Consider the following 72,089-nt stretch of genomic DNA (forward strand, 5'->3'; position numbering starts at 1 on the left):
AATTGTTCTCTTCATCGACTAAGTTGTGGACTAAACCATGACAAGTCCAAACAGCATGTAGAATTTAAAACAAAGCTCAACATGAGTAAAATAAAAATATGGAAAATGCTGAAGTGACTGCACAAGACACTGTGTTTCACACTATGCTTACGCAGACTTGTGCACAGAACCATAGATGCTCTTTCTCATCTATGGTTCTGTGCGCACTTCCACGTCAGTGCAGTGTGAAACACAGTGTCTTGAGCAGTCACTCCGGCACTATTCTAAAAAGATTGAAGATTACATGTTTAGTACACTTGCCTTATCAAACCATAACATCTGCTTAAAAAATAAATAAATAAATGTACGACAAAAAATGCTATCTGATCAGATGATTTATCCGTTTCTTTTGTGATCAAAATTTAGTATAACCAATCAAATGATTAAGATCGTTCCATTGAGCTGAACTGTTAGTCTAGAAAATCTTCGTGATGAGATCTACTTAATGAACAGTCAAGATTGAAGCAAAATGTGGACTACTGTGAAGTAAAATAGTACCGTGAACATGCCGTACTTGCTGGTTGTTGCTTAAGAAATAAGAAACCAGAATTTTTAGGGAAAATTTGCAGAAACTATTATAGATCTCGAAATTGTGAAATTAGGGCGAAATACAGAGTAATTCAAATATATAGAAAGAGAGTGGAAGAACCTTTAATTCCCAAAGAAGTTTGACCAGATCCAACCGCCATTAACGCATGTTCGATCTGAACGAGCTTCCCCGAAGGACTGATTGTTTCGAAATCAGTGTGATTGATCAGAAAAATATATATTAATTATAAAAAAAAAAATTACAAATATATTTTGTTTAATCGTACCTGAAAGTAGTGAGAGAAAATGAGTATTGGCTATCTCCCATGGCGTTCGGACTTCGAAGAGAAAGAGAGAGACAGAGAGTGGAGAGAGGAACAGAAACAAATAATCGGAGAGGAGAACCCTCTCTCAAGAAAACTTAAAATGGGAGATTTAGATGTACCACCTCAATGTTTTGGTTTAATATTTGAGATGCTCCCTCGTATTTGTTTAACTGATGATATTCCCCTTGATCTTGGTCTTGTGTGATAGACTTAAATGCCTTTTTTTTTTCTTTTTAATAAAAATCTAGCCAAAAACCAATGATTGTTTTCAAACTTAAGATTCCATCTACTTCGATTGCTTTGACCTTTCAATATTAAAAACATTATTGAATTTGTGGGGGAAGTAAAAGAAGCTACAAGGCTTAAAATGATGTTGAAAACAATGGATTAAATAGTAAATCGTGAGTTCAGTATTTAGGTGTCGTTTGTTAAAACTGAATAAATAAGTGTTGATTGTTGAAATTGTATAAACGATGAATTTAAGTGCTGAAATTGTTGTTTGTTTACCGATCTGAATTGCACTGAACTGATTTAAATTAAGCGTTGTGATCACATAAAACTGTTTGTTACGTAATGCTGAAAACTGGTAAATTGACTATATTGCCCTTTCAACTGTTGTAATTACATAATACTGTCTGTTTGATTATTTTAACTACTACTTTATATCATACATAATAAAAAAAACATACATATAAAAGATAATCTAGTCAGTTATTTTAAATTACAAACATAATTCAGTGTACCCAATTTTTAAATTATATACAATTCTATTCATCTTTTTTTAGATATAATTTTTCTTTCAAATTCTTGCATAGTTGTACAATGTTTGTCCAAATTTCCTCAATCTCTCTATTTTTGCATTCAGTTTTTGTTTCATCTTCCTTCACGTTTGTTGATGAAATAATATTCGGTTCCTCGTACCACGTGAATAAGCCACAACCATTGTGCACTTCCTATAGTAAAAATAACATAAAAAATAAATGTATTAATTCATTATATAACATTGAATTATATCATTTTTGTGTTATACCACATTAACTAATATCTTACCATTGATTTAGGACAACAATAAAATCTTCGTCTTTTGTTACCATTTTTGTTAGATGTAGTTGTTAATAGCTTGCATGGTCCACATCCACATTTGCACCATCTCACTTCATCCAACCAAATTCAAAATTCACATCCCTTGTTATTTTCAATCTAAAATAGACAAACAAATAAATATTATATTTTAAATAATGACATGTGATTTCAAATGAAATGTCATATAAAAAAAATTATAAAATTACCGCATTTGGACATTTTATATACAAACGATCTAGATTTCTTGAAGTTCTTGATATACAAACTTGGCAATGACCTTCACCACATGCACATGGGATTTTTACATCCATCTAAATAGACAATACAATATTATAAATAAAACAAGTAATAAGCATAGAAAAAACATGAAAATAAACATACATTAAAATAAATTCAAATATTTGCAAAGACTTGTATTCTAATAACAAACAAACGAGAAAATAAAGATACATTCACATCATATAAAATGTCTAAACATAAATTCAAGTAACATAATTCACTTAAAATACAAATTCACATAACATCACATAAGTTGATTCGCAATTTGGTCGCGTAGACCAATCATGAATGCCCGTTCATTTTGCCCATATAAATGATTGATCTCGTGAAGCTCATCTCCATCGTTAGTCATATTTAGAGGAACGTCATCATTTTCAAATTGTCTGAATAGCTCATCCGTCATTGAAATCCTATGAAGGAAATTGTGAATTGTCATAGATGCAATCACTATATTCCTTTGTGTTGGAAAAGTAAATGGCGCCATCCTTTTTAAAATTGAAAAACGCTTTTAGAACTCCGAAAGACCTCTCTATTACATTCCTCAACTTGGCATGTGAATGATTGAATATCTCTTCTTTACCTCTAGCTCTCCCACGATGAAAATCAAGCAATCAATATCGAACGTTACGATATGGTGCCATGAACTCACGTGTGTGCGTATAGGCAGCATCAACAAGATAATATTTATCTACATCAAAACAAAAATAATATCACATTAAGCTTATAAAATGTAATAACTAATTCCTAATATATATAAAAAAATTAAGATTATTTTTACTAAGTGGAGGTATTGGAAATCTATTTGCAGGGTCAGAAATAGTCTCCATTAAGATCCGTGAATCATGTGTCATTCCTTCCCAGCCGGCTTGGACGTACGAGAAAATCATATCAAAATTACAAATAGCCATAACATTTTAATAGCATTATGATTTTCCTATTCCTCTATAAGGTATTTGTTTATCGACTGGAATAAACGCGTGGATGAGTGTTCCATCTAACGCACCAATTGCCCCCTTCACAATTTAATAACACCAATATTAGTTATTTAATGATATTGTAGACACCCCATTTTTGCACTCGCCTGATTAATCAACTCGTCAACCCGATCGCAATGATTCCCAATGATGGATGTGTATTCCGTTACTTTATTTTGTTACCAGATATGTTTCAGAAATCCGGATGAAGTATCTCGAACTGACAAAACCTTAGAAACCACGCTACGCTAGGAAAATACAACCCTAGAAACATAGAAATCATCATCTTGCGGACCAAAAAGAAGCTTCACGATAAAAATCACTAAAATTGATCAAATTACTAAAATACGCCTAACCTCAAAACCACCTTAGAGCCTACGTTACGCTTAGGAAAACTCTCTCAAATACATAAAATAACAAATTGAAACCAAATAAATCATTTCACCAATTTTAACAGAATTCGACAAAATTACGAAATACCCCTCATAAAGTTCACGACCATTTCACACAAAAAATTTCATAAATAACACAAACCAATATTTTCATTGAATTCCTTACGAAAAATCGATTCTAAAACATCCTAGAACATTAAAAACCGACTTAAAACGTGAAAAGTCCTATTCGGGGGCAAAACGGTAATTTCACAATTTTTATAATTAAAAAATTCGAAATTAATAAATAAAACATTAAATAATTAAAGTGAAACATTAATGAAATTAATTTAAAATTTTGAACCTAAAAAATCGATCAATCGGGCTCTCAGGCAAAATTGTTGAGGGTTCGTGGGATATTTCTTTAAGGACCCCTCCATTTGGGGGTCCAAAGAATTAAAGAAATAATGAAGGGGGTTCTCCAAAAATCAAAGTAAATCAAGCAAGACTAAGGTCAAGGTATTAAAGTCAATCAAGTGAGACTGAAGTCAAAATTAAAGTCAATTAAGCAAGACTGAAGTCAAGATATTAAAAGTCAATCAATTAAGACTGAAGTCAAAACATTAAAAGTCAATCAAATAAGACCAAAAGTCATAATAGAATTCTAATTAAATAATAACTCTATCGAATAGAGTTCTAACTTAAAAATAATTCTACCTAAAACAATTTGAATTAAAACACAATTCTACCTAAAACAATTTGAATTAAAACACAATTCTACCTGAAACAATTTTAACTAAAACACAACTCTAATTAAAAGATCTCTAATTAAACACTAACTCTACCCAAATCAACCCCTAAAAACATCTATAAATAGAGGTGCTCACACCCTATTTTCGTATCAAATGATAAACCCTAAGAGAAGTAGGTCTAGAAGCTCCCCTAGCCCCCCATAAACCCTAGTTTTGGAGCCCTAACTCCTTAGCTAACATCCCTCCTTCAATTTTAGTCTAGAAAATACCCAAAAGCCTTCTAAAAACATCCCCAAATCCGCAACGAACTTGAAGAGTTTAGATTCAAAAACAAGGAGATACCTTGCCTCGGAGATCCGAAGTCAAATCCGGAAGCAGAACGAAGTAAGGGAGCACGGTACAAGGAGTTCTTTTTGTCAGATCTGAGGGAGTAAAGTCCTTGCATCGAAAAGGTATTATTTTTTATTTTCTATTTTTATCTAGGTTGTAGCAATGTAATCTACTTGAGAATTTAGTAGAGACCGACTTTGGCCGGGCGGGATTGGTGCCTAACACCTTCCAATCCCGTAACATGATCCCCGAATTCAGTTTTCTTGATTTTAGATTAGTTTTTATCCGTTTAGAGTCATTGTTCGGTTCCTAGACCGTAATAACTAGGTGGCGACTCCCAAACCTCAAGGGTCAAAAGCGGATCCGCGCACCCCGCGGATCGAGGGCGCTTTCAGATATATATATAATTATTATGTAATCCCTTATGTAAAATGTACCTTGAATATTTGCCTAAGACGTTTGTGACTTCTAATTTCCTCCATGGATCCGTCAAAAGATGGAACAATAATCATTTCTTTTGAAAAGTGTAACATTGCAATTAACACTTTATGAAAGTATTTGTGGATGGTTTGCAATGAATGCAGGAATCGATTTTTAACCAATCGATACCTACAATTATGACCTATTACAATAAGAAACATTGCAATCATCTCTGATACTCTAACATGTTGACTATCTTGAAGTCATCATTGATTTTCAAATAAATGACAAAGACTAATGAATGCACTCTTCTCCATCCTCAATAATTCATAACAATTTGAAGAAGGTCCATCTAGAAGTTCCTTCATAAATTCTGCACCGGACAGTGAGGATACATTCACAGGTTCACGTGTGATAGATAATCGCTTCAGACTTTCCAATAATAACATCATTATTACTAATAATGCTTTCCTTCCTTGTGGTGTTATAAGCATTGGATGCATAACTGTTTCCAAATAAGAATACAAACTATAATAAGAACACAACCCACTAACAAAATTTTATGATAAAAATATATCCATCCACCAACAAAATATTTCCATCAATCAACAAAATATTATATAAGTAAAAGCATCCATCACAAAGTTTAGTACATTACTCATACTCATAAAAAATATTGTACCACATAATAATATTCATACAGAGTTCATTCATAATAGTAACATAATTCACTTAAACAAAACTCTTTAACCAAGACAACCGCTCATCTTCATCATCTAACACCATCCATGTTTCACGATGCTCTTTCGATTTAACAAACGTGTTGAGCGCAAGATTATAAAGATGACTCCCCTTCTCCAAATTAGTCATTTGTTTCAATATCTTAATACAATCAGGAACAGACGGGCCATTGTCAGGTTCTTTTCCAAGTACAGTGATAAGGGACTGTACAGTACTTTGAAGCTCAGAAAAATCTTTATTTTTTCGACGCTTACTAGTTGAAGAACCACGAACAAGTTCTTGACGATCTTGACTTGCATCTTGGGTATTTGGAACGGTGGGTATGGTGATTTCCTCTTCCTCGTTAAATGCATCCAAATTTGGTATACTATCATCATTTAAATTTGTGGATGCAACAGAATCTATAGGCAATCCTGTTTGATGTGGAATCCATCGGTTGTTTCCTTTTGCCAAGGTGGACTCAAACAAAATAACCAACTTCTTTACATCCTTCAATGAATTCATACAGAATTGTTTCGCAATAGGGTATTTTTGTGACATGAATTAGAATGTTTCATCAACATTTTGAAAGAATAATAGAAAAAAATAATTTTGAAATTTGCCTTAATGAAGTCGTCCCATTTATTATCCGACCAATCGAAGGTATCTGTCTCAGCGCTGTATCCATGACTGGTGGTGGTCGTAAGTTTCACCCAAACACCGTAGAGCTTTTTTAGATAATCCCATTCATTCTTTAGTTATCGTTGAGTCAATTCTTCTTTAGTAATATTCTTTATCTCAATAATTATCCTTATCCAGCAATGGGATTTCAAACTCCCTCCTGACCTCCCACCTTGATTGACTTCCTCAATACATAAGTTGATAAACAAATTCTTAAGCTCCGTTGTCCAATTTACTCTTTTTTCTTTAGGAGGCATATCTAATCAATAACAAACATTTCAAATGTTTGATTAAAATTAAAATTATCACCTTAGTAACTAAGGCACAAATAATTACAGAACACTACATATCTAATCATTATTTCTTAACACTACATACCAGAAACAAATATAAAAAGTATAGAAGATATGAAACAATTATATCCTAATAAAGAATATTATATATCCAATATATGAGTTTTAAAACTGTGATTCTAATAATTTGAAACAACATGTAGATGTAAAGGCATTGGATTATGAATCTCAAGCATAACATTAGATTATGAATCCTACATTTTCCATGATTGATTTTTCCCAAAGATCGAAAAGATTGATTTTGCCCAAATATTAGATAGAGGCCATGTAAATGTGTCATATTGTTCTAGCCAGAGTGTGAAGTGTAGATCAAACATAATTACATATAAAGCATGTAACAACATCAATTGTTGTTTGGACTCAAAAATCTCACTACAAATTGTGCACGTGGCTAACAATTCAATCCAAAATACTATGATAAACAATTATACTTTATAGATGAATTCTATTTAATTTGCACAAGTGCACCAACTTGAACTAGTGAACTCAAGGGTTGTTTGTTAAATTGTAAAAATATGGTAGTTTACAAGCATGTATTTCTTTTCTTAAGCAGCAAGCATTTCTTTTATGCCGTTTCTTCTCTCTTTGATGCTGTTAAGTGCTACACTTTTGTATAATTTTAGCCACTGGTAGTTAAGGATGATGATATAATCATGATTTAGGTCTCTTCATGACCTGCCACACATAGTAAGCTTCACAACGTAATGGCTGATAGCATAATTGCCTTTGTGCACCGGTAACATGTCTTATTTTAATTATTTCTGTCTAGTGCTTCATGGTTCAATGGTTGGTACCAATAGAAAAAAATACACCCAGGGATTTGTTGTATCACAACCAGATTTGATCTCTTGATCCTTACCTTACAACGTCAATGTTCCTGGTCTAGCAATCCAATGTGTGTTTAATGACATATGAGTTAAAAACTAAAAGTGAAGGTTTAAATCGAATGAGATGATAGATGTATAGTTACAAAAGGGATAGAATTATGATGTAATTTGACTTAAATTAGACTGAAGTTGTGACTATTATTCAACATAATTCAGATGTAACAAGATCAATGATAGGGAGTGAAGTCTCTATTACCCAGAGGCATCAACTTTACACCAAAAAATGGCACAAATACAACGTTTACACTTACATTGAAGTATTCCACACTGATAGTACACCCATTTTAAAGTTTCTATTTAACGTAAACTGAAGTTGGGGTTAAGGAAGACTATAGAACTACTGAGTTTTAACGTTTATTACAGTATTTGCAAAAAAATGTTTAATTAAAGTCTATTGAATTTTTTGTCATCTCATCTGTGGGTATGAAGGCCCAATAATATCTTATCCATTACTATATTGAATTTTTAATTTGAAGGCCCAAGAATATCTTATCCATTACTATATTGAATTTTTAATTTGAACTCTAAATTTAAGGTCTATTTGTTTTAATTGAAAGGGATTTTTTACTGCAGGTTCCTTCTCATGTCTTGATGGGTATACCATATGGTGCCACCTTCTCACCTTCACCCCCTCTTGCTGAAGCTTGCTCAAGAATGGATTTGACTGCCATACATGAGATATTGGAAAATATTGGGTACAAAGATGATGAAGAAACAACAAAAGAGGTTTGTGTTGAATGTTTCTGTCCTTAATAGAATATTAGAGTTACTGGCTTTCACTAACAATAACATCCCATCTAACAAACTGTTCATTGGATGGAACACAAAAATACTATTTTTGGACAGTATTGAGCCCACCCTTCAATGTGTCAAAACTAGATTATCTCATAAGCCAAATCTTGGGAAAACTCTGCCTATACAACACTTTGTTACGGCACATACCACAGCACACCACTCCACTAAGCTAACCATAACTATTTTCCACCAGCTAATACTTGTCACACATAATATCTAATAAACCCAACTAATTTCATTTTAATCTCTTTCAAATTCGACACTTGCACCACCCAACAAAACTAACCACCCCTTAATTAAAAGTACAAAATTACTAGCATTGGGTTCTCATCCCAACGGTGGTTACCAGCATCTTGCAAAACCCATCTATCAGCACACCATACCCTGTTATAAACAGCCCATCTGCAAGGACCAGGTCTCCTATAAAAAGATGAACCATGGGGCCAACATTGTGAACAATACTGCTGGAATTAATACAAATGTAAACATCTAGCATCTCTTTGTCTGGCCATCAAATTTAAGTCATGAGAAGAAGTAATGGGTGGTTCCAGCTCAAGTTTTAAATTCTTGATTAAGTTAAAATGGTTTTATTTCTTAATTATTTCTTCTTTTTACCCCTTTTCAGCTACTGAGAACATAAAGCAAACAAATTATAGAAATAAATGCTCTAGGAAGCATTTTTACAAACACATGGTGAGCTTTCATTGTGGAAGGAGAGAGGATTTTAATGTTGAAGTCTTGAAGATGATGGGATCATCTTCCAGAGTTTGTGGAGGAGAAAATTAAGGATTCGAAGTTACGCTCGGCTAACGCATGCCCTCCCTAAGGGTAACTTAAATATTCAGAAGTGTGGAAGGGTATGGAGAGAAACTTTAAAAATAAGAGAGACGATACGTAACTGTAAAAAAATTACAGTAGAGAGAAAAAGAAATAGAGGTAGAGAGAGAAAGAGAGATGGTGTTCAATGGTGTTTTTGTGGTGAATGTGGCGAACATATCAGTGAATTTGTGGCAATATTTTGGTAAAAAATAACAGTAGAGAGAAGTTAAACCTGGATTCAGCGATGATTTTCGACGAAGCTCGTTCCACGATGAAGTTCTTTCAATGATGAAGCTCGTTTGACGATGAAGTTCGTTTGAAGATGAAGCTCGTTCAGGCTGCTCTTCTTCGGAGATCTGTATTTCAGCGAAGAACTCTCGCAGAATCGGAGATCTGTATTTCAGCGAAGAACTCTCGCAGAATCGGAGATCTGTATTTGGGGGTTTAGGTTAAAAGGATATTGGATGTAATATTTGTGATTTGAAAGGGCATACTTATCTGCCCATAATTTTAACGGTGCTGAGCGCAAATCATGAATCAGCAATAAGTGATAAAATATCGCTGAAAATTTTCACACATTTTTCAGCAATTATCACTGAAATTTTGTTAAAAATAAACACGCTAATCGCTGAGACTGAATTGCGTTCAGCGTTAAGTGCTGAATTAAGCGGTAAACAAACGGCACCTTAGTATGAGAAATAATTCCTCGGGGACACCTGTGAGGGCGCACCTTCACTTACTAGGTGTGTGTGATGTGTGGGTGTTGCATGTGCCCGGGAGAAGGGACACACGCCTTGGCCTAGCCTCTGATCCTTCTAGACCCACTAGTCGAACGTAAGTTTGGATACCCTCGACATTAAAAAAAATAGATTAAATAAGTATAGGTCTAATAGCTTGAATAAGGTGGATGTTAAAGAAAGGAGAATATATATATATATATATATATATATATATATATTTTAACTAGAAGTTCAATGAGGGTATATATTGGTCAAAGGGCTTGAACATGGTGGAGTTTAGAAAAATAACAAAAAAAAAACAAGTGTTTGTTGTTTGTTCAATTAGGATATTTTGGTCATTTTTCATTGGCTATAAGAGAAGACCAAGGTTTAATAGTGCGTCATCAATTTGAAAACCCATGGAGATATTTCAAATGTTCATCACGACGTGGAGGGTATCCCTAATTCATCCCACAATATAAGGGTATGTTTGATTGCACATGGAAAATAGGATAGAAAATCAATTTTCATGAAAAATGACATTTTTCAAGTGTTTGATTGCACATGGAAATGGAAATTCATCTTCCACCCCATTCAAAAAGTCCACTAAATCATGGATTTCACTTTCCCACCCATATGGTTGGGAAAATGAAATCCACCAATAGTTTCCATCCTCAATTCTTTCCTACCACCACCACTACCACCACCACCACCACCACCACCATTACACTAACCTCGCTGTCGTTACCATCGCCGTAGCCATCGGCTCCGTCTCCGACCACCTTCTCTCTCTCTCTTCTTCTTTTTCTTCTTCTTCATCCCTCACCTCTTTCGCTACCACCACCACCACGCTCTCCCCCCATCTTCCTCACTTACCTCCGTCGCTGTCGCCGCCGCCACATTCGTCTCCACCATCACCGCATCCTCCCCCCTTCCTCTTTCTCGTCATCTTCTTCTTCCTCTCCCCCTCCTCTCATCTTCTTCCTCCTTCTTTTCTTCTTCTTTTGTCTCATAATTTTTCATGATTTTATCCAAATGAAATCAAATAATGGAATTTGATTTTCCAACCCTACCTATTTTCCACAACTAATTTTCCATGGATTTCAAATTCCATGGAAAGTGACTTTCCATGCAATCAAACATACCTTAAATCTCAATATTGAGCTCGTCTAAACTTCAATCAATGGGTTTCAACATCCTATACTTAATAATTAATTTTTAGATACAATCGTACATTATGCTTGGATTTTCTAGAATCTCGTTCTAAAAAAATAAAATCTATGTTTTTCTTGATAATTTGTATGAACTTTGAGGGTTTTAAAATTTTTGAATTTTGAGTACTCTACAATCTAAACTATTGTTTGCACCATTTTGATTAGTTCCTTAAGCTTGTCTCTCTCCTTTTTTTCCTTATTGTAAGTTAGTGGAGAAAAAATAACAAAGATTTTTAACTATTTGGGAAATAAATAGAAGAGTTGAAGAGTTAGAAGGCTTTGGATTCACTGGTGAGGCCTTACTATCTGATGAGATCTTTTCTCATTTGCTTTTGGAAGATCACTTGAAATAGGAAGAACTCTATCTAGAATACTTGTTGGATCATGATCATTAGTAACTTCATCATGAACATGAAGGTTGGAATTTTCAGCTCAATAATCATTATCTCTGATTCAATCATAATCCATATATTGGTCATCTATTTCTTAGATAACCCAAACGCACAACCTATCCCACTGTCCATTTCCTTTCAACTATCATGAAATCCAAAATAGGGGGTCTCTAAGGCACGACCCATCCCACATTCTTTTTTATGGGTCGTAGGATTTTCACAACCCACTATTGGTCGCTCCACATAGTTTCTCCAAATATTTGGAAGGAGAAATTCAGATAGTTAGATGAAAATATTACAATTTTTGACAATTTGAAAACAAGAGTTGAATTAAAAAATATTAAAATATTTATGAATATCGATTTTTTGATAGTACAGTTGGAGTACATACCCCATAAATATCCAAAGTATCCATAAATTCATTATTACTCATTTATGGGTATGGAAATGGGTCCTCCCCCCTCCCCGCCACTTGAATTGCTCTTATACCTTAGATTTTTAGGTAATGAGGTTGTCATTGGTCTAAAAATCCATGAAATAAAACACAACGGTTGTCTTCCCCCAATGTTGTTATTTTTTCACGTATCCTGAGGAATAATTTAAATTTTATTCCCTTTTCTTTTCTCCTTTTTTTCAAGAATACCCCTTCGACTTCATTTTTTTTAAATCCTCCGATAATAACCCTCTAGTTTTATTGCATCTACTACTCTACTCATTTTCTAATAATATCCTTCGACTTTATTATTTTTCCTCTTTTATCCACTTAACCCTAAGAGGATAATCATGCCGTAGGCATAGGCAAACTTTAGTGTATATAATAAAATAGGAAGGCTCGTTATCTTCTAACACAAAAAAGGATTGGGACTTATTCTCACTTTGAATTTTGAGAATAATTTTATTGTCTTTTCTAATCTCCATTTCCAATAATACTCCTCAGACTTTATTGCTTTTATTCTTCTACCATTCCAATAATACGCCTTCAATTTTATGTTCTACTTTTCCTTTTTTCTATTTTCTAAAAATACTGTTCCAACCTTACTATCTTTCCTCTTTTCCCCCACTTCTAATACTACTACTCCAATTGTATTGGATTTCTTCTTCTGTCCTCTTAACCCTAAAGAGGACGGTGATGTCGATAGGCTTGACACAAGCAACCTATAGTTCATATAATAAAAGATATTAGTGGATCCTACTCTCTTTATCCCCCACATAAAGATGGATTGAGATTTGATCTTGTTAATAATCTCGATGACAATTTTTAATTTTATTGTACTTATTTCTCTCTTTCATTACCAAAACATGGAGGGGGCGAAAGTCGACAGCTCACATAAATTATTATATTTATGTGTGTTTGATTGGCCAAACTTCAAAAGGTTTTGTCTCTCTCATTCCCGACTTGTTATGAGGTGAGAGGTAACTTATTATAAAGTGATAATTAATAACTCAATCTAAAAGCCAATGTAAATAAACAAATGACAATCATTTGACTTTATCTAGATATATTGATAGAAACCTAACCTCGACTTTTGCCAAACATCTTCTATTTTCTAACTAATAAATAGAGAAAGCATCCACAGATAAAACAATGAAAAAAATGGTGAAATCGTACCACTGGCCTAGGCACATGCACCACTTGATCTTGGTGGGCCACAAACCTACCAAATGATATACACCCCAATTCAAAACATAATCTAAACTAACAAAATGTTGAAATTAAAGTTCTCGGAAATCTAAAGGTGAATTCTAACAAGCAATCAAATAATAGAGTTGTACTTTTCATATCATCAACTATCAAATGTTGAATTTCAAAGAATCACAAAATTTCAACTTGGGAGTCATGTTTAATGTTTTTTTATACAATAAGAATAATGATAAATTGACTAAAAAAAAAACTCAAATATATTAAATTGACGTGGAATGTGCACAGAACCATATATTTTTTTCCTTGTGTATATCAAGGAAAAAATATATGATTCTATGCACATGCCACATCAGTTGAGTATGTGTTTCAGTCAATTTATTTACATTGTGTTTGGATTGAGGGAAGGGAAGAGTTATTTTCTCTTCCTTTCTCCTGTTTGGATTGTTAAGTGAGGAGGGAAGAGAAGCAAAAAACTTAAAAATTTTGTTCCCCCCAAAAGTGGAGAGACGAGGAGGGAAGGGAAGAGACCATATTTTATATTTCAAAACTGTCTTCATTCTTTTGTAAAATTTTCAAAACAAAATAGAATTTTGTTTTTTAGATTATGATTGGTATAATAGTCATTTGACAATAATAATTTCTCTTCTCTTCTCTTATGAATCATAACCAAACAAGAGAAACTTGACTTTTTCTCTTCTCTTCTCTTTCAATCCAAACAGGGTGAAGAGAAACTAGTCTTCTCTTCCCTTAATAAGTTTCTCTTCCCTTCTCTTCCCTCAATCCAAACACAACGTTAGTGTACAATACTTGTATCTCGAGGAAATATCTATGATTTTGCTCACTCCACCACATCAATGCAATGTTTAAGGATGTTGTATGAAAGTAACAGATTTAACGTCAGATTAGGGTAAAAACGTATAAGAAGTCAATTTAGCATTTTTCGCACATGAAGGGTATGTTAAATTATCCTATTATTTTTTTGTGTATAATTTAATTGATTCGCCCGATCCTATTAGCAAGTTAGGGGATGACGCAACTCGATTAACATCTGATATGATTTTTAAAGAGAAAATTGCTTAACAGTCCTTAACACTAACTTTTCTTTCAATTTAGTCATTGACTTTTGCAAGTTACCAAAATAGTTCATTTAGTATATCCCTCTTTTCAAAATAGTCTCCGAACCTCACTCTAAACATTTCTCACGATTAAAATGTTGATATTGTCCTAAACATTTAAACTCATCATTTTTCGTTCAAAAAAATTGGATTTTTGACATCTGAATCAACTTTTGGAGACTCATTTATGATGAAAAGGATTTGAGAGGGAAAAAAAATCCATTTCAAGGGGATTTTTTCAAGCATTTTAAAGATGTATATAAAAAATTAGGTTTTTTTCAACTATTTTACTTCATTTTTAGAAGAAAATCGATCAAGGATGGTTCGTTTGGCTTTAAAACATCTACACAAGTCATTATGTCAAATTTTAAGTCGATCTTTCCATGTATTTAATTGAAAAAAACTTGAAAAAATGAAATCGGATGGATTTTATAGTGTTGAGGTCGACAATTTAAAATATATATATATATAGGGAGCGGTTCAGAAACCCCATTATGGTGCCACACATTTTTCAAAACATGGGTTACAAACTTTGGAATGAGCTGATTTTTTGTGAGGATGATCTCTATGATGTAGAGATCATCCTCACAAAAAATCAGCTCATTCCAAAACTTCTAACCCCATCACAAGTGATTTACAAAAATTAGATGGTCCACGATTCTTCAACTTGTAAACTTGGGTTAGAAGTTTCAAAATGAGCTGATTTTTGGTGAGGATGATCTTTTCACCGTAGAGATCATCCTCACAAAAAATCAGCCTATTCCAAAACTTGTAACCCCATCAAAAGTAATTTACAAAAAATGCATGGCACCATGTGTGGCACCATAAGGGGCTGTTGAACCGCCCCCAAATATATATATATATATATATATATATATATATATATATATATATATATATATATATATATATATATATATATATATATATATATATATTATCAAGGTCATCAGTTTTTTAATTATTGTCGTCCTCACTAATATTTTATTTTTTAATTATTGACCTCGACAATAAAAAATTTGGTGAGATCAACAATAATTAAAAAATGGTGATCTCGACAATGATTTTTAATAAAAGTTGTCGACCTCGACATTGTAAAACCAATCCAATTTTATTTATTTTTTCGACTTTTTCAAATTAAAATGCATGGAAAGATCGACTTAAAACTTGACATAATGACTTGTATAGATGATTTCAAATCAAAATAGTCATCATTAATCTATTTTTATCTAAAAAAGAAGTAAAACAATTGAAAAAAACATAATTTTTTACATACATCTTTAAAATGCTTGAAAAATTATTGAAAATGATATTTTTTTTCTCAAATCCTTTTCATCGGAATGGAGTCTCTAAAATTCGATCAGGATGTAGGAAATCCAGTTTTTTGGACGAATATGATGAGTTCGAATGGTTCGAGCAATTTCTACATTTCAATAGTGAGAAATGTTTAGAGTGGGGTTCAGGGATTGTTTTAAAAAGAGGGATTTACTAAATGACTATTTTGATAATCCGCTAAAGTCAAGGTCTAAATTCAAAGAAAAGTTAGCGCCAGGACTATTAAGTAATTTTCCCATTTGTAAAACATTGGAATCGTTATATGCGAAACGTATCTCAGTTTCGTTTCGCTTGTTCGTAGCGGAATTTTACGATTTTTATTCTTTTTCATCTTTTGAGCTTTTCAGTCTTCAACCCTGGCGTGCAAGGTCGCCGCAACAGACAGAGAGAGAGAGAGAGCAAAATCAAGGAATTGTGCACAAAAAAATGGCTCGACAAGCGACCAAACTCCTCGGCTCGATCGCTTCTAGACTCAGCCCTCGCAAACCCTTATTGTCACAATCTCAATCTCGTAATTTCGCGGCTTCTCCACCTCCACCTCCAGCTGTCTTCGTCGACAAGAACACTCGCGTTATTTGCCAAGGTATTACTGGCAAGAACGGAACTTTTCACACTGAACAAGCCATCGAATACGGCACCAAAATGGTATAAAAATCCTTCTTTTTTTCATCCATATTGTTTTTCTTTCATGGGTTTTAATAAACGGTGGATCTGAAAAAATGGGTATTTGTTATTTCTTGATTTTATGATGATTTTGGATATATTTTGTGGGTCTTAAAGTGGGTTTATGTTGTTTAATGGTAATTTGTTCTGTAGAATTGTATGGGTGTTGTGGATCTGTTTTTTTTTTTTTTTTTTTTTTCTATTTATTACGTTCTTGGATGTTCACCTATTTGTGGATCGGGATGTATTTCCCCTGTTTGCTGCAATTGTTTACTTTTCATGAACTGTCTCTGTGTGGCTGTGAAGCTTACCTTAACAAAGGCTCCTTAATATTTATGTCGTTTTACCTATAGAGATCTACGCATTTTAAAACGATAGAGATGGCTATATTTGTGATAGTTTACCAATGTATCTCTGATATTCTTCATTTTTTAAATATTATAGTTTATTTTTTATTAATAAAATTCATCTAATTATTAATTAGAATTATCAATTATGGATGAATCCGCATTGATGCTTTATTACGCTCTCTTTTATAAGATGATTCATAAACCATACATTTTTCTTTGAACTTCTCCATTAGTTGTCTGAGTGGAAATATTCCCTTAGTAGATTGACCGACCTCCTTGACGACAAACTGAATGGTTCTCTAACATATCTTTGTTTTTTTCGCTTAATCTTTGTTGCTATACTCTTTCCTATAATTTCATAGTGTGAGTCGTAAGTTTGATGCCTTGATAGTTTGTACAACTTTGTATATTTTTTTGCTCTTGAATATATAAGTGCCGTAATATTTTTTCTCCATTCGTGTCTGCAAAATATGATTGAAAACTTAGGTAACCACGACAATTCATTACTTTTCATGCATGTGTGCTCTTACATATAAGGACCATTTGCTTCTAATAAAGCCTACCTTTACTTTCTTTACAGGTTTTTTTTTCCACTTAATGTACCTTAATTTTACTGAAATATGTGTGCTTTGTGATCTCCCATGTGCCACTTCGTAGTCTTAGGCTTCTGATGTAGTATTCATTTGGCAATTTTTGGAAATAACTCCATTTTCTCTTTTTTTGACCATCTTTTACCAAGGGCCCCTCATCTTAACTCTTTTAGTTTTCATTGCTCTAATTCATGTGCTGACTTCTAGATAGAGGTTTCAGAACTCACTATTAAGATCAAAGTTGGGCATGGTCACTTGCCCCAAATACAGGTGCCTAAGATGATGATAGGTATCTTAGCCCAGTTGCTATTCAATTTTTGTGAGTCAATGGGACTCACTCCAAATATAGTATCTCTTTGAATGTGAGAAAATTCAGCTGAGATACACTTGTTTCAGTTGAGATTTTAAGCCCCATCAAGATAGCTGTTTAAATAGTTAACATGAATTTTCCTAGTGTTGTTTGTCTGCCTAGAGTCTATTATTTACAAAAAAAAAATTTTGACATGAGTTTCGTCATGCCCAATAATTTTTTTATCCTTGTTATGAGAATTAATGGTAGCCTGTCAATGCTCTAGAGTAGATTAGAGACCAAATCAATTCCTAAATCCTTCAAGCTTCTCCTAAACCCTCTCGTGTGGAGTTGTCTACTTCAGAGTGATATCTCTACTTCAGAAATCATTTGTTGCTTGTGTTCTTTTTTCCTGCTTCCAATAGGATTGTTGGAATTGTATCTAGTGTTCTTCAATGTTAACATCTCAGGGTTTGTCTATCAAAATAAGAACAATAATGATAATGATGGTAATGCAAGGTTTGCTTATTGCAGAATTGTATGTTCTTTATTTTTTTCTCATTGAAATAGGTTGGTGGTGTGACGCCAAAAAAAGGTGGAACAGAACACTTGGGACTTCCTGTTTTCAACTCGGTTGCAGAAGCAAAGGCCGAAACAAAAGCAAATGCATCTGTCATTTATGTTCCTCCACCATTTGCAGCGGCAGCTATTATGGAGGGCGTGGAAGCTGAGTTAGATCTTGTGGTTTGCATCACAGAGGGAATCCCTCAGCATGACATGGTAAGCTATATTTTCTCATTACCATCCATAAGATTTTTTTTTCTTCATACTTCATCAGATATGCATGTGGACCCTGAAAAATTCGTTTTCCAACTCTCTAGGATGTTAATATTAAATTTATTATTCATCTTAGATCATACTGATGTGAATTTGAGGAATATAACTAGTACAAGTATAGTAAAAGCAGTAACAAAATGGAATGTGAGACACTTATTATTATTATTATTATTATTATTGTTGTTGTTGAGAAAGAAATCCCGAGTCAAGTGTTTTTCTAATTATATCCACGCGTATTAGTTCCCGGTGCAATTACATACTCGTGTATTAGTGTCCCGGTGCACTTGCGCACTTGATAATATCACCAAAATTATTTTATTTTCTTTTAATTTTCTATGCCATTAGTTTCCTTCCAAAGGTGTTTTTATTTTTTGACTGCTAATTCAAAGTATCATTCTATCCCATTTTCTTTCTCTATTTATTTATTGTCAGATTTGAGTTTCATTTTTCCTTCAGTGATCTTGAAGCAAATACTTGTGAATTCTAGGTTCGGGTGAAGGCTGCTCTTAACAAACAATCCAAAACTCGGCTGATCGGACCAAACTGCCCTGGTATTATCAAGCCAGGAGAATGTAAAATTGGAATCATGCCTGGGTACATTCACAAGCCAGGTCGTATAGGAATCGTGTCTCGATCTGGTACCTTGACATATGAAGCGGTAAGATTCCATATTTGTACGGGTACCACCGAACTCTACTATCTTGAACATCAATATAAGTAGATGATCCTGAATTAACCATCCGATACTTGACTTCTTCTTCCTGCACTGTTTGCCATATTATTTGACAACCCATAGAAGGCAATACATTGGATAGTTAGGATCACCGATTCCATACCAATTTTTGCCAATGAGATCTCCTTGTCTCATATGTGCCATGCATACATCGTGATAAATTTGGGGGTCCAACTCAAAACCGATTAGCAATGAGTGGAGAGGCCCAAGAGCTTGTAAGGAGAGAGACAAGGCAATGAGTGTCCGATGTGGGACTAAACTCAACATGCCCCCATACATGTGGGCCAGACTGAGCCAACGCATATGGAGATATGAATTGGGTGACGTGGAGGAGAGAAAGGCCCGCTTTGATACCATGATAAATTTAGTGGTCCAACTCAAAACCAATTGGCAATGAGTGGAGAGGCCCAAGAGCTTATACGGAGATAGACAAGGCAACGAGTGTCTGATGTGGGACTAAAATCAACACATTGGAGCATTTGGTAACCTAGAGTGTGTTTTTGAAGACCGCATCAAAACCACACATTCCCATTGGACCGCGTGTATTGAAAGGCATCTCCCAATGTGAATAACATGGGTATTTTTGGAATTTTGGAATACCCTTCACTACTCGTGGACCAATGGATATGTGTGGTCTCAGTGGGTCTCCAAGATGTCGAACTCTCCAAAGTTGCATTCGGTAACCTGTCCTTTCATATCTGATAGTTAACTTTCATCTTTCATTGTATATGGCAATGCTAATTTTATGGATTATGATTATACTTTTTATATACTCAACAGGTTTTCCAAACAACGGCTGTTGGCTTAGGGCAATCTACGTGTGTAGGTATCGGTGGTGATCCTTTTAATGGGACGAACTTTGTTGACTGCTTGAAGAAGTTCCTCGTAGACCCTCAGACTGAAGGTAAGCCATTCGTCAATATGACTTTAATCTCAATCCAATAACTCTTTTTGAGTTCCTTAGTTCTACTATATTTCTTGATTAGAATTCAGAGGAAAAAAAATATAGTGAGAGTCTTCTATCATTTAGTTTAGTCATCCAAGAACTTTCCAAAATGAACATGTTTTTTTTATCTGGACCTTTTAGTTGGTGGGTGGCTGTTGATTTTTGGTAGGCAGTGTCACCGAACTCACTCTAATTGGATGAGGCATTTTGTTCAATTGCATTTTTGTGGGATTGCCTATCTTTACTATTATAATGAGAGAAGGGGGAAGTAGAAGTCTGGATACCCATTTATCCAAAAAAGGTGGAGTAGAAGTGGTTCGACACCAAATTTTGGATCCCACGAATGCTCTCACCTTTACATTTAATCTTAATATAATCGGGGGAATTTTAGTCTAAAACCAAGAAATATGTAGTCCATGACCGTCTAATCACGTTGTTAGTTTTCAAAATTACAAAAATATCTTTTATACTGTGTAATATTGGAAATTCCCCTTTAATCAATGTTTTAAGTTACAGATAAGCCCTTTTAATACATGTGCTTTTGCACTTGCCACCTTCTAGTAACTTTAATGACTATCAAGTGGTTATTTGGCCAGGAACGTACACTGATTTTTGGTTATGGTCCATCCTGGATAGGACCATCAGTTTTATTGCCTATGGCCCACATATATACTCTTTGGCTGGTTAATAGCTGACTACTCCTAGCATTTGTATAGCCATACGTTATAGAGGTGTATCGTCTGTGTGACCATCTCTAGATACACCTTTATCCTAAAAAACAACATTTTTGTTGGTTGTCTACCACTTTAATGTTTGTGTCTGTACTCTTGTAATCTTTTCATGTCTTTTTGAACAAAACTTCGTTTGTTGCCAATAAGATCAAAACAATAGATTTAATTATGACCCCCAAAAAAAAAAAATCTACATCCACATGGTTTTATTGAACATGGCATTTGCATTTCAGGAATTGTTCTTATAGGAGAGATAGGAGGAACTGCAGAAGAGGATGCTGCAGCCTTAATCAAGGTACAATATCTTGCGATTAATTAATTTGTAGAAAAGATGACCCTAATGACAGTCTCACAATTGATGTACAGTTGTACATGGAAAGGAGTAAGACCTACCCATCTCATGTCTCATGGGACCCACCCTAAGATGTCCGATATGTATAACTACATACATTGGTATGAGAAATGGGGGACATGGCTCCTAGTTTCTGAAGTCCAGGATATTGATATAAACATGATATGTCTTTCAATATCTTGGTGCCGCTCTGTATCTTTTATCTTTTGCATGCTAAGTGGCATTTTTTCCCATCATGGCAAACGTGATGAAATTTTAAAATGTTGCAAAGCTTTTTACAGTATCACTTGCTATAATCTATGTAATAAACACTGGGTCCCACTCTAGCTACAGTTGTGGGGGATATACATCCCACCCTTGCTATAGTGGAATGGGGTCTACACTATCCACTTTATTATCTTTCCTCTTCACTCCCTTCACCTTTATTGTCTTTCTCTCTTCTCCCCTATTTTTTAATAATATCCTTACTTTTTACTATCTTTCCTCTTTTTCCCCTTTAACCCCCAAAGAGGATACCCTTGCCCCTTTACCCTCTTTCTTGGTAATACCTCTCCAACTTTATTATTCGTTCTCTTTTACCCCCTCAACCCCAAAGATTTTTAATGATACCCCTCCAACTTTATTATTTTTCCATTTTTACCCCCTTTAACCCCCAAAGAGGATGCCCATGCTATAGGCACAGGCAAACTCTAGTATACTTAACAACACATTTGTTGTTTACAACACCGACAGAATATTTGTTGCTAGTTCAAATATTAATTAATGGTACAATCGGAAAAGCAAGATTGTGATGAAAGTATCAATGCAGTATCCAACATGAATGTCAGCATCATACTGTGTTGATATTGGGGTGGTTGTCATATTGAAGGGTCCGAGCATTCATAGGACCCACCTAAGATATTTGTCATGCTAAAAACCACTCTTAGCAATTCTATCTAATGTTTGTTTGGGTGAACAAAACACATAATGTGACCTCATCACAATCACATTCTTCTCAATATAATCTGGTGGTGGTCGAGGCTTGTATACGATTTCCCATGACTTACGATTAGTGATATTTTTAGTTTGAAGGTCGTCTGGGAGTGATTTTCTTGCCTTGAAACTCAACCCGAAGATCGACTAACAAGGCACTGATGGGATCTTTGCTTTGCAAGCAAGTTTCAGAACATGAATTCGTTCAAGTGACAGATTTTATTTTTTATTTTTTGGGGTTTGTGGATAAATGTCCGATATTTTCTTTTTAATAGTGGCATATATTGAGATTCCTTACAATATTAGTCTTGAAGGGTATTCTGAGTCTTGAAAGATATTCTGCCTTATGTTCACTTGTGGTGACCATCTTCTTCCCATCAACATATTTGAATCTAAGTTTTACATTGCTATTTTGCAATATATATTCTTCTAAATATTTTTAGGACATGATTGCGATTTAAGTTTGGGGAAGAATGGGGGGGGGGGGGGGGGTTGGGCTTGGTTGGTCCCATCATGAATTGGAGTATGCCACAGGGGTGGTGATGTTGGTTAAAATGTGAAAAAATGGCCTCCTTTGGATTTAGTAGTTCAAACTTGGGATTGTCATGCAATTTTCTCTTTTTTCCATGTCTAAAATGTTTACTAATTTTCTCATGTGTGGCTCTGATATGTGATTTCATGTAACTATCAAACAGGAAAGTGGGACTGAGAAGCCTATAGTTGCATTTATTGCTGGACTCACTGCTCCACCTGGTCGTCGTATGGGTCATGCTGGAGGTATAGTATTAAGTATTAACATCTGAGTACTATACAAATCATTGAGCATCATTTGTTTTTGCATACGTACACTTCACAGATTACTTTTGTTGACTCCAATATCGTCTGATATATATCTTGTTTTTCTCCATAAAAGGTGACGAAATGTTAAGTGACTTAAATTGGTCTAATAATATGAAAGTGTGAATTGGACATTCCGAGTCTTTTTAGGTAAGTCTTAAGATTTCATCAAAACAAAGAGCAAACACGACTGGCAAGGAAGGCCTAGTAGATCATCCTAGAAACAACAAGAGAAAATGAAAAAACAAACCAAAAACAAGGCCAAGAAAACCAGTCACATACTACCTTCTTTGGTACTCAAGTTGGTTTACTTGGTATGGTAGAAGCTTGCACAATTTATAAAGAGAGCTGCTATTGGCATCCCAACTTTTACTTATTACACCACAATTTCTTAAATTATTTATCACGCCCCAATTAAAGATTAAAACACACTATCCAAACATTACAAAGACTTGTCTCAAGTTATTATCTCAACATTACAAAACATTATAACACTCATTCAAACAATTTCAGTAGTTGTTTACAATTAGGATTAGGCTTGTATAAAATCCAAAACATAAAAATAGAAATCTAACAAAAAAAAAATAGAAGTGCTTCTATTGGCACCCTAACTTTTACTTATTCTCAACTTTTTATTTATTTATTTTTAATGGGGGTCTAATATGTTAAAGTTATGGTGCCAATAGCAGCTTTCTTTATAAACCAATACCTGATAGTGGTACATAAAAACTGCTAGGTTCACCGTGTTTATTCTATGTAATCTATAGTTTCTAATCTCTCATAATGACACAAAGTGTTGGCAACGCAAATCATTTTCGGCCATTCGATTCTATTTCTATCTAGAGAATAGTACCAACAATTGACTAAATCTTATCCCAAATCTTTTGGGTTGGCTGCATGAATTATATTCTTGTTTCAACCGTAAAACTTCTACGTTCTTCATCAAATGTTCTGATGTATTTAATTTTTGCCATTTTGTAATGTGGTTGTATGCAGCCATTGTGTCAGGTGGGAAGGGTACAGCCCAAGACAAGATCAAGACCCTTCGGGAAGCTGGGGTGACAGTGGTTGAATCTCCTGCAAAGATTGGAGCCTCGATGCTTGACGTTTTCAAACAACGGGGTCTAGTAAGTTAGATTAGAATCACCCTGGTCCCAGATTCTAGAAATGGTTTTATTTTTATTTTTTCTAAAAAATATCAGAAACCACCTGAAATTTTCTTTTCTTCTCCAATCTACTTGTTATCAATTGGGGTTTTAGTACTTGATTAGCCGTTGAGGTTTTGACCGCGATAAAGTTTCGGGGAGATATTTTTGGGTTGTTGGATATTCAAATAAAATGTCCGAATTCAAGATGATTCTTTTCCTTGTGCTACTGAATACCCGTAGATGCTCGAAATCCTCATAGATTCTTGTTACAGCTTTTGAACTATGTTGAGGTACATAGGTTGCAAGGATGGGGTGCGTTTGATGCATGTCTGTTGACACAGAGAAACTAAACTTATTGGATTGGTGTTGGATCAATCATGATAATATGTTTGAAATATATAAATGATGTATGTTTATATCAAGGGTGGCATTCGGAGGCCCTAAAGATGGCCAAACAGGTTTTCAATATATGGGTTAGAAGTTTCAGACTGCACTCATTTTTTGTGTGGATGATATTTATGGTGAGGAAGTCATCCTCACAAAAAATCATCCCATTTTGAAACCCCATCAAAAGTGGTTTACCAATAATTGTTGGTTCATGATTCTTCAACTTGTAGATTGGGGTTAGAAGTTTTAGAATGGGCTGATTTTGTGTGAGGATGATCTCTATGGTGCTGAAGTAACATTGAAAATGTGGATGTGTGTCAGAGCCGTAGATGATCGAGATATGAGTGAGATATCAATGAAAGCATTTACGACTCTTAAGACACGAGATCTCGATGAAAGCATGTACGGCTCTGACACACATCCACATGCTTTCATCGAGATACAAGTGAGATCTTGATGAAAGTATTTATGGTTCTATTTATCAAAAAAAAAAAAAAAAAAAAAAGTATTTATGGTTTTGACATACATCTACGTCAGAAATGTCCCTAACGATGTACATTTTAATATTACTTAAACATTATCTTGCTGAAAAATGTTTGGTACAATGTTTTGCTCTCTTTAGGGCCTCGAACGCTCCTCATTATATTTTATTTAGATGTGTGATGTATATTATAACTTCACGTAACGAACATCCTTATCATACTAGTAGATTGGCTGTGTTGATCAGACTTCGATTGAATTTTGTGTTGATTTAGCCATGAAATCATTTGAATCAATTTTTTGAGTCACTAGCAAACTTGACCGAGCTGTATTATAAAATTGGACGAATTATATGGTTTTATTTTTTTGAAAATTAAAATATTATACAATTAAATATATTTAGTTGACTTTTTATAGAATATGATATGAGTTATTAAAAGGAAAATGGGTCTTTAGCTCGATTCCTCAATTTTTTTATTTTCATACAAATTAATCAATTTATAACAACTAAAAATTTATTATTGAAGTAAAAGAATTTTTTTTTTTTTTTTTTTTTTTGTGATTAAATGCTAATTCAATTGATAATAATAATAATAATTATTATTATTTTAGATCTATATAATAAAACAAGACGATTGTCCCTTTTATACCTCAACATAAAGAAGGATTGAAAATTTTCTTTCTCCATGAATCTCGAGAATATCTTTCAATTTTATTCTTTTTCTGTTCCCACGTTTTCAAGAATATCTTTTCAACTTTATTTATAACCAATACTTTTCTTCTTTTATCAATAATACCCCATTTAACTCTATTATCTTTTCTTTGAGCCGTGATAATCTAACCTGAAAAAACACGCAATTTGTATGTGGTTAACGTGGCAAGTGCATCGAACCATAAATCTTATTCTTCGGGATAACAAAGAAAAAGATACATGATTTTGTGCCCTTACCGCATCAAACTCATATGTTTTTTTGAGTTTTTTTTATCTTTAGTCTTCCTCTTTTCCTCATTTTACAATAACACTTCTCAAGCTTTAGTAGTGTATTTTTTCTCCTTTTGAGACATTCAAAACTAACTCCGTAGGAGTTTGGATGATGCGTAAGAACATAACAATAAATTGATTTTCTCAAAGATACATTTGAAAAAAAAAAAAAAAAGTTTAAGATTTTTCTTATAGGGGACATTTTTGACGTGGAAGTGTGTAGGAATGATAGATGCTTTTCTTCGAGATCTCAAAATGGACATTCTAACGAGTTAACTCATATTTATAATATCTAAAAAATTAATATTTTAAAAATAATTAACATAAATTTGGTGTCTTTCTTGATAATTAAAAAAAAAAAAAAATCGATGTGTTCCATATAAATTGGGTGCTCTTAGCCAAAGTTGGTGTGACAATAGAATCTCTTTATATTTATAAAGGGTCTCGTTCAACCTCCAACGTTAGGGAGTCAACGTCTTTGTCTTATATGATTTTAACATTTCGGATTTGGCTGATATTTTTTTTGTGAAGATGATCTATATGAAAAGAACATCATCCTCACAAAGATTTAGTCCAATTTGAAATTATTGATTACAAATTTTGACTCCCAATATTGGCTGTTGAACGCCACCCATTTATAAAAGAGAGCTGCTATTGCTACACTAACTTCTACTAATGCCACATCAATTCCTATATAAATTAGGGGTGCAACTTGGTCCGGTTCAGTTCGGTTTGAGGTCAAATTGGAGTTAAACCAACGTAGGTCGGTTCCACTAAATAAGAACCAGAAACGAACCAAATTCCATTGGAACCAAACCGATCCAAACCAAATTAAAGTCGATTTGGTTTCGGTTCGATTTCACGGATTGTAAATATTTTATAAATTATAAGTAATATTTTTTTAATAAAAAAATAAATATAAAATTTCATATAATAAATCACAAATCTATCCATAAAAAATCATTTTTTATCCATAAAAGATCACTAATCTATGTAATAACTCTTAAAATAATTAATAATAATTATTATATACATATATATTTATTTATTGCATAGGGGTTCGGTTCTCGGTTTGGTTCGATTCTATACAAGCTTGATTCGAGAACCAAACCAAATTGATCGGTTCTCCATTTTTGTAACCCGGAACTGAACCACAACTTGTTCCAAACCAAACCAAACCAAACCACCCCAAAGTCATTGGTTTGGTTCGGTTCTCGGTTTGAACCGGACCAAACCCCTAATATAAATCACCAAAGAACTGTACACAGCTGGCGTGGCGTTAGTAGTTTTTTTTGGGTGGGGGCAATAACAACTCTCTAATAAAACCACATTTAAACCCAGTTTAACGAGATGACTCGTCTGAGACGGAATGACTCTTGTGAGTCATCTCGATGTACATGTGTGCTAACTGCGAAGACGAGACGAAACCAGGTTTGCAAACTATCAACGGTGGAGAGAGAGAGAGAGAGAGAGAGAGAGAGAGAGAGAGTTGTAACCTTGTAGACGTGTAGCGGTGTGGAGGTTGCGTCGTAGAACACAGGGTGCAGACATGTCTCTCTACTTGCGTAATTGGAGAGGACGATCGAATCTAAAATCAGGACTCCATTTGCTCTGCTTGAACTCGATCGATCTGTCGTCCCAAAGTAAAAGGTGAGCCCTTGAAACATGATTTTGGGTTGTTTTAGAGATCATTCAGTTGTTTTTATCATCTTTATGTTACTCGATTCATCGAAGGGTTCGAAGATTGGGATTTTAGCTCCTTTTTTTCAAAAAAGGAAATTTATCTCATTTTGGAGCCTTTTTTGAGTTTTAGGGTTGTTTTAGAGATCATTCAGTTGTTCTAATCATCTTTGTTTGCAATTGTCAGTTTTTTTGGGGGAATTTAGTTCTTTTAAAAAACAAATTTGAAAGATTGAGCAAAGAATGTAGGTTGTACTTTTTAACATAAAGATAGTATATTTGTGTGCACGGAAGAAAAATTAAGGTTTTGTTCTTTCCACAGCCGAGGAATCATGAAAGATGTCATTTTGAAACTTTGATTATTTAAAATTAATGGTGAAATATATGGTTCAGATTTTTAAACTTATAAATCACTTCTATAGGGTTAAAAAGTTTCAGAATGGGTTGATATGATATAAAAAATTTCAAGCTCGATTACTTTGTTACTACTTAATTGAACCACGACAAGACGAGAAAACTTTTGTTCGTTGCTTCGTCCTCTACATTTTGATCCCAAAGCCATATAAACCCATAACTAGTGTGGCTATGGTCTTATACTCAGCCTTGGCACTATATGTAGCTACTAAAAATTTCTCCGTACCCTGTCAAGTTATCAAAAATTTCCTCCAAAAAATGTAAAATCTTGAAGTAGATCAATGATAAAAAATTTTTGGAGCCAACTCTATTTACATGATAGTATAGGTTGGGAGAGAAGTGCCACATAGCAAAGTGGTAAGACTTGTGGAGGTTGTTCCTAGGTCGTAGGTTCAAACCCCTTGAACCCATACTTCTTATGCTAATTATTAACCATTAACAATATTTCTGTACTAACCAAGCATTTACCTATATAAAAAAAAATAGTATAGGTTGGGACACAAAAGGGCCATGGGAGAAGACAATGACTAGGTGAATCCTTAAAGGTAACATAGAACATGGTGCTTCTTCAATATGCAAATTCCTAGGAGTGTTCTTGTTTTGACTAACCACTCCCATGACCCAGGCCAAATCGAGTATAGTCATGGTCAAATTTATAGATTGACTAACAAGGCACTGATGGGGTCCTTGCTTTGCGATTAGATATTTTGGAAGTGGTTCAAGAGTACTAGGACAATGGTTATCTTGATTTCCACTCCAATAGTACATTTGTTACTCAAGGTAGTATTCCCTGAATAATCATAAGTGATCAAAGTGTCTTCGTCCAAGTTATGTAAATGTTAGACGAGGTTTCAATAGGGAAAATGTGTATCTATTGTAGAATGCAGCTTGAGTTGTCAGAGATAGGTTGCAATTTTGATATTGAAAAAGTCTATGATCATGTTAATTGGTTATTCATTGACTAGGGAGAATAGATTTTGGAGGAATGTGGCAAAAATGGATTCAAAGATGTGAATCAACAGCCTCTTATGCTATTTTGGTTAGTGTTACTCTTGTTGGTTATTTTAGGTGCTTTAGAGATTTGAGGCAAGGGATTCCCTTCCACCTTTTCTTTTTATATCATTGTGATTTAAACTTTGGAAGAATGACATCTAAAGCTATGGAACGGGGTTCGTTGGAAGGGTTTTTGGTGGGATCTGGTGGTTCAATCAGTTACCATCAAAGCCCCATCCCAAAAAATTGGGGCCAGCTGAATGCAATTGTTTTTGTACTCAATTATGTCTAAATCCATGTTTTTTGTTAATTGATATTTTTGAGTGGTTTCCTTTATTTCTTTGTGGCAGTTTAAGTATTAATTTACCCACAAGCAAGATTTTTGGGTTGGGAAGGTTGGTATCATTGAGGCATTGGTGGAGGTTTTTTTTTTTTGTTGTAGTTCATTTGTTGCTATCACCTTGAAGTACTGTAGGGCACTAGTTATAGGTCTAAGACCATTTATATCTTGTCATTAAGAAGTCTCAATATCTTTCCAAGGGTGGAAGGTTGTGTTAGTGGAGAGTACCTTGTCTAGTTTGCCTTTGAACTCATGATCTTATTTTCAATCCTTACGTCTGTTGCAAAGAGGATAAAAATCCTAATGAGAAGTTTTTTTGTGGAATGATAGGGTTGAAGCTCACAAGTACCCCATGATTGATTGGGAATGGTATGCTTTCTAACAAACATGGGAGTTTGGGAGTGACGAAACTTAATGTCATGAACAAAGCTCCCTTGGGGGTAAGTGTACGGATATTTGGTGTTGAGCAGTCTAGTCTTTGGAAGCAGTTCATGAGATTTAAGTACTAGACTAAGTATCTAAATTGGATTAAGATGAGGTTCATCTACGTATGGTTGGAATTTGTGGAAAGGTGCTTAAAATGGGTTCTCATCGTCTTGGAGATAGATTCCTTTGCTAGTATGATCATTCACCTTAACGATCCCCTGCTTCTCCTTGGTTGAAGATGCATGGGTGTGATAGAGGAATCGTGGCCTCTCCCCCATGCCTCCATTGTTTGGGGATACAAGATTCCTTTCAAGGTCCTTTCTTCGCTTGTACTTCTTCTTTGGATAAAATCTTACTGTGGACTGCTTAATTTCTTCCCATCCCCCTCCCCCGCAAAAAAAAAACAAAAAGAATTATTGTCAATTTTTTGTTCCATGCATAGTTTTAGTGGTGAGTTGGTATGATGAGGCTCTCCCCTAGAGATTGACTACTTTGGAGATTGCTTCCATTTGCTGTATGTTGGGCTCTTTGAAATGAATCAAACAATAGGGTCTTTGCGGAGGTAAAGGATGCAAAAGCCTCGTGCAATTTTTTTAAACAGAGATCTTTTATTTCCTTTGTCCAAACTTCAAATTGTTTCGGGGAGTACAACAGTCTCCTTATTCTATTTTTTTTGTTGAGGATTGTGTTTTTGGATGGAATTTGATTTACATTGGTTGCCTTTTTCTGGTTTTATATATTTTCTTGTTATCCCTCGTTGGGCAGGTTTTCTTGACTAAATTTGGAAGTCTTTCTGAATAAAAAGTTTGTACTTGCAAAAAAACTATGCTTATGTGAGATTTTTTATTTAATATGACATTAATCAACATTATTCAATGAGATTTCTACAAATTCAATTAAGATTTGATTTCCCTATTGTTTTTCCTAATATATTGTTGGACATGAACAACCATACATCAAGGGGTCAAATTGAATAAATGAGAGAAGAACTACTAAATACTGCTTCCCTCTTTTCATATAATAGTTGTTGCATCAATGAAAACCATATCATCTGTAAACCATTTTCCTATCATCAGATTCCTCTCCCTAACTATCTCCCTTTTCAGCTTTGAGACCGCAGTTGATAAATTGGAACCGGAGAGTTGTTCCTCGTCGTCGTCTTTCACTTTTTCTGCTGATGGAGCAGCAGAAGAGAAGATAAAGAAGGATGATAGCATCTACGTTAAGAAACCTAATTCGAATTCACAACAATCGTCCTCGGTGACGATGCCGATGTCATTCATGACAGGGTCCATTGTCGGCAAGCGATTCTACAAACAGGTCACTACAAGGGAAGCCGATGATGGCAATGGTTGGTCTGTCATGCTTGATTATAGAACCCTCAAGACCCCTTCCAAGAGACCCCTCAAACTCCCTACTCTCTCCCTTGCCAAAGCCATTGCAGCCGAGTGGGAATACCAGGTGTCACTTACCGCATTTTTATTTATGTTTTGAATTATAATTGATTAAATTTGTTCCGAAGAAATCGCATCAATCCCGAATTGGGGGCGCAATACTACCTCAAATAGTTTTAATAATATATCCATCTAACACATCCTGATCATAGACTTGCAGCGGAAACTAAACACCAACTCTTCAAAATATTACAAACCCAAATAGATTACAAGTTTGAGTCTCCAAAATAATAATTCCAAGTTTGAGTCTCCAAAATAATAATTACAATTTTATTTTTCTGATTCCCCTCCCCCTCCCTCTCTCTCTCTCTCTCTCTCTAATCCCGAGATCGATCATGGCAAACCAAGCCTCTACAACTTCTTCATCTATTTCTAAGGGGTTCCTTAAACATTTCTTCGGGGCGTGGCAAAACACTCTGGGACTCATGTAATAAAGTATTTGTTTTGATAGGAAAAAGATGGAATCAGACCCTTTATGATGCCTCTCATGAAACTTGCTTGTACTGCACTGGAGCGAGTCCCACTCACAAGGACGAAAATTATTGAACATTTAATGGGAAGGTTTCATCAGGATTTAGTTTTCTGCCGTTCTCCGGGAGATAGTGATCTGACAAGAGGTGTCCTTGGTATGTAATTTATTTGTTTATTTTTTAAATTCAACAACTCCTTGGTTTATCTTAGATTTGTTATATTTTGCTTGAAGAAGTTTTTTTTGTTATGTTTAAAAATACAAATGTGTGCATTGTCCAAGAGGAAAAGGTGATAACATGCAGTTCCATTGTTATTCTCAGAATATGTAGTACTATGCAACTTTTTTGTGCTCATAAGTAATAACCAGTTCTCCCTACCTTGACTAGGGCATAAAATGGGTTGGATTTTATTCAAAATCCAAATTTAGTGGGTTTGGATCCTTGGAGTAGGTCCAAATCAAAAAGTGGGTCAAATGTGGTTTGATGTTCCATGATCCAGGTTGGATCTGGTCCATCCATATATATGCCTAGATCCGAATTATATATTGCTTTGAAAATTATATTTTTAGGTTTTTCAAAATATCATTTTCTACTACTTTAATATAACGTAATTTCTTCTAAAATAAAATGATTATAATGGTAAAATAGAATAGTATAACAATCAACAAATAATAGAAAAAATGTTGAACTATCTGGAATTATCTGACACAATCCAACCCGAATCAAGCGATTAAGTCGGGCTGGAACCAGATCAAGTGAAATAAAAATGATTTGGATTATCTAGTAGGATCTGAGTTGGATTCGGATCCAGGTAAAGAAAATAGGATACATTCAGATCTGAGCCGAATCCAACCCATTTTGAACCCTGACCTTAACATGAGTCTTTATTTAGCTTTTGAGAGAAAATGGATATTACCTTGCACATCATGCTCTAGTAATGCATCTTAATATTCACAGAACGACAAATGGAGAAAATTGACCCGTTACTCAGTTGGGTGGAATCTGAGTTTGGCTTTAAGCCTGTTGTACACTCGAGCATTTTTGGTGGCAAACAAGAGGATGGTCTCGTTAACGCCATAGAAAACGTTCTCAAGAAAACCAATGACTGTGAATTGGCTGCTATTGATGCAATGGCTTCGGCAGCACATTCATTAACCATTGCCCTCGGAATCTTTCTTGGGAGGTTGCATATTGAAGAAGCTATCGAGTTGATTAGACTCGAAGAAGATTTACAGGTTTTTTTTAATTTTGAAACATCTTTGTTAGGTTTCATCCGTTCTTCAGAATTTTAAACTTATTCTCATGTTCCATGCAGATTGACCGGTGGGGCCTAGTTGAAGGTGGCCACGATCTTGATATCGCCGATCTCAAGGTACAGATCTCATCAGCTGCCGTGTTCCTTGGACTTTCACGAAGGTTTTGAGTTGTTTTTTTTTTAACAATCGGAGAAATTTTGATTTTGTTACGTTCTGTTACTTGGTAGTCGTAGATCAATCAAGCGGCTTCTTATATTGTGATGTAGTAAGTATTGTGATTGTATGTTGATCGACATGTTGGGTTTAACTTAATTGATAACCGAGCTCGATTTTGCACATGTACCCAAAACTCGATCTTTAACTAAATAAGACCGAGATAGCTTTGAATGCACATTATTTTAAGCAAATCATTGCTGAAGTTCAGAATATTGTTTTATCTCAAGATGTCCAATATTTTATAGGATCTTATAAGTCTGAATGTGCTTTTGGATTCGTCTTAAATCTTTGTAAATATGTCATTGGATTGTCAGTTAGATGAGCCGAGTTGCCCCAAGGGTAAGTCTTGAGTTAAAAGGTTTGTTTGGATTAATTTTTAAAAAGTAAAAATCTTAAACTTTTTAAAGAGCGAAACGAAACTACTTTTTTACCTTTTAAAAGTTCATTTCATAGAAAGTAGAATCTAATTTTTAGAAAGTAGAAAATAACTTTTTGAAAGTAGACAATAATTTTCTTTTGCCTTTTAAAAAATAAGGCTTTTAATTTTCTAAAATGAATCGAAACAGACTTTTTAACTTTCAAAAGTCAAAAGTTATTTTTGTGTGTGTATCTAAACGGACTTTGTTATTTTTAACTTTCCACTGTATATCCAAACAAGGCCTTATTCTTCTTCCACCAAAAATCTTATTAAACGTTCTCTTTAACCTATATATATCTTAGGAAGAAGACACGGTTTTTGAAGAGGTTGAAGATGATGGGTTTTTTTCGTTTTACAGTTTTTTTTTAATTTTTGGAGAGGGGGGTGTTAAATATCAATTGTGACGTTAAATATCAAAGAATTATTATTTTTTGATGCCCTCTGACATGGCATGTGCTGGAACCATAGATGCTTTTCCTTGGGATACAACCGCACATATTTATGGATATGTACAGCTTTGTATCCCGAGGGAAAAATCTATGATTTTAGCCATACCACAACAGGGGGTGTATGGGGGCATAGATCATTGTGATCCATCAAATGATCTTAAGCACTCAAACAATTGTATTTTTTTTTAATGATCAGATATACACGATGATGACGTCAATCTAAAAAAAGATAAATTCGTTGGATGATATCATCCGATCAACTTGATCTTCGGTCAATGATAGTCTGGGCCCACATGAATATGAAACAATCTTGTAATATAGATTAGGTGGTCTACTTGGAATATTTTGCTTGTATTTGGAAGATAACATAAAAAGATTATGGAGGATTTATTCCTTCTAGGTATCAATCTTAGTTACCATCCTTTGTTAATTTGTTATTTTAATATTGGAAGGTTGTTTGTTCTTTTCAATTTGAAGTGGTTGAGCAAAAATACCAACCAAGTTACAGCCTCTTCTAACCTAATTCATATTAACTCAATTAAAGAACAAGAGGGTTTGATTCCTTCCGTAACAAGTTATGTTTGATGTGGAGCGAAATATTTTACATGTCATATGTACAAAGTGCCGTAACCCAATTTACCTATAAAAGAAAAGAAAAAAAAAATCATCATTTTTAACATTATACCACGATGTACGAGTTAGGGCTGTTAATTGATTGGATCAGACCCATAATTCAATTAGAATCTGATTATTTTAGATCCGGATTAAGGGTTTGAGTTCTGATAAGGATTCAATTTGATATTTGTTCAGGTCATTTCTAGATCAACTATGTCTCGAACCAATTAAGCTCATTTATCACCTAAAAAGGTGGATTCTTCCAAAAATTTGAAGCATAGTCGCTTCAAAGTTGAACTTGTGTTACACATTACAACTTTACACTCTACAACATACAACGAGTTACAGTAGCATTTTTTTCGATTGAGATTTATAAAAATTCATAAAAGACATCAAATTCATTAAATATAATTATTAAAAAAAAAAAAAAACAACAACAACAACAACACTTGTTATTTTATTTTTAACTTAAAATGTGTGAATTATTCATAATAATTCAATAATTTGAAGAATAATATTTTTATTGACAAAAAATTCTAGATTTTTTTTGTGAATTAAACGAGAGATTGCTATCAAGGGTTCTGATAGGAATCCGATCTGATAGGGATCTTATCAAATAAAAAAATTGGTGTCGACAAACTCTACTCCACGTTCTCTCGTTATAATACTAATTTACACTATTAAATTTTTTTTTTAAAAAGAACACGAAATGATATTTTATTCAATAAATTTATCAAAGGGTGGCCAAATAATTATAAGATCTGATGGTCAAAAGAGTGACTCGTAGCATTTAAAGGTCTTGATGTTGCGCATTGTAGAAAAATTCCTTTGGGACGTTTTAAAAGAATAATTAAGTGTGGGCATAGAAAGAAAAAAAAAACCTCGTACACCCACTTCTGTGCAAATAGGGTGATGGACCCCACTTGATTAATATGTGGTAACTGACTTCTGGCCCCACACAAAGGACTTTTCTAAGTCACTTATCAATTGTCATTGGACGATTTTGGGTCCAACAACCAATGAGATAAAAAATAAAAGCTCCCTAGGGAATCAGTTTCCCCTTTTTAGAGAAAGGAGAGAACTTATATTTTCACACCAGCTTTTAGTTATAATACACAACCATGGTTTTAGAGCTTGGTTTCGCGTCTCCACTCGTCCATGCTAGATTCTGAGTTGTCTCGAATGAGTTTTCCGATACATTTGAGACGTCTCGTTCAAAAATATAAAAAATAAATTTAGGATTTTAAATCTCGTAAAATAAAATTGACTTGCCCATCCGTCTCATCCATGCTTGATATCGAGATGACTCGGGAGATATGTCTCGTTCTCAAACGAGTTTTGAAACCATGTACACTACACAACAACAAATTATTTGGCTACCTAAGGCCATTGTTTTAATGAAAACAACTTGTTGAGCCAATTTAAAAAATACTGAGTCAACTCATGAACTTTGACGAGTAAAATTGAAACTAAATCGAGTTGGATTAGACAATCTACAAATTATTTGGCTAGCAATTTAATATTTTTTTGTGAAGAATCAAAAAAAAAAAAATACTATTATTTATTTTAAAATATTTATAAATTAAGAATTGTGATAATCTGATTCCCCATGTGACATAATCAAAATACTCTCTTGATGTGGCATGTGCTAGAAACCATAGATCATTACTCATAAATTAAAGAATAATGATTTTCTAACTCCCTTCACGTGAGAAAAATGTACAATTGTGTATTCCGAGAAAACAAATCTATGATTCTATGCACAGTCATGTGGGAGAGTAGGAAAATCACGACTCTAAATTAAATTAATTTTTAGAGTTGTGAGAATCTGACTACCCCATATGGCACACTCAATCAACTCTCCCATCGTGATAAGTTTGGGAATCATAGATTTGTATGCCTCGGGATACACTTTTTATGGGAAAGTGCAGTTGTGCATCCAAAGGCATACAAATCTACAGCTCCCAAACTTATCACGTTAGGAGAGTCAATTGAGTGTGCCATGTGGGCTAGTTACATTATCACGATTCTAATTTTTATTTGATTCATCAACTCAACTCAACTCAACCAGAGAGTCGTCAATTTGACTAGATGGACATTCAAGTTGGAGTTTTAAAACTATTCTTGGAGCTAATTGTTTTCCTTTAATTATTGGTGTGTTGCTGAAGAAAATCAGTGGAGTGTTAGAAGGAAAAGTTTAGGATACACGTGGCACAATCATATTGGTAATTTTAATTAATATTATGTATACAATGCTGTTGGACATTATAACCTGTCAATATTTTATGCCAAAGTGTTGTAGAAAGCGTGGACAAGCTGTTGAAATTGGTATTCTGTAGGTTATCCATCACACCAACTCACCCTAAAACGTGTCATAGATTTCAAAACCATTACTCTGACACTCAAATTCCAACACAAAAAGGGTTGAAACTTAGTAAACCCTTGGTCTCACATTAAACTAACCCTAATTTCAGCTCACCAAATAAAACCATGTACACAAGAAACACTAGCCCTACCCCTATAACACATGAACTCTTCAACACCAACTAACAATTCCATGCACTATAGTGCATCCTCACATTTCTCATCTCCCTCACATGATGATCAACCCATCTAGCCAAACCACCCTCTCCTCCTCCGGCCAATTGGTCGGAAATGTCAGTTTCTGGCGACATTTACTCATCTCTGAGATCCAAACCCTTGAACTTTTCATCGCTCTCGTCTTCTTTATAGCCATACACGCTCTTCGACAACGAAAACGACAAGGTCTAGCCGTATGGCCGGTTCTTGGGATGTTACCTTCGTTGATCAACGCTCTTCGAACCGACATTTATGAATGGATCACGGGAGTTCTCGATGGACAAAATGGTACATGTATGTTTAAGGGTCCATGGTTTAGTAGTCTCAATTGTATCATTACATCCGATCCTCGAAACTTGGAGTACCTTCTCAAGACCAAATTCAACAATTTCCCTAAAGGCGAGTTTTTTCGTAACACCGTTTGTGATCTCCTCGGTAGCGGAATTTTTAGTGCCGATGATGAAATTTGGCGTCAACAGAGAAAGACGGCGAGTATTGAGTTTCATTCAACTGGGTTTCGAAACATGACGGCCGAGTCATTAATCGAACTCGTTCATTCTCGATTATTACTCGTCTTAGAGGACTCCATCAAACAGTTTATCCCAATTGATTTACAAGATGTGCTCTTAAGGCTAACATTTGATAATGTTTGCATGATAGCATTTGGAGTCGACCCGGGTTGTCTTAGACCCGGTTTACCCGAGATACCATTCGCTAAGGCGTTCGAAGATGCGACAGAGGTGACGATGTTACGTTTTGTTACACCGTCATTTATATGGAAAATGATGCGATATCTTGATATCGGAGTCGAGAAGAAGCTTAAGAGATCAATCAAACAAGTAGATGAGTTTGCTAAAGAGGTAATTGACACAAGAAAGAAAGAGATTTCTTTGGGTTTCGATGAGACAACAACGAACAAGTGTTCGAGATCCGATCTTTTAACAGTGTTTATGAGATTGAAAGACGATGAAGGGAACGCGTATTCAGATAAATTCTTAAGGGATATTTGTGTGAATTTTATTCTTGCTGGAAGAGATACTTCATCAGTGGCATTAAGTTGGTTCTTTTGGTTGATTGATAAGAATCCAACGGTGGAGGAACGAATATATGATGAGGTCTGTAGTATAATATCAGAAAGAGAGAATTCAGATAATTATAATGTGATATTTAGGCCAGAGGAGGTGAAGAAGATGGACTACTTGCAAGCAGCTTTATCTGAGGCTCTAAGGTTGTATCCTTCTGTACCGTTGGATCACAAAGAGGTACACTTCTTCTTCTCATCTCAACCATACAATCGTTTTGGTATTTTATTTTTATCATATATTTACTATGGGCTTGGATTTTTCTGACGGGCTGATTAAGAGCCCACAATGAAAAACAATATGATATCGCAACTTTTTGTGTGGGCCTACATGCAAAATCCTATACATATTGATCCAATAACTTTGGGTCTAGATCGAGAATTTGGGTTCCGATTGGGGTTCGATCTGATAATGAAATGATTTGAAAACGCATCGAGCCGATTTTGGATCAACCATGTTCCGATATGAGGAACCCAATTTGATAATATGTAAGAAAACCCATAAATCATATTTGTATATATATTGATGTATTTATCTTTGAAATTGGATTAGTCTTAACTTGAACCCAATCCAATTATTATTGTATCATGTTTAGATCCCAAATATTGAGACCCAATCTGATAAAAGCTCGGTCCAACCTACAAGTATTGGGGTCTGGTCGGGCCATCCCGAAAATATTCTTGAGTTGTGATTTTGTAACTCGTAAATTTTCACTCGGTCTGTACGCAGCTGACGTGGCAAGGGTACAAAACCATAAAATCTTTTTCTTTGGGACACACAACGAAAACAATCAACGATTTTGTGCCCTTGCCATGTTAGCTGAGAATAGACCGAGTGAACCCAAGGGGTTGGCCTAGTGGCAAACTGAGCCTTGATAAGTTCCTCAGGAAGGGTAGGTCAAGTGTTCAAAACTTCACCCTACAGGGTCCGATTGACCCTCGACTCAACCAGTTGCATGTAGGACTTTCTGAGGAGGCGGTGAGTATAGATTGAGTGAAAATTTTCGAGTCAGTAAATCATTAGAAAATTTTCTTATATATAATCAAATGAATATAGATATACTATATTATATATTAGTTATCGATGGGCCTAACTTTGAAGCCCAAGTTCATATCTAAACATGAATAATGGGTAATTCAACCCGACCCGAGACAATAACTAAATGGGCCTAATAACACTACCTAAACCCAGCCCATTGATTCAAAATCTATTATGTATAAAGCTTAGTAATACACAATCATGTTATGTTAGGTTGTTGAAGATGAATTGCTCCCCAGTGGTACCATACTAAAGAAAGGAACAAGGGTAATTTACGCAATTTACGCGATGGGGAGAATGGAGAGCATTTGGGGTGAAGATTGCAAAGAATTCAAACCAGAGAGATGGTTAAGAGATGGACGGTTCATGAGCGAGTCGGCCTACAAATTCACAGCTTTCAACGGTGGTCCCAGGTTGTGCTTAGGGAAAGATTTTGCTTACTATCAGATGAAATTCGTGGCAGCATCCATCATTTATCGATACAAAGTGAAGGTAGTAGAAAATCACCCTGTTGTGCCCAAGCTAGCATTAACAATGTACATGAAGCATGGGTTGAAGGTGAAGCTTTGCAAGAGGGGTTAATAATAGTTTTCCCTTTTTTTGTTGTTGTTGTTGTTGTTGTTGTTGTTTTTGGATTTTATTACATTATATTATATGAGAAAAATGAATGGGGTTTGTAGGGGATGGGTTTATATTTGTGTGTATGAAGGGTGCTTTATTAAATGGTGGTGATAATATAATTAATAATAATGATTATTTGATGATAATATATTTCAATAGTGCTATATTTATGTTCTTTTCTATGGTTTTAGAATTTGTCAAGTCAATTGAGTTGACTTGACTCGATGGAATTTCCTAGTTAAGTAACATGTTGCTCCATTTAGGGTTGTCGATGGATCAAAATAGACGTGAAATACAATCTTTCTGATCTAGGTTAAGGATTTGGGTTCGAATAAGGATCCATATGATGATCTATTATATTGATTCTAGGTAGACCAAATCTTTATTTGTTTCATAGGACCACGATTTGAAGAAAAAAAAAATGTGACCAATTTTGTGTATATGTAGTATCATATCAGATTTGATCTAATCTGATTGATTCAAGAACGAATTTGTACCCTAATATTGAGATCCGATAAAACTCCAATAAAAAAAGATTCCAATCCGATTGTTATTGGATCGGTTCTAATGCTCACAGTGACAAACTTAGATCGTAAGGAGTAATAGTTTGCTTCCAAAAGAAAGGGTATGTTTGGAAGTGATAGTTAGTTTGAATTCATTTTAACTCCTTAAAAAACTCTAGTATTTGGTTTCGTGTAAGAATTTAGTTGATGAATTGCTTGCATTTGACTAAGATCCAATATGAATCCTCTATTGCTTGGAAAATATTGTCATAGTCGATAAAATTCAATCGAGTCAACTGGATTTTATATATTTTGATAAGATAAAATAATTAATTTTGGGTAATTTAAATATTTATTATCTTAAATAAATATGATTTTGTGATGAAACATATTCCGATCTAGGACTTAAAATGGGTTGGGTTCTGGATGGATTTGAGTATATCAAAATCCAGATCCGATTTTTATTTGGATCCATATCCAAATCTGACTCGGATCTTATTAACTAAAATCATATCTGAACCATATTGATCACATTAGATCCTAATTTATATTTGACTCGGCCGAATTAATTGATTCGGGTCAGATAATTTTGGATTGTTCGGGCTTTTTTTTTTCTAAGAATTCATTTATATTAAAGTAGTAGATAAAACATATTTTGAAAAGCCCGTATTGTAAATCAATGTGAAGCAATCTCCCTTTTATAAATCCATTTAATCTGATCATGGTGAAATCAATGTAGATTCGATTGGGTGTCCCAAATCGATCCTAATCCGGTCCATTTAAAAATCTAGACTCTAGGTTGTTTGTCATTGTGGCTGCAAAAATCAGCAATCCTCCTTGTGATTTGAATTGCTTTTACGATGACCACAAACGTTTTGTAAAAATGCATCAGAGGGTGTATCTACAATTAAAAACTTTGACGCCCAAGTTAAATTTTCAATGAAAAATTTACAAGCAATTTTCCACAATTTATCTCTTTATCAAATGAAAGAATAATGCACAATTAGAATCCATAATTAAAGATCATAGTAAAAAAAAAGTTAGACTCATTTGAAGTTTCATATAGAGCTTTGATAACATAAAGGTTCTAGTTTCATAAATATTTTTTTTGGGATTTCATAAAAATTATGCGCTACATAAATGTGGCACCTGATGGTTTTTTTTTGCCCCACGTTGACACATGGTCCATAGAGATAGATGGTCCTTCGGTCCATATATATATGTGTGTGTGTGTGTGTGTGTGTGTGTGTGTGTGTGTGTTTTTCAAGGGACAAATCATGTGACCACAGTTTTTGTCATATATGGGTTAGAAGTTTTGGAATGGGACTAATTTTTTGTGAGAATGATCTCCTCCCCATAGAGAACATCATCGCAAAAACCCTTTGGAGTCGTATTTTGTTCATACACAATCAACGGAGGCATCTGCAATATATGTTGCAATGTCTCCAATAACATGTTCTTACTTCGTCTTTCCCTTAATAAGTCATCAAATTTGGCTTTTTTCAATCCTCAATAGCTACGGGGAACAAAGGACGAAATGCACGAGCATTGTTGTACCCGACTAATAAAGTCCAGTGAAGGATTGGGTGATAAAAAAGTGGTTTCAAGCAACCTTGCCTCTTCCACTCCCGCAAAAGAAACTTAATTTTGCATGCTTACTTTTGAATGGGAATGGATCAACAACAGAGAATTCCTGTGACGGCTTGACATTTCTTTTGTTAGGTCTCGTCAGGAGTTCAAGTTCAATAATTCAATTAGGACTTGGGAGAAGCTCATTCTAAAAAAAATCAGCTCATTTTGAAACTTCTAACCTCATATAAAGTGATTTACAAGTAATTGACGGTCTACCATTCTTTAACATTGTCAAATGAGAATAGAAATTTCAAAATGAGCTTACTTCTTTTTTTTGTCAGGATGATCTTTATGAAGAGGAGATCACCATCATAAAAAATCAGCTCATTTTGAAACTTCTAACCCAGATAGAACAAAACCATTGTCACGCCTATTGTCACAATGTTTGTCCCTTGAATCGTTCCCATATATATATAGGGGGGGTGTTCAAGGGAAACAATTATTTTTCAAAATATGGGTTAGAAGTTTCAGCCTTCCAAAGCCCCAAAGAGAGCCAAACATTTTTCAATAGATGGATTAGAAGTTTTAGAATGTAACACTAGTTTACAAGTTGAAGAATCGTGAATCATCAATTATTTGTAAACCAACCAATAGCATCCTAATCGAATTTTGAAGACTTCATTCTGATGGAAAGGTTTTGAAAAGGAAGAAGAAGTATTTTTCAAGTATTTCAAAAATGTATGAAAAAAGTTCATTTTTTTTTTCAATTTATTACTTCGTTTTTGGATGAAAATCAATCAAGAATGGTTCTTTTGGTTTGAAATCATCCACACAAGGCATAATGTCAAGTTTTAAATCAATTTTTCCATGTATTTTAGTCAGAAAAATGAAAATGTGTGGGTCTTACCTGTATCGAGCTCACCTCTTTTTATTTTGGAAGAATGACTTTGAAGGACTCTTTATTGAGAATATGTATCGAAGAGTCTCCTAGTAAAAAATATAAACCATTTGAGTTCTATTTAATAAAACATTAGTCTATTAAGGATCTTTTGAAGATTTTTTTAAAGAAAAATATCTGAAATACCCTTTTAACAACTATACAACGTGTTTGATCTAAAAATATAAGGAGTCAATTAAAAAACTCGCTCAATTTATTTAGTTATTAATATTTCAGTGAAAAATAAAAAAATAAAAATTTTATTTATTAAAAATTAAATTCAATATAATTTTATTTGATGCATTTGTGTCGACTTGCTAATTTTTTAGTTGAATCAATTCGATGAACATTCAAGTCGAGTTTTAAAATTATCTTTTAATTATTTAAAATTATTTATATATTTTAATAAATCCAATATGCATAAATCAAATCAGCTTGATATTGATCATCCTCATTGGTGTAGTCATCATCCATGTGTTTTTAAAATTATTAGTTTCGGTAAGAAAAACAAGATTTTTTTTTTCAAAAAATTTATCTACAAGAGATGACCATAGTTAAAGGGCATGTCATTAATTATAAAACATAGGAGCAGTTCAAATATTCTCAAATAAACATGTTTCTTTAAAATTCAAAAGCCATTGAAAGGGTAATTATGGTATTTTTGTTTCAAAATCATTTTTAAACTAATATTTGATAAATTGGGTATTAAAGAGTCCATGTTTTTTAGAAACACTTTTTAGTACATATTTTCAAAAAATAGATCTTTGTGGTAGTTGTCTCTTTTATTTTTTGGTTCAATATTTTTTAAAAATTATCGAACTCAACAATAAATAAAATTTGTGAGTTTGAAAATAAATAAAAATTAGTGAGCTACACAATAAAAAGTGATGAGCTCAACAACAAAAATGTTAAACTCAATAATAAATAAAAATTGGTGAGTTCAACACTCTAATTTTTTTATTATTATCAATCTCAGCTTGGTTATTTATCTTTTTATGTCTTAAATTGTCGAAATTTATCAAAAAAATACATCTAAATATTAAAAATTAAAAATATATCATTTTCATTCATCATTCATGATAAAAAAAATCGTCCAAAATGATTGGAATCATGGTTGGAAAAACTAAGTATGTGAAGAAGATGATAAATAAAAAATAAATAAAAAGAAAAAGATAGTTTAGGTATTTAAAAAATATTATAACATGAGCTAAGATGATGAGGTTGGGGGACCATTAAGAAAAGAAAGTTTTACTAAATGGATTATAAAGTAACCGTCCGAAACTTAGGGACTGATTAGAAATAAATCTCTTCTGCAGGGTTCTCAAAGTAATTTCCCATAATTTAAACCTAAATGATTGATAATTCGGGTAAGCTCGAACTCTGTGGGGCTTGGGGGAACGAAACAAGACGAAAACACAGTCAATGGTGGTCTCGTAAAATAGTGTTTCTTCGATCGCTCGATCTTCGATTCCGATATTCTAATTCGACAGATTCTTCGAATAAAGAGGTAAAAAGAAAAGAAGCAAAATCTCTGTTCATGGATTCCAATCAGATTCACAAAATACTTCCTTTTTATGGAAAGAATCACAGATCTTAACCTGCAAATTTGATCTAGGGTTGCCAAGTTTTCATTTTTTTTTTCTTCAATCACTATGGGCGGATCATCAAATCAGGTCTCACAAATGGCTTCTTCAGCGCATGTTAGCATCAAACCCGACTCCATCTTCTCCAATTTCTCTTTGAAAACCCTAAAACTCAAGACCAAGCAAAAAGAGCTCTTGATCCGAGTTAGTATCCTCTGTCTCGTTTACATCTTAGCCTTCATCACTCGATTGTTCAGTGTTCTTCGTTATGAAAGCATGATCCATGAGTTCGATCCATACTTCAATTACCGTACCACATTGTACCTCACCAAGAACGGATTCTACGATTTCTGGAATTGGTTCGATTCTGAAAGTTGGTATCCATTAGGTCGAATCATTGGTGGAACCCTATATCCAGGTCTCATGGTCACAGCTGCCATAATCTACTGGACTATGAGGTTTCTCCGATTCGCGGTCCACATTCGTGAGGTTTGCGTGTTAACGGCTCCGTTCTTTGCTTCCAACACCACTATCGTCGCTTACTTCTTCGGTAAAGAGCTTTGGGATTCCGGTGCTGGGCTTGTTGCAGCGGCACTGATCGCAATTTGCCCCGGTTACATCTCAAGGTCCGTTGCCGGATCTTACGATAACGAAGGGGTCGCGATATTTGCATTGTTGTTGACGTTTTATCTGTTTGTTAAGGCGGTGAATACTGGGTCTCTTGCTTGGGCTTTAGCTTCAGCTTTCGGATACTTTTATATGGTTTCCGCGTGGGGTGGTTATATATTTATAATTAATTTGATCCCGCTGTATGTGTTGGTTCTTTTGATTATTGGGAGGTATTCGATGAGGTTGTATGTGGCGTATAATTGTATGTATGTGTTGGGAATGCTACTTGCAATGCAGATTCAGTTTGTTGGGTTTCAACATGTTCAGTCAGGGGAACATATGGCGGCAATGGGAGTGTTTTTCTTGATGCAGGTTCGCATTTCTTTGATTTTTTATATACTTTGTTTTTAAATGTTTACTTGAATTTTGATTGTAAAGAATCACATCATATAGCCTCGTGTTATACTCTCATTTGCATACTTACCAAAGCTTAGATTCAGTAATTATTCACCCCAGGGTTCACTTCTGTTAATACAGATAAGTTCGGGTTTCACAAAAAATGTGTGAATTTTTTTGAATTTCTTCCCTGAACTCATAGTCTTCAACCTTCTTAAAACCCTATATTGTTCTTGAGATTTGAAGATTGAAGCTCACATTTTGGGTCTAATTTTCTCTCTTTTATTATATACTATTTTTTTAATGTTTTTTCTCAATTTTTTACTATAAAGAATCTCATCATATGGCCTCATATTATACTCTCATTTGCATAGTAACAAACTTTGGATTCAGTGGGGGTTCAGTTCGGTTAATTCAAATGAGTTCAGGAAAGCCCCGTAAAAAAGTCGTGAAAATTTGGAGGATAAACAAATGGTATTTTTGGATTTCTATCCAAAAACCCATTATCTTCAACCTCCTTAAAAGCCCTATATTGTTCTTGAAATTTGAAGTTAGGAGAAGATAAAATTTTGAGGTTGAATGGTAAATTGTTACCATTTTGGCGATTAATTGATAAATTGCAGATTAGTTCATCGATTCGCTGATTTAATTGGCTGATCTCTTATTTGGCGAATTTTACAAAATTTGTATAAAAAAAATAATTATTTTGATAATTTTTGTGATTATACTACAAATTTTACTTATAAAAAAAACTGTGACCAGGCTCATGGGCAATATGTATCACGGTACTTAATTCCACCAATTCAGACATTTTGATCCTTGGTGTATCAGGAACAGTTCTTGCACTCAGATGGATGGGTTGATTCTCATGACCTTTGATGTTTGTGCACCTTAACCTCACAAATTACACTCTTAACAGATTTGATTATATTTATGGTGTTTTTGCATGTAATTTTGTGTGTGATGGAAGAGATTTGTTGGAGCAAATCTCAACAATACTTCACAATTTGAATTCGGACCCACTGCTAACAAGCTCCATCGCACCAATGGTCTTAAGAGTACCGTTGAATGAAGGAAATATGTCATGCATTCATTCAATTGCTTGGTTAATTAGTCTTATTTATTTGCATAGTTAAACATCCCTTAATTTTCTTCCTACCATATCCTTATCGACATGCAATAAATTTAGAACCTGCATCTTATCATAGGATGAAATATGTATAATGATTTAGAATGTATGCTGTACACATTGAACAAATCGCACTCTTGATCATTTGAAAAAATATTGGGTAGACAAGCAACAAGGGTGTCTTTGAATGCAAGGATAAAGGGAAGGAATTTCTTGAACTACTGTGGTTTGAGGAAACACATGTTTTTCTAGATTTATAAGGGTGGATTATTGTGAAGATGGTAATAGAGCTATATCTAGTGTTACCTTCATTCAAAATCCATTGCCATACAGAATATCATGAGAACCATGTTTTCTGTTGATCAGTTAACTTGGCATTTTGAGTTTGTTTTTGAGTCTAAAATGCAAGATTTTTGCAGGTATTTTACTTCTTGGAGTGGGTTAAGCACCTACTGAGTGACACCAAACTATTTCAAGCTTTCTTGAGAATCACATTGACATGTACAATTGGTGTGGGTGCTCTTGCTTTTGGAGTTGGCATGGCATCTGGCTATATCTCACCGTGGACAGGCCGTTTTTACTCTTTACTTGACCCAACATACGCAAAGGATCACATCCCAATTATTGCGTCAGTCTCTGAGCATCAACCAACGGCATGGTCGTCATTCATGTTTGACTTCCACATCCTTCTTTTCCTTTTCCCAGCAGGCCTGTACTTCTGCTTCAAACGGTTATCAGATACAACTATATTCATAGTTATGTATGGTCTCACAAGCATGTATTTTGCTAGTGTGATGGTCCGATTGATTCTTGTTGCCACACCTGCTGTATGCCTTATTAGTGCTATTGCAGTATCTGCCACTGTAAAGAATTTGACTTCAGTGATACGTACAAAGAGCAAGGCTCTGTCTTCAGGTTCTAGCAAGGGAACTGCGAGTACAAAGGCTTCATCTAAGGTGAGGGTCATAATATTTATCTAACAATTAATTTTCTATCATGTGTCTGTCTTTATTGGAAATCTTTGATGGTTGTATTTTTCTATCATTTAAATCATAAAGGATGATATGTGGTCCTTCATACATTACTCTTTTAATTTGATTTTTTTTTGTTGTGTGAGCGTGCGCGTGTGTGTAATATCCTCATGATTTAAGGGATCAGCATGGGGTAGATATACTTTTTGGGTTATGTTAGAATAATGCTGCAGTGACCTCAAGATTGACCTCAATTCACACTTTGTTGACGTGGAGGTGTTTACGGAATCATAGATGCTTTTCGTCGAGATATGAGTGAAAAACATATTTGCTTCTGTGTGCACCTCCACGTCAGCAAAGTGTGAATTGAGGTCACTCCAGCACCACTCTTAATGTTAACTAGAAGGGGGCATGCGCAAACGCACATGTATCAAAAGGACTTATTTGTAATTTAAAATATCAATTAAAAGGTTTTTGTAGATTAGATGGTAAAAGAACGGACATTTTTGTAAACTAAGCAACGTGATTCCATGGTCGTGAGTTGCAATTTTTGGGTTTTTGACTAAAATGACCCTGATTATATTAAATCTAAATATAAAAGTGGGAGCATTTATGGCCACACAAATTTTGGTGTCAAACCGCTTCTACTCCGTCTTCTATCATTATAATAGTAAAGAGATATGGGGAATAATATTTTGTTTAGGAATGGATGTATATAGTATCTCAGAGAAGTTAGGAATCCTATGAAAGTTTCTATTATTTCTCAAGTGAATCATTTGTCACTTTAGGAGCTCTAGGAATTATTAGAACCCTATGCTTGGGAAAAGGCATAGATAATGATAGGAAATAAAAAAAGGCCAGGGGTGGGGGGGTGGGGTAGACTGTTTGCAAGTTTTTATTTGTTTAATAAAGAGCCTTTTTAGTAGAAAGTCTTCTTCTTTGAACAGACAAAGGGATTACCTTGGAAGTTCTCTAATTCTTTTGAATGAAGCTTGTGGTTTTTGTTGGGTTAGTCCCTGGCCAATTGTTCTTCATGCTTATGCCTTCAACGTGTGAATTGGTTCTGATATTACTATAAAATACATTGCATTTCATTCTATATTTCTACTAAATATTTATTACAATTTAACGATGACTCAAATTGCACAAACAGACTTCATTCGATCAATCTCTACCTTTTGGAAGAAATGCCGCAGCTGCTTTGCTTGTCGGTGTTTTTTATTTGCTCAGCAAATATGCTACACACTGCACGTGGGTCACATCAGAAGCATATTCTTCTCCCTCAATTGTATTGGCTGCAAGGGGTGCCCATGGTGGTAGGGTGATCTTTGATGATTACCGTGAGGCATACTTTTGGCTTCGGCAAAATACTCCTCCAGATGCTAAGGTGATGTCTTGGTGGGACTATGGTTACCAGATCACTGCCATGGGAAACAGAACTGTTATTGTTGACAATAACACATGGAACAATACACATATTGCTACTGTAGGGCGTGCTATGTCATCTTATGAAGATGAGGCATATGAGATAATGCAATCACTGGATGTGGATTATGTACTGGTTGTATTTGGAGGTGTTACTGGCTATTCTTCCGATGATATTAACAAGTAAGTTCTCAGTTCTATTCTGATGATATTACTTATCAAAAAAAAAAAAAAAGTTCTATTCCGATGATATTAATTTAATGGGGATGGGTTGGTTGCATAGCACACCTCCCCTTTGATCACCAAGCTTTAATTCTAAGGATGTGATATGCTATGCTAATATTTCATAGTGAAATAAATGAAATTTTGTTGATACGATGGGATAAGAAGATTTGAGCTTATTTTAATTTTCTAACCTTTTAGTATTGTTTAATCTTTTTTCAATTTTGAAAAACTTACTGTTCAAACCCTACAATTTAAAATTCGATTTAAATCTGTCTCTTTATGATTTTATGATCTGATTCTACTTTTACAACTTTGATTTGGACTATTGCCTTTCGAGTGGTCGTCCATTAAGTAGATGGCCTGAACTGGTGTCCTATTCAACTGATGATTCCTCCCTTGATTTACCCAACAATAATCACTAGTGCACGCTTTACATCCAACCACACCCTTAATATTTTATTCTTAGTGTTATTTAATTTTGGGGGAATTGCCTCTATTATATTGTTCAATTCTGTGTTCCACCATTTCAAATAAAGGGAGCTTGATTGTTTTATTTTATATTTAAATGTGGCATGAATTTGTTTGCCTCTATTACTGATTCAAATTAACTGCTAGATTTTTGTGGATGGTGCGGATTGGAGGTGGTGTTTTTCCTGTCATCAAGGAACCTGATTATCTTGTTAATGGCGAATATCGTGTTGACAAAGGTGCAGCACCCAAGATGTTGAACTGTCTCATGTAAGTTTATGTGCCTGACTAACTTAATCGGCATTGTAAGGTGGAATTTTTATCTTTTTTACTTTATATTTTGTACTTATAAAAAAAAATATATACCACCTACCTGGGATCTAAAATCCACCTTCATGGTTAAACCTATAAAAAAGAAAGTAAGAGCACTGTTTTTAAAAGAGTTGGATTTCAATTGATTATCCAAATAATAATTAATTAGGACATCCTTTACAATGGCTTAAATTGACCTTTGGACTCCTAATTTAACTCGACTAGTACAAGCTTAAGAAACCTACCCAAGTACACAAATAAAACTAGCTGAATTAAACTTCCTAAACCCTAAAAACAGCTTAAACGAGGGAAGCTGGCAGAACTTAAAAGTTTGGAACTTAGAAGTTGCCCAGACCAGATTTGGGGATTTTCAGATGGTAAAGCCATTTTTTTAGTTGATGACTTAAATACTCTCCAGAATGTTTTAAAGATATTAAGTCAAATGACCATAAAGATCAAAACTTTTAAATATAATTACCAAACTTTCCAAGGAATCTGTTTCCCAAAAGCACCTCCTAGACACACTCACCAAATTGAAAATTTTGCAACTATGTTTCTTATTGAAGTGCATGCCCAAATGAGGCTTAAGTCAACTTATTCACATTCATTGCGAACAAAGCATTCATGCTGAAAAGCTAGTTAAATGATATCTCTTCAGTTTTCATTAATAGAATCTCGCCTATAGGAAGAAAAAAAATAATGTAATTCTTAACAAAAGATTCACTGAATCTACTATATGAGACAAATGTTAATCAAAACTTTTTTTTGGGTGAAGGCTTCTGAATGCAATTTGGTGTGATTTCCACGTGACAACATCTATGATCTTTCTTTGTTGTTTGAACTCTTTTATGTGTAAGAAGATGACAAAAGTTGGTCTATATTTTGGGAGGGTTATATTTTTCATTTCATGGAAATATTGAAGTAATATGGCTGGTTGGACTTAATGCTAATATTTTTTCTAACTAGGCACATTAATCTAAGGAAGGTCTCTTTATTCATTTACTTGGTAGATGTAATTTTTCAGCACTACATATTCCATGATCCTTATAGATACAGTCTATATGTTCAGATAACCCGGTTCTTTCTTTTATGGGATCAGGTATAAGCTTTCTTACTACCGGTTCGGAGAGCTGACAACAGAATATGGCAAACCTCCTGGGTAAGTACAACTCCATCCTTCTTTGCGTTCTTCAAAATTTTATTACACTTTTAAAACCCATGGGGGAGTAGGCAATGACACAGAAGAATTCTGAAGTACAATCTATGAGAGAGAGGGAATATATAATCTTCACAAAAACTGGTAAATAAGAAATTGATTCCTACAAACATTGATGAGAAAGATAAACAAAAGGAGGAACTAATTAGGAGTCGGAGAAATTTAAATTGGAAAGTTGGGAGAAATAGTCGAACACATGAACCTATTTAGGACCTTCATCGCCTCTAATGTGGAGTGTAGACTACAAAAATATGGAGGAAGTAGTTGGATTACTGTGATAAAGGATTTACACCCCAAAAGTAGTTCAATTATTGACAAACATTGTTTTATTTTTAAGAATATTAATTTTTTATCGGTGTAAAATAGTTTATTACCCATCATGCAACTATAAACAAAGGGTAATAGTCTAAAAATAATCTAGATGAAGTTATTGGGAGTGAGGAAGTCATGACTTTTCTGTAGAAAATCTTATAATTCAATTTATTATTATTATTATTATTTTGGGTGGGATCACTCTTTAAACAAATGCAAGCATTTGGATGAATCATCTTCCTTAGTTCCTAGGGATCTTTTTTTCCTTCATCTCTTTCTAATAAGGGGGCTCTCAGATTGAACGTCAAACTGGACTGCCTGACCTGGTAGTTTCTAGTAAAACTAGGCCAAACCGTTCTATTGGTCTGTCTTTTAGAGCACTGGTTTATTATTGTTTCAAATTCCCGCACTTGTAATAATGTTGTTCTTGTTTTACATTACTAGTGCTAAGTCGTATCCAAGTTTACTCGTACCCTTATGTACCACATCCATTAATTTATGTACATTTGATTAGTGGTGATCTTCAGTTAATCTCAAGGATATTTGATGTCAAGGACCGTATTTTGTTTTAATCCCAATTACAATATGGTCTTTCAATCACCTTGAGATTCATCTTTTCTTTTATGTTTCTTGCACATATGTAAATTTAGAATACATGCGTGTTTGGTGAATTTAAACCTTTTGTCTTTGCTCGAGAATGGGGAGTCACCTGTGGTAAAATCTGCGCGGATACATCTGTATGCTTTTTGTTTGCATTGTGCATGCATCTACACCGACTTTGGTGCTAGATACATTATGCTAATATCTGACTTCTTGTATTAAAACTATATTATTATTTTATTTATTTTTTGGGGGTTTTGCAGGTATGATCGTGCGAGGGGGGTTGAAATTGGAAACAAGGATGTAAAGCTTGAGCACTTGGAAGAGGCCTTCACAACGTCGAATTGGATAGTTCGGATTTACAAAGTTAAACCACCTAGTAACAGGTGGTGAGACATCTCTCTCTCTCTCTCTCTCTCTCTTATGACATTAGGCGGGACAGGAAAGGACCACTACGTAGGAACTGTGAGAGCTTGAATTTTGATAAACTTATACTCTTGTTTTGAGAAATAGAAATGAACCTAGTCTGTTTGTCATATTTGAGGTTCCGTTTCATTGGAAATCCCTTAAGGGTTGTGATGTTGTCATCTCAAGGAAGATGGCCTTTGGATTCTTGGGATTTGCACCCACTTGAATCCTGAAGACCATCCCGATCTTGGTTTTGCCATGACCAGAGAACTCTGGATGGTCATAACTTGTGTTTTTTGTTCTCTTATGGTTGAGGGACAGTTTCTCCAACATAAAACTCTTCATCTGTTTTAGAACAATATAAAGTAGATTCAATATGATTTAAGCATATACAATTTTAATTTTAATTATTTCATTATGTTTTAAAATTAAAATTGTTTTGAATGTTAAAGATCAAATATAAAATATTTGTTATTTGATTTAACATTGTTTTAAAATTAAATATATAAGAACAATTTCTATTTCTAAAGTTGCATCATAGTGGATGTTGGAAGTCTATAAATGAAGCTTTTTGGACTTGTTTTCTTTTATTGATTGATTGAAAACAAGTCAAATTTTATTTTAGAAAACTTTATTGGGTGAAGCCTTGAACTAAAGAACCCAGTTTGATAAATCCTACTTGTCTTACTCATGTTGATCAATGATTATTATCAGTTTGTTGAAATCAATTGCCTTTAGGAACACAATCTTTGATGAATCACCTATAGATAATGGATGATTGGGAATTACTGATATGGGCTAGTGGATCAGATTTTGGGATTTATTGAATTTAGGATGGACATAACCAATTTGGGGAGAATAGCAATGGAATGGATCTTTATGGGGTTAATGGATGATTTGACGGTAGCGGAGGTTGTAAAAATAAAATGGGGAAGAGGACTCGTAATGTGTTTGGAGGGGTGGTGACAACAAAGTGATAACGGTAGTGACAGTCATGGGAAGTATATTTGATCATTGATGATCAATGGTGGATGATTTACAGAGCATGGACCTGTGGATATGTTCGCAAACAACATGGAATTGGAATATTGGATCAGTTCGAAGCATTATAAATGAACTCCACAATGGCTTTCGCTTGGAGTGATCATGCTTTTGAGATAATCCGATTGGATGAATAATTTATTTAATCAGTGGACTCCAACCTTTCACAATCTTTTTTTAGTGTTTTGGATCATGGTGGTTGTTGACGATGAATGGAGCTAACTTGATGGTGGTAGCAACCATGAGAACAGAGGTATTTATGGATTAATGGGGGTTGGTCCAGACTTACGTCCGACCAGGGAGACTGGATGAGCCAGGGCCGGAACCAAGGCATGGGACCCTTCAACAGGCACGTGCAACGTCTAGCACATCACGCGCACCAGGTAAGAAAGGGAATGCCCTCACGGTTAGCCTCAAGGAAATATTGCTCCTGTTGAGTCTCGTAAACACAATCTAAGGACTCTCACCGCTTATTAGATTCGAAATTGCCATTGAGCCACCCCCTCAGGATTCAATTACTCATACTGGGTCTCGAAATCAATCATTTATTTTTTCAAAACTGCACGAAAGAAACCTCAAAGGTTGTATTTTTGAAAATAGGAACCAAAAGCTGTCTAGAGTGCCAACAAAACACCTCAACCATTTAGTATCTATATTTCAAAATATGATATAGGCAGGGATCTTTTGAAATCTTATTTGAAAATCATCTAAAATGCATTTTTAAAATTTTGAAGAATCTGTAAGCGGGCCCTCCACATTTTGGTGAATATTTTGGATACCATTATGTTTTAAAATTGATTACATGCCCTTTGACCTTGGTCTCACTTATGAACTAATGTAAAATTACTTAAAAACCCTTGATTTTATTCCAAAATCAATCATCTTTAACCTCGTCTATGATGATGATGGTATTGGTGGTGGTGAGGAGGAGGAGGATGGTCGTGATGACAGTGACGCCGCCTCCAACAATAATGATTCGTTATTTTTCAATAGTTTTGAAGGGAAGGTCAAGAGGTGTGATATTAGTTTTAAACATAATGTTTTCTTTTTTTCTTTTTTTGATGGGTAAGTTAGACTTTAACATAGGTGTATCTTAAATGTTCACCAAAATATGGAGTGGCCATATGATAAGGGAGCTAGAGTTTGCTCGTGCCTACTGGTAGTGGCGTCTTTTCTCAAGTTAAGGGGTAGAAGATGTAAAGTAATAAAATTGGAATGGTATTATTAAAGAAGGGGAAGAAGAGGAATGATAATAGTATTAGAAAAATATTATTGAAAAAAAAAAGGAGAAGAAGAAAGGCAATACATAAAGTTAACAGTCTGACTAGCCTCACTGAGTTTTATGATTTTCACTCTCACTAACTGTCCTTGAGCTTAACTTGTGGCATCTAAAATCATGACCCGATGTTTCAGAGTTGTAGAGGACGAAATTCTATGAATTTGAAAAGAAAATATAAAAAATTCACCGTTTAATTTTTATTTTAAATTTTGGAGTTGGTTGGACATTTGATAACCATTCGTTTTCAAAGCCTTAGATCAAATCCATAAGAAGAAGAAAAAATGGAATTTTTTATTTTTATTTATTTTTATCTGAGTTTTTCGATGAAATCTAGAGGGTTGTGGTGTTGGATTTCCAATTTGATAATCCATTGAGCAAATACAACCCTTGTTAAGTCTTTAAATCTTACTTAGTAAGCAAAGTGTTGGTGTGAAGTTAAAGGGGCATTCTTGAGGAGGGGGTAGAAAGCATAGTAACAAAATTCGGATTGGCTTGTTTTCTGGCTAGGGTTGATTGGAAAATTTTTGGGGAATATAAAAAATGTATATTAAAATGGGATTTTTTTCAAAAATGTGTGCAACTTATGTCCAAATTCCGATTTCGCTACATTGTTCATCTTAATTCCCAAAACATTCATTTCGGATGAATTTGTCAGTTTTATAATCAATAAATCTATTGGTATATCTAGGAATTCATAGATATTAAAACTGACGAACTCACGAGTTCGTAAGTTATAAAAATGACGAATGCATGTTTTAGGAATAAAAACAAACAACGTATTGAACTCGGGATTTTTTCATATTCAACGCACAAAATGGAGATTCGCCCTTTTAAAATAGTACAAATTAAAAATATATTATAATAAATAAATAAATAAATTCTATTGATAAACTCTGAAGTATTGATCATGATAATTAAAAGTATGATGGTTTGAAAAGTTTATCTCAATGATTTGAACCTTCGATGAGATGATTTGAGTTTGCCTAATCTTTTGGATGAGGGGAAATTAAGAAAGAAATATGAGAGTTCGTTAACAAAGAAAAAATTATATGGAGTGAGAAAGTAAAGAAATAAAGATTTCTATTGAGGTAAGGAGGCATTGGGGAAGAAACTTGAGGGGCACTAAGAAAAATAAATTTTATTTTTAGAGAGTTGTTATTGGCACCTCAACATATACTTATTACACCTCAATTTCTTAAATTATTTATCACACCCCAATTAAAGATTAAAACACACTTTTCAAACATTACAAAGGTTTGACTTAAATTATAATCAATTTCAGAAGTTGTTTACAATTATGATTAGGCTCATTTAAAATCCCAAAATAAGAAAAGAAAAAAAAGCAACCAAAAAAATAATGTAAAAAATGATAGAACTTCTATTGGCACCCCAACTTTTACTCATTCTGAACCATTGACATATTTTCTTTATTTGAGTATTTTTTTAGGTTATTTTTACAATGAAGTCCCTGACACAAGGTTATTAAGTAAAATTTATTTAATTTCTTTAACGGGGATTTGAGATATGTGAAGTCAAATCACATCTTTAAATTAACTAGTCAACAATAGATTGAAATCCTTAAGAGATGTATGCACAATCGCACCTTGGGTGATGGGAAAGAAGAGGTGATGTGTGTGGCATCTAACTTCAAGGGTGACTCAATCATTTAAGATATCAAAAAAGTTATTTTTTGTGCCTTCATCTATCACTTGTGGAGAGAAAGGTGCAACATGATTTTTCAAAACAAATTCAACAACCACACCACTATTATCTCTATTATTCAAGAAGAAATTTGTTTAAAGTTTGAAGATTCCTTAAAAGAAATCGAAGACTCTAACTATAATCGATACTTCTTTCAAAGCTTGGGAATTTAGTACGACCTTCTCACAGCCTAGGAACATTTATTGCTACTGACCAAAGCTAGATGTTGGCACTTGGGCTCTCAACACTAGTGGCTTCTTCTCAGACACTCAAGGTAGACTTGGAGCAATCATTCAAGACCATGAAGGATGAGTGATTGCTGTTATTGCAAGTTGTGCGAACCCCGTCTCAATCCTTTATCACGAGATAGAGGCTATCCTTGAAGGGCTCAAGTTGTGTTTTGCAAAATGTTGCCTCAACATTCGGGTTTAGGCAAACTCCTCAACGGTTGTCAATATCTTCAACGATCGATGGAGTACTCCATGAAGTGTTATCCACTTAGTTCTTTCTATTAGAAGGCTCCTTCCTAGTTTCCACGAGTACACTTTCAACCATGTTGTTAGGGAAGTTAATCGAGCTGCAGATTATCTTACATCCTCTCAAGACTCTATGGAATGTTCTGAACTAGATGACGGTGCTTTCCTTTGTAACCTCAGTTCTACCATTGATCAGGATCGTAGAGGTTTTCTTTACCTGAGGTTGTGGCTGATATGGGTTTGCCTTAACCTTGTTGACCTTTAAAAAAAAAAATTCACAGAATTTGAATTCAAATATTGAAAATCAATTATGTTTTATTACGATAAGGACCAATCCAACGTTGGATCATGGGCGACAGATGCAGTAAGTTGTTTCACTGAAAGAAAAAAATGGTTGGCATAAGTGCACATCTATTTTGAGTGCACCTTATTAAGTTATAAACCTTTGATATACACCTCCTTGTGAAGTGCACCTACTTACGAAATACCAAACATTTCTACATTTTCTTTCCATCGTCTTTTGTTAGCAAAGAAGCCACCGCCACTTTATATTCTTCATCTCATCTTCTTTAGGCCATGGGGTATTCATCTTATTTTCCTTATTTTTATTATTTTCTTCTCTATCTCATTATTCTTCTTTATTTTTATATTTACAAGGATTTCATGATAAAAAAGGCAATATCATTAGCATATGAACAACCCAATCCATTTAAAAAAAAAAAAAACATTTGTATGTCTCAACAAGGAAAAGCCATTTTGACATTGACATGTCGAAAAGACAAAATAAAAATAAAAATAAAATGGTTTTTATCTGTGTCGACAAGCACTTGTTGACATGGCTTTGGTTGTGTTGACAAGAAGATGTTGAAACATGAGACCCTTTTAAAAAAAAAAAAAAAAAACTCGAAATTGTTGACAAGAAGTTAAATCTTTTCATTGATGTAATCTTTCAAAATGTTAAGATTAGAATCTTTAAGGAGCAGGAATCTATCGAAGAAACAAAAATACAAGTTGGTCGCTTGGTCTTCCATACACGTGGCTTGAACAAGGGTTTAGGATTTCTATGTAAAAGTGGAGGTGCACATATGAAAAATAGAGGGATATAAAGTTTTTTTTATGTAAGGTGGTGCACTTATGTCAATGGTAGGGTGCAAAGAAAGGGATCCAAAAAAGAGAAATTACATTGGTACCCGAACACTTATTCCCACATCCAACTAAAAGTTAACATACCCCACTTAGAATAGGAGTTAACATCTCCACAACATTTTCTTTTTTTTTTTCTTTTCATAACACTTATAAAAGATTAAAAAGATACAATTTGCCACTACATAAGCTGTCAAAAAGAATAAGTTGCCACTACATAAGCTGTCAAAAAGAATAAGTTGACATCAACGACAATAGTCCACTATTCTGACCTTTTGATGTTGATCTCGTCTTATTCTTTCTTCAATATCTCTATGTCAAAGTGAAGAAATTATTCAAACATAGTGTTCTTTCCTAGAACGATGGTATTTTAATTATGGGATCGACTAGTGGCACACCACCTAATACCAATTGCACTTAATCACTTAAAAAATTACCCTTTGCACTCCATTTGGAAATTACACTCCAAAAATAAATAAATAAATGTTGCACTGTTTTTCTTAATTTTTTTCTCTTCTTCTTCAACCATGACCACAAAAATTATTGTTGGTTTAGAAACTATGCATATTTATCAAGTTGTAGGTTTCAAAATCATTTTGCAAGAAATACATTGGTGGTCCTTTGAAAAGTTGTAGAACTTGTAAAAGAAATATAAATGAATAAATAACTAACGGGTCGGAGAGTTAGAAAGAGCATTGTCCACAATTGTTACAAAATTGAATATGGACTTGAATTCTCCGCAACCCAATTATATTAGGAACACAAAAAAGATTTCACTAAAGAAAATCAACGACATATAACAATAGACCTAGTCATATACAAGCAATTAAAAGATATCTCTCCCTTTATTTGGAAATTATAAGGAAAGTGAGATAAATAACATAAAAATAGAGAACACGAACAAAATTGATAACAACAAAATAAAGAGCGACTAGAGATCATGAGCAAAGTGTAGCACGAGTAAAGTATACACATGAAGATGAATAAGCTTTAAACCTTAAATGTTAGGTATTGAAGTGCAATAAGAAGGTTGAATAGTGGTTTTAAAAAAAAAATCCAAGAAATGAAGATTTTTTTTTTTTAAAGGTTGGTGTGCAACTAGTCGGTCCCTTAATTTTCTTTTGTTTTTTAAATTTAATTGGAGTGTAAAAATAAAAGTTGGAGCGCCAATAGAATGGTTAGAGCTCCCAAAATCCTAAATTCATCCTCTATCATCAGCCTACAGACCACGAAGTCACGAAGTCTCTCGACGATCTTCACCCTCTTTAGCTCACTGACACCGAAGTGTTCGATTAGAACTAAGATTTCCATTCTCAGGTTCGTGTCCTCCTTTGCTTTACGATCTCTTCAAATTTTGATTTTTTTTTTTTTTTTTCTTTCAATCTCTCTCTCTCTGTTTCGGTGGTTTCTGAAAAAAAAAAAAGTGGAGGTTTTAGGTTCATTTAGGGCTTCAAAGGCCAGATTTTTTATTTGTAAATCGGGATTTCGATTGGTTCTAATTCTGGTGGAGCACTATTCATTCATTGGGAACCATTTCATGGATATGGTAAGGAAGGCTAGAGAAGAATCAAAACCCTAAGAAAGTCGCCTAATTTATGGAGAAAACAGTATAAAACGATATCCTAATCCTTGTTATCTTTTTCTCCTCTCGTTGATTTCTCTCTTTTCAGATCATTTGCAAATGGAGAGCAACCGTGCTTGTTTTTTTTTTTTTTTCTTTGATCGGTTGATTACTGTTTAGTATCGCTGCGTTCTTCCTCTTTTCAGTGTTTGTTTGAGCTTCTAAGTTAGGGTTTCTGATCAAATATTTCCCTTTTCTTCTTCAACGGATTGGTTTTTTGAGTTTTCGTTATTAAATTGCGTTCCTAGCATTCGATATATGGTCCCAAAGAGAATTCTCTATTAACTTGCATCGAAGAGCCATGAAAACCTTCTTACAGTCTCCTTTCACAAAGAAATTAAGCATCGATACGGTCTTTGCTTGGACCCCAATTCGAAAGTCTGGTTTTTTATACATCCAAATCATGTATAAATCGTCTGAGAGGAGACCTGGGAGACCCAAGAAGAAGATTTATCACAGAGTCCATGATCTCGACAGAGTAATGGACCTTCAGAAGAAACCATCCCTCATTCTGCAACTAAAAGACATCATTCTCGGCCACAAAAATCATTCTATCTTCCTTCGAGACCTTGAAAAAGAAGTTGGGTTAGTTAAGAAATGGAATTTCATGACTGTGATTGAAAAGTACCCTTCAATCTTTCATGTCAGTGGTGGAAACAGAACCCCATTTTTGGTTAAACTCACAGAAAAAGCGGCAAAAATTGCAGCCGAAGAAACTTATGTTCGAGAACTAATGGAACCCATTTTAGTGAAGAATCTCAGGAAGCTTTTAATGATGTCAATGGATTGTCGGGTCCGACTCGAGAAGATCGAATTCATTGAATCAGAATTGGGTTTGCCCAGAGATTTCAAGAAGGCTTTGATTCCTAAGTACCCAGAATTCTTCTCAGTGAAAGATGTTAATGGGATACCTTATCTTCACTTGGAAAGCTGGGATTCTTCACTAGCAATCACCGCCCGCGAAGAAAAACTAAATATGGTTGCAGCAACTCATGTAGATCATAAGCAAAGCAAGATCTCTAGGGATGGTAATTTCTATGGTCCTTTTTCTTTTCAGATGAATTATCCTACTGGTTTCAGACCCAACACGAAATACCTCGAACAAGAAGTCCAGAAGTGGCAGAAACTGCCATTCCCTTCACCTTATTTGAATGCGAGGAGGTTCGATCCTATCGACCCGAAAGCTCGAAAGCGGGCAGTTGCAGTGCTTCATGAACTTCTGAGTTTGACAATGGAAAAAAGAATGAGTTCTGCTCAATTGGATGCATTTCATGCTGAGTATCAGTTACCATGTAAGTTGTTGCTTTGTTTGGTTAAGAAACATGGTATCTTTTACATCACTAATAAAGGGGCAAGAAGCACTGTGTTTCTTAAAGAAGCTTATCAAGGTTCAAATTTGATTGAGAAATGTCCTCTATTGAGATTTCAGGATAAGTTTGTAGGCGTTGGATGCAAGAGAGATTTCAATCTCAATGGGGGTGATGGAATTCCTTCCATCAGATGTTAATATATGAAATTGAAGTTTTTTGTAGCTTTTTGGAGTTTATTGTGATCTACATATCCCAATTATTAAGATTAAAAGAAAATTTTATTTAGAGAACAAAATGACTCAGATAATGCTTTATGGTGCTGATATTGGCCAATCAAGAAATAACATATTTATAGATTGAACAATATTAGAATATAATTTCAATATATGATCTAGTGAGGGAAAGTAGATTGAGATTATCGGATATCTTTTATGTAAACCAATTTTCTCAAGCAATCATCAGTGATAGCCTCCTAACTTTCAATTGCTAAGCTATTGTCAATTGGAACTTGATATAATTGACCTTAGACTATTTTATTTTATTTTCACTAGTCCCAAGGTCAAACGCACCACCCCCTCGAAATGTCCTACATGTAACTAGTAACTAGTTGTCCGAACTCTTGACCTACTCTTCCTGCGGAGCTTATCAAGGCTCAGCTTACCACTAGGCCAACCCCATGGCTTTATTATTACCATATGATATGCCCTTTGTAAGAGGAAAATTGTGTACCCCATTTTTGGCTAGGATAAACCGAGTCAAAACCAACAAATTAGTTCAAACTAATTCAATATACATAATTAAAAAATAAAAGTATAAATTTAATAAATAAATAAAAACGTGATTTTTTGCTTACAAAATAAAGAAATTTGATGCTAAATTTAAAAAATCTCATTTATATCAATCACCAACATTTAAATTCTCAGAAGTACTTGTATACATTGAAATTATCCAAATTCCAAACAAATCCAAAAGAGCAGAGATTTAAGGGCAAAAAAAAAATGCCAATCTGAACCAATTTTTGGCAGAGTTAAAGCCCTAAGTCCCATTCACATGGTGTACACCTCTCCCACTTACTTTCACTTGGAATTCGACTTTGTAAGGTTCTGGACTTTTTCTTAACAGAGTGAACCAAGGATGAGAGTTCACGGTTCCCCCTCTTTTTTGAGCTACCATCGGACCGCAATGGCACATCTTTCTTTCGTGCCTTATAATGGGAAGATACTTGAATTTGCTGAGCCTTGTTCTTAACTGATCGAACTAAGGATGACAGCTAATGCCTCACTTTCTTCTTCGATGACATCTCGTCAGAGGGCAACTGCTCATCTTTCCTCGAATCAGCTCCATCCAATGTCAATTGAGCTTGTGTGGGTTGTTTCATCTGTTCTCTATCCATTATTTCTTCTTCGGCTATATTGTGCCGCTTACTTTCTAATTTCCGAGCATAAGCTGCGCTCCTGCAACAACCAAATTCAGTCTCTCAGCATAATTAAGAAAATCCAACTAATAAAAGCATGAAGGTGATTCGCCCAAGGCATGCTACGCTGATGTTATGTTGTAAAATCTACATGACAGATACATAGGATTCCTGATGTGAAAATCAACTAGTTTTGAGAAAGAGAAATTCTATTGTCACACCAACTTTTACCAACGCCACCCCAATTCATATGTAAATCACCAAAGACTTAGCACACATCTTGGCGTTGGCGTAAGCAAATGTTGGTGTGGCAATAAAAGCTCTTTTTGAGAAAATGACCAGTGATTGTGTTACTGCTAACTACATACCTATTATACAGTGGATCTGTTGGGTCCAAGGCAAAGAGAGGAGAAGTGAACATAGAGGAAAATCGTGGATCATCATAATCGATAGAAGGTAGCTTGTCCTCAGCTGGAAATTCCTTCTCTTTTTTACCCTTTTTAAGTTTCAAGTTATATCCTTACATCATAATCGATAGAAGGTAGCTTGTCCTCAGCTGGAAATTCCTTCTCTTTTTTACCCTTTTTAAGTTTCAAGTTATATCCTTTCATGTTATGTATATCAGCCCCTTGATAACCAGGGAACAACAATTCAAGTACTATTCTACTTGCTTCTTGTTCCTTTTCCATTTCTTTTCCCAGCTTTTCTGTACGATTACTTTTTGCGGAAGGTTCATCAATGAAGAAGTCATCGGGCTGTTCAGGTGCTTCTTGATCAGCAACACTACTCTCATCTTCCGATGAGTCCTTGGATCCGTTCTTCCTTGCATTCCTCCCATACTGTTTCAGACTCTTTATCCTTTTTCTTCTCAAGAATGCTCTTGCTTATATCCTCTAAACCAGTATTGAACGTTACCTCCATGTCCTGGTCATCCTCCTCTCCATCTCCATCTGAAACATTCCCCGCCTGTAAGAGAGAGAGAGATACTTTTCCCGTTTATCAAGCTTTTATTCAGATTGGCCATCCACAGCTTCATCGCTCTCAACATCGTTGCTTCCTCCATATTCAGAAGCTAAAAACTCCTTCTACTCCAACTCAGCCAACCATAGCAGACATACAAACAACATACACAAAAAAAAAAAAAAGAGTTTAGGAGCAGAAATCAAGTATGACAAACCTAAAAAAGCATTGAAAGTTGGAGAGAAAGAAAGGTGCTTCTTTCTGCTATTGCCACGACAGAATGTGATAAAACTTTATAATTCAATATTGTTAGTACTACCCGTAACAATTAATTTATATATAATGTCTGGTAATTATATGATTTAAGTTAGTAGTTAAACTTACAAGAGGACCAAATTATAATAGCAGCAAATGAAGGTTATTAAATTAATCAGGTTGAGGTCATCCAGCACCAACCAACAAGAATATTAAAATACATATGATCTTTTATCGGTCCCACCAACTGGATAAATTGAGATCATTAACTTTGATGCTGAAAGATTATTGGTTGGATTTGGGAGTTGGGAATGAATTCATATATCAGTCAGCTTAGATCAGCCAATATGTACGACATTTATATCCGGACTCGTCTAAACAGGTGTATAGTGTAGTTCCATCAGGGCCTACGCTAGTAACTGGAGCGCTGCGGCTTTTCAGAACTATGAGATGTCGTCTCTTGAAAGGAATCGAAGCTGATGGAATTGGCACAATCATTTTAGAAGGTCAATTAGAATGGTCTTGATGAAGGACATTGTGGAGGATATTTCTTGCTAGGTACCAAAGGAGGACACGTGACACCTAGGGATTCGAGTCAAGTACAGAGATACAAGGGTAAGCTAGTGATTCGGTTACAAACCAACCATGGGTTTGGGTCTTGATTGGAGAAAAGTAGGGCATAGATCAAAATGAATTAAATTGTCCCTCATTCGGATCATCCATTTGCAATATCAACACATATTCCGAGGTAAACACGTGGCATCATTTGAAGAGGGTTATTTTCCTTTTTAATGTAATAATTAATTTAGGTAAGGGTAATCTGGTCAATTGTATCCTAATAAGGGTTAGAACTCTTTTAAGGTTTTTCTATAAATAGGCCTTGATGCCATTGAAAAGGAAAAAGGAAGGTAGAGACAAAAAGAATAGAAATAGGCCATGTAACCGCGGGTTTGATAGTGGAACGGCTCCTCGAGCCGGTGGACGTAGGCACATTTGCCGAACCACGTAAAAAATTTGTCTTCTATTTCCTTTTTTATGTTTTTATTACCATTTTGCGAATAAAATGTGAAAATTGTGATTGAGGTTGATTTATCCCAAAATCGGCCTCCACAATTGGCGTCGTCTGTGGGAAATGCTACAAGGAAAAACGACCAAACTCAGATTCTTTTGCTCTGCTTTACTTCGCTCTGTTAACTGAAAGCTAAGCAAGAGTGGAGAGTCCGCTATTAAAGTTCGATTTGAAGCTTTGGTCTCAATAAGAGAAAAAGAGATATAAGATTCGAAAAAGGGAAAGAAATGTATGCAGAGATGGAGGTTATTTATCCCTATTTGCAGAACTTCTCGCAGGAAGTTCAACACATGGAGGAGTTCTGTGAAATATAGAAAACTAGTGTTTTAATGGAGATGAGGGAGTGCTGCCAAGGATGGCAGAGGTTTTAATCAAGCCCCCTTTAGCAGTGAAGCAACAGTTGTGGCCAAGCCGGATGCAAGGAGGTGCTCATGTATAGGGAGTAACAGCTCCTTGGAATGGAAAGTAATAGGAGTTGTGGCGGCTATTGTTGCTCTCTCTATGGTTGAGGACGAGGTACCTGGTTCAGCTTCCATGTTATCTTAACAAGCCCAACTGGGGAAGGAGATCCATCGAAAAGTACTTCAGACTCAAATAACTTGTGTCGGACGATGTCATCGCTGGTTTTCGGTTTACCAGCTTATTTGGGGAAGAAAATGTGGGAGTTATCACTTCAGACTTGGTAGAATCAATTCCAATTGGGGAAGAATAATGGTGGTCTGTTGCTTACTTATCACGCAACCTGCAAACAGGAAGGATTAGACGTTAGATAGTTTCAAACTTGACAAGCAAAGATTTGCTAGCAAAGGAAGGAAGCAAAGTATCACATGTGCTGTGATGGTACCATCAGGTATTTATTATTTATATTCAATTGAACTACTAATAAGTTAAATTTGGGAAAGAGTGGTTGGGTATATTACATAGACATTAAGGTTGATGTGCATTGAACCCTCTTGAGAGTAGGAACATTAAAAATGGATGGTAATTTGATTGCTAATTACTTTGTATGAACATCAATTTTTAATGTTCATTACCTTGATATCCTTTATTTGGAAGAATAATAAGGATTATAGTACGTGGTATAAAAGGTAGAGGTTTGGTATCAAATTTAATGGTTGTTGGGAGCCGATTGAGCTAGTGAGTCTAATAAGTTCGTCGGTAACTCAGTTGAACCATAAAGTCTCAATTTGACCCTATTTGTAATTTCATGACTCGATCTAGTCGAACGAAATAAGAGGGGGTTTAATCCAAATTGGACTCGATGAGCTGAGTTACTTGTATGCCGACTTAATCAAGACAACTGGTATGTTATAGTAAACAATTAAATTGCTTGGCGGCTTAGTCACGTTGAGCTAATTTCTTGGTAGTTGAGTCAGCTTGACAAATAAGGCTTGGGGACCAATTTTGTGCCCAATTCAATCGAATCGAGGGTTTCCGTCATATCACGTGACAAATAATTGGGACTTTACCCGAGTTAAGAAACTCAAATGATTAAAATGGTAAATTTATGAAAGGTTCAATCCAAATTCGACTCGCCAAGTTGTACGGTGTAAGTGAAGGTCTAATTTGAACTACGAACGACCAATTTATTAATGAACAGTTGATTTCAACTCAACAAGTCAATTGGTTTTAATTTAGGGGGTAAATTTATAATTGAGATTGGTACAATCTATGGAGTGGCATAGATCGACAACACTGGTCTAAGAACTAATTGCATTATTGTTTTATGCAATTATTATTGTTTTGTGTCCATGTTATTTTAAAGATGCAGGATGCAGAGCAACATGACACACACCCGACTCATATGGGGAGTCCGGTTTATATCCTAAGTCGGTCATGCAGGACCACTTAGCGCCACACCCAACTCATATGGGGAGTCTGGTTTATATCCTAAGTCGGTCGTGCGGGACCACTTAGCGCCACACCCGACTCATATGGGGAGTCTGGTCCATATCCTAAGTCCGTTATACGGGACCACTTAGTGCAAAATCCGACTGTTGGGGGTCGACCTACAAAGAAAGCCTTGGCCCTTCACTGATGTCGAGTCCAACCGAGGGGTTGGTATAGCGGAAAGCCTTGGCCCTTCACTGGTGCCGAGCCCAACCGAGTGATTGGTATAACGGAAAGCTTTGGTCCGTTATGGGAGTCGAGCCCGATCTAGGACTTCGATCGGTTATTCTATTAATTATCAAAGTCTTGGATCGTTCTGGGATCCAAGCCTGATCTGGGATTTCGGTCGGTTTTTCTGTCAAAGCCTTGGCTCGTCTTGGGAGTCGAGCCAGATCTAGGACTTCGATCGGTTATTCTATTATTTATCAAAGTCTTGGATCGTTCTAGGATTCAAGCCCGATCTGCGATTTCGGTCGGTTCTTCTGTCAAAGCCTTGGCCCGTCTGTAGACACCCCATTTTTGTACTCGCCTGATTAATCAACTCGTCAACCCGATCGCAACGGTTCCCAATGATGGATGTTTATTCCAATGCTTTATTTTGTTACCAGATATGTTTCAGAAATCCGGATGAGGTATCTCGAACTGACAAAACTTAGAAATCACGCTACGCTAGGAAAATACGACCCCAGGAACATAGAAATCATCATCTTGCAGACCAAAAAGAAGCTTTACGATAAAAATCACTAAAAATGTCCAAATTACCAAAATACCCCTAACATCAAAACAACCCTAGAGCCTACATTACGCTTAGGAAAACCCATTCAAACACATAAAACAACAAATCGAAATCAAATAAATCATTTCGCTAATTTTCACAAAATTTGACAAAATTATGAAAATACCCCTCATAAAATTCACGACCATTTCACACAAAAAATTTCATAAATGACAAAAACCAACATTCCCATTGAATTCCTTATGAAAAACTGATTCCAAAACATCCTGGACCATTGAAAAACGACTTAAAACGTAAAAAATCCTCTCCGAGGGCAAAACGATAATTTTACAACTTTAATAATTAAAATTTTCAAAATTAATAAATAAATCATTAAATAACGTAAATTGAAACATTAAAGTCAATCAAGTAAGTCTAAAGTCAAGATATTAAAAGCCAACCAAGAAAGACTAAAGTCAAGATATTAAAAGCCAACCAAGAAAGACTAAAGTCAAAATATTAAAGTCAATCTCATAAGACTAAAGTCAAAACCCTAATCTAAACTAATCAAGTCAATCTCATGAGACTAAAGTCAAAACCCTAATCTAAACTAATCAAGTCAATCTCATAAGACTAAAAGTCAAAACCCTAAATTAAAACCCTAAAGATTAAGTCCATCTCATGAGACCAAAGTCTAAACCCTAATTGAAACCCTAAAAGAAATCTAATCAAACCCTAATTCTCCTAAAAAATTTTATAAATAGGAGCCTCCACACCCTATTTTCGTATCAAAGAAAAAACCTTAGAAAAAGTAGGTGAAGAAGCCTCCACAACCTCCCCAAAACCCTAATTTTGGAGCCCTAACTTCTTACCTAACACCCCTACTTCGATTTTAGCCTAAAAAATACCTAGAAACCTTTTAAAAACATCCCAAAAATCCATAATAAATTCAAAGCATCCAGATCCAAGAAGGAGATACCTTGCCTCGGAGGTCAGAAATCAGATCCGGAGACAGAACAAAGCAATGAGTACGGTACAAGGAGCAATTTCACCAGATCTGAGGGAATAGAACCTTTGCGTATCGAAGGTAACATTTTTCTATTTTTTTATCTAGGCTTTGGTCATTAGCAATGTAGTCTTACTTGGGATAAGTAGAGACCGACATCGGCCGGGCGGGGTTGGTGCCTAATACCTTCCAACCCCGTAACATGATCCCCGGATTCAGATTTTCTGTAGTAGATTAGTTTTTTTATCCATTTTAGAGTCAGTTTGGTTTCTAGACCATAATAACTAGGTGGCGACTCCCAAACCTCAAGGGTCAAAAGCGGATCCGTGTACCCCGTGGATCGAGGGCGCTTTCACCGTCATAGGAGCCGAGCCCGATTTGGGACTTCGATTGATTATTCTATTACTTATCTAAGTCTTGGATCGTTTCGGGATCCATGCCCGATTTGGGATTTCGGTCGATTCTTCTATTATTAAACGAAAGTTCTGGCTTGTGAGGGAAGTAAATTCCGACCGTAAGAAGGTCGGCACACAGCAAAAATCTTGGCCCGTGAAGGGAATCAAGTCCTGTCAGTGAGGGTCGGGCTAACTCGTCTTTGTCTTTTTGTAACGACTGGTTCGTAAGGGAGGCAAGTCCAACCATTGGGAGTGGGTTTAATCGATTTCTATTCCAAACCCGACCGTAAGGGGTTATATCTATTGGCTTTGGAGATCGGGTTTATGATGGCACCAATCGCAGTCAATAATCAGAAAATGACAATTTATAGGATGCGAGACCACGTGTCACATAGTACCATTCATTTATTCTCGAGCGCTCGGACTAAAAGTCCAAATCCCCAAGAGGGGATATTGTGGAGGATATTTCTTGCTAGGTACCAAAGGAGGACACGTGACACCTAGGGATTCGAGTCAAGTACAGAGATACAAGGGTAAGCTCGGTGACTCGATTACAAACCAACCATGGGTTTGGGTCTTAGTTGGAGAAAAGTAGGAATAATTCAAAATGAATTAAATCGTTCATCATTCAGATCATCTATTTGTAATATCAACACATATTCTGAGGTAAACACGTGGCATCATTTGAAAAAGGTTCTTTTCCTTTTTAATGTAATAACTAATTTAAATAAGGGTAATCTGGTCAATTGTATTCTAGTAAGGGTTAGAACTCTTTTAAGGCTTTTCTATAAATAGGTCTTGAGGTCATTGAAAAGGAAAAGGAAAAAGGAAGGTAGAGACAAAAAGGATGGAAATAGGCCATGTAACCGCGAGTTTGATAGTGGAACGGCTTCTCAAGCCCGTGGACGTAGGCACGTTTGCCGAACCACGTAAAAAATCTATCTTTTATTTCATTTTTTATGTTTTTATTACCATTTTACGAATAAAATGTGAAAATCGTGATGGAGGTTGATTTATCTCAAAATCGGCCTCCACAAACATTAATCAATACTCTTCAAAAACTACGACTAATGAGGAGCGTAAGATTAATTCCTTCATCTAATAGTCTAGATTACCCGGTCAAGCCCTCCCCTTAGTGAGCCCCGCATCATAAAGTCCCATATCAATGGCCCCACCTTGTGGGTCATCCCCATCCTCCGACTTATTGTAATTAAATCGTGACTTTTTTCCTTCACTGAGTTAATCACAATTTTTTTTAAATAATACGTGACTTGTGAACTTCGCAATTAAATCGCGAATGATGCATAAAATAATGATAATGCAAATAAGAATGGTCCAATAATCAGGAGAACCTGAATCTTGTTAGATTGGATCGCTTTCTCCTTTTGTTGTGTTGGGAAGAACATTTCGGAAGGCTAATCCAAGACAAATGGCCGACCCTTGTCTCGGATCATTGTCCTATATCCTTAGTGGCTGGGGTGCCAAGGAACCATCCTATGCCCTTTAGATTTGAAAATATGTGGTTAGAGCAACAAGATTTTGGGGAGTTGATTCACACTTGGTGGAATGAGTTGTCGTTTGAGGGTAGGCCAGGAAAGTGTTGAAACTGAAGTTGAAGTCCATCAAGGAAAAGCTGAAAATCTATAATCAAATTTAGAGAGTTACTATTGGCACCCCAACTTTTACTTATTACACCCAAATTTCTTAAATTATTTATCACACTCCAATGAAAGATTAAAACACAAAAAATGGTTAATGTTTGGTAAAGTGATATTTCTAAGAACCTTGTTCCTTTTGCTGTTTGCTAGACACCCTGTGGAAAGAAAGAAATAGTAGAATCTTTGATGGGAAGGAGCATTCGTTTAGGAGAACATATTTTGTATGTTGGGGTTTATTTTTTCTTGGCGTAACCAAAATATAAAATTTAGAGGGTTTTCTTTCGAGGATTTCCTTTTTTGGTGGAATGGAACCTTGTTAGTGATAAGAGAAGTTTATTGTTGTTGGCTTGAGTTTTGAGGACTCCTTGTCCTCCATGAATAAAAGTTAAATTTATCTAAGATACAGTGGAATGGAGGAACAATATTCTTTTATCTGACTCCAAATTTTTGCAATAAGACTTTGACGATGATGATGATTTAAGAACCACTTGCTTCAGAGAGCCGTAGTCATCATCTAGTGTTCTATAGTTATTAGTTGAAATCCTAATGTTAATGAGGGGGGCGTACTAAATCAGTAGAGAAGGAAATATCCTTTATTGACTTTGGAGAGCGGTAGTGGAGATGACTTGAAGAGAGGGGATTTGGAGTTTTACTTGTCATGGACTGTTGTCCTTGTGTAAAGACATTGAAACGGAATTTCAATGCTAATCAGGTTGGTGAATGACTTCCATATTTCCATTTTAGTTACCTTTGCAAATAAATGTGTTGTTGTACGGTCTTCCCTTGAATTTTTAGGGAAGATAACAAATAGTTCCAAGGCATTTATGAATTCCCATGAAAACTGAGAATTATACAGATAACATGTGCCCTGACAAGATGTCTAATGTTTCATTGGTTCATGTTTACATTGCACTAAATAGTATACATGAATCTAGACATGCAAAAACGTGTTTCAGGGTGTATACATGAAATGTACATATATACATACGTGCGTGCTGGAAAAAAACATGTTTTAATGCTTATATATTATGATCAACTTATTATCATCTATTCCTTTTCCATTGTTTTGTGTGCATCTAGACATAGGGGTGTCAGTGGACGAGTTCGGACTGCGTTTGGTTGAGCCCTAACCCAACCCTAAAGAGGCTCTACCTAGATTAGCCCTATACTAGCATCTGGCCTAAGTCGACTAAACTTTAGCCCGATCGTAACAGGCTCGAGCCAAATAATATGACTAAAGTTCAATATTTTTAGTGCAAAAATTATATTTTTCAAATAATTTTATTGTACATGCTTGAAGACTATCCAATCGAAGTTGAAATTAATGTCTTATTATTAACCTCTAAAGGTTATAAATGAGAGCTAAA

General features: G+C 34.9%; 6 protein-coding genes across 7 annotated transcripts in view; 5 read left to right on the plus strand and 1 right to left on the minus strand.

Moving 5' to 3' along the window:
- LOC147397867 (proteasome subunit alpha type-2-like) overlaps nucleotides 1-1,006 on the minus strand; it is a 15,848-nt gene extending 14,842 nt beyond the window's left edge. Inside the window, exons 1-2 of the mRNA XM_086446931.1 lie at nucleotides 855-1,006; nucleotides 689-765 (exon numbers count right to left, since the gene is read on the minus strand). Of these exons, the coding sequence (XP_086303057.1) occupies nucleotides 689-765; nucleotides 855-895 (118 nt within the window). The 5' untranslated portion in view covers nucleotides 896-1,006. The remainder of the gene's footprint in view (nucleotides 1-688; nucleotides 766-854) is intronic.
- A 15,059-nt stretch (nucleotides 1,007-16,065) lies between these two features.
- LOC147397868 (succinate--CoA ligase [ADP-forming] subunit alpha-2, mitochondrial) lies at nucleotides 16,066-24,431 on the plus strand. Its single transcript, XM_086446932.1, has 7 exons — nucleotides 16,066-16,419; nucleotides 18,237-18,446; nucleotides 18,991-19,161; nucleotides 20,017-20,140; nucleotides 21,147-21,208; nucleotides 22,933-23,014; nucleotides 24,071-24,431. Exons 1-7 carry the CDS (start codon nucleotides 16,201-16,203, stop codon nucleotides 24,208-24,210), a joined length of 1,008 nt encoding a protein of 335 aa, XP_086303058.1. The 5' UTR covers nucleotides 16,066-16,200; the 3' UTR covers nucleotides 24,211-24,431.
- Nucleotides 24,432-27,498: 3,067 nt separating this feature from the next.
- On the plus strand, nucleotides 27,499-33,514 carry LOC147397869 (ATP12 protein-like protein). Its single transcript, XM_086446934.1, has 5 exons — nucleotides 27,499-27,721; nucleotides 31,031-31,385; nucleotides 31,830-32,004; nucleotides 32,806-33,083; nucleotides 33,164-33,514. The coding sequence occupies exons 1-5, from the start codon at nucleotides 27,621-27,623 to the stop codon at nucleotides 33,269-33,271; spliced, it is 1,017 nt and encodes a 338-aa protein (XP_086303060.1). The 5' UTR covers nucleotides 27,499-27,620; the 3' UTR covers nucleotides 33,272-33,514.
- A 3,742-nt stretch (nucleotides 33,515-37,256) lies between these two features.
- On the plus strand, nucleotides 37,257-40,249 carry LOC147397870 (cytochrome P450 86B1-like). Its single transcript, XM_086446935.1, has 2 exons — nucleotides 37,257-38,644; nucleotides 39,716-40,249. Exons 1-2 carry the CDS (start codon nucleotides 37,400-37,402, stop codon nucleotides 40,082-40,084), a joined length of 1,614 nt encoding a protein of 537 aa, XP_086303061.1. The 5' UTR covers nucleotides 37,257-37,399; the 3' UTR covers nucleotides 40,085-40,249.
- Nucleotides 40,250-44,503: 4,254 nt separating this feature from the next.
- On the plus strand, nucleotides 44,504-52,917 carry STT3B (staurosporin and temperature sensitive 3-like b). The gene is made up of 6 exons (XM_086446936.1): nucleotides 44,504-45,699; nucleotides 47,272-47,808; nucleotides 48,977-49,431; nucleotides 50,089-50,211; nucleotides 51,353-51,412; nucleotides 52,645-52,917. Exons 1-6 carry the CDS (start codon nucleotides 44,788-44,790, stop codon nucleotides 52,772-52,774), a joined length of 2,217 nt encoding a protein of 738 aa, XP_086303062.1. The 5' UTR covers nucleotides 44,504-44,787; the 3' UTR covers nucleotides 52,775-52,917.
- Nucleotides 52,918-59,637: 6,720 nt separating this feature from the next.
- LOC147397872 (protein WHAT'S THIS FACTOR 1 homolog, chloroplastic-like) lies at nucleotides 59,638-63,282 on the plus strand. 2 transcript variants are annotated; one of them, XM_086446938.1, is made up of 2 exons: nucleotides 59,639-61,342; nucleotides 62,483-63,282. In XM_086446938.1, coding segments are annotated over exons 1-2 (993 nt in total). In that variant the 5' UTR covers nucleotides 59,639-60,351; the 3' UTR covers nucleotides 62,485-63,282. The 2 variants fall into 2 exon arrangements, with proteins under 2 accessions (XP_086303063.1, XP_086303064.1); XM_086446937.1 differs by lacking the exon at nucleotides 62,483-63,282 and having other exon boundaries at nucleotides 59,638-61,581.
- The last annotated feature ends 8,807 nt before the right edge of the window (nucleotides 63,283-72,089 follow it).

This window comes from Akebia trifoliata, chromosome 7 (assembly GCF_017979445.1).
Source record: "Akebia trifoliata isolate Shusen 1 chromosome 7, ASM1797944v1, whole genome shotgun sequence".
Taxonomy (NCBI): domain Eukaryota; kingdom Viridiplantae; phylum Streptophyta; class Magnoliopsida; order Ranunculales; family Lardizabalaceae; genus Akebia; species Akebia trifoliata.

Excerpts from the sequence above, each read along its gene's own strand:
- LOC147397868 (XM_086446932.1), top strand. The coding sequence starts at position 16,201 with ATGGCTCGACAAGCGACCAAACTCCTCGGCTCGATCGCTTCTAGACTC. Across the intron at positions 20,141-21,146 it reads CGTAGACCCTCAGACTGAAG|GAATTGTTCTTATAGGAGAG; the intron begins GTAAGCCATTCG and ends TTTGCATTTCAG. Across the intron at positions 23,015-24,070 it reads TCGTATGGGTCATGCTGGAG|CCATTGTGTCAGGTGGGAAG; the intron begins GTATAGTATTAA and ends GGTTGTATGCAG.
- LOC147397869 (XM_086446934.1), top strand. The coding sequence starts at position 27,621 with ATGTCTCTCTACTTGCGTAATTGGAGAGGACGATCGAATCTAAAATCA. Across the intron at positions 32,005-32,805 it reads TCTGACAAGAGGTGTCCTTG|AACGACAAATGGAGAAAATT; the intron begins GTATGTAATTTA and ends TAATATTCACAG. Across the intron at positions 33,084-33,163 it reads GACTCGAAGAAGATTTACAG|ATTGACCGGTGGGGCCTAGT; the intron begins GTTTTTTTTAAT and ends TGTTCCATGCAG.
- LOC147397870 (XM_086446935.1), top strand. The coding sequence starts at position 37,400 with ATGATGATCAACCCATCTAGCCAAACCACCCTCTCCTCCTCCGGCCAA. Across the intron at positions 38,645-39,715 it reads TACCGTTGGATCACAAAGAG|GTTGTTGAAGATGAATTGCT; the intron begins GTACACTTCTTC and ends ATGTTATGTTAG.
- STT3B (XM_086446936.1), top strand. The coding sequence starts at position 44,788 with ATGGGCGGATCATCAAATCAGGTCTCACAAATGGCTTCTTCAGCGCAT. Across the intron at positions 45,700-47,271 it reads GAGTGTTTTTCTTGATGCAG|GTATTTTACTTCTTGGAGTG; the intron begins GTTCGCATTTCT and ends AGATTTTTGCAG. Across the intron at positions 51,413-52,644 it reads GAATATGGCAAACCTCCTGG|GTATGATCGTGCGAGGGGGG; the intron begins GTAAGTACAACT and ends GGGGTTTTGCAG.
- LOC147397872 (XM_086446937.1), top strand. The coding sequence starts at position 60,352 with ATGAAAACCTTCTTACAGTCTCCTTTCACAAAGAAATTAAGCATCGAT.